The sequence below is a fragment of the Camelina sativa genome, chromosome 9, assembly GCF_030686135.1.
Source record: "Camelina sativa cultivar CO46 ecotype springtype chromosome 9, ASM3068613v1".
Classification (NCBI taxonomy): domain Eukaryota; kingdom Viridiplantae; phylum Streptophyta; class Magnoliopsida; order Brassicales; family Brassicaceae; genus Camelina; species Camelina sativa.
The window spans coordinates 10,690,635-10,754,960 of NC_141888.1; the positions used below are offsets into that span (position 1 = coordinate 10,690,635).

The 64,326-nt window shown below is 38.6% G+C and overlaps 3 protein-coding genes, 1 non-coding gene and 1 pseudogene across 4 annotated transcripts; 2 read left to right on the forward strand and 3 right to left on the reverse strand.

Annotated features, from left to right (window-relative positions):
• Positions 1–9,239: 9,239 nt before the first annotated feature.
• On the reverse strand, positions 9,240–12,331 carry LOC104710820 (uncharacterized). Its single transcript, XM_010427480.2, has 5 exons — positions 11,469–12,331; positions 10,879–11,386; positions 10,459–10,771; positions 10,055–10,327; positions 9,240–9,958 (listed from the first exon to the last, which is right to left on the reverse strand). The coding sequence occupies exons 3-5, from the start codon at positions 10,537–10,539 to the stop codon at positions 9,356–9,358; spliced, it is 957 nt and encodes a 318-aa protein (XP_010425782.1). The 5' UTR covers positions 10,540–10,771; positions 10,879–11,386; positions 11,469–12,331; the 3' UTR covers positions 9,240–9,355.
• LOC147938043 (uncharacterized) lies at positions 10,586–11,735 on the reverse strand. Its single transcript, XM_087465442.1, has 3 exons — positions 11,161–11,735; positions 10,879–10,933; positions 10,586–10,771 (listed from the first exon to the last, which is right to left on the reverse strand). Exons 1-3 carry the CDS (start codon positions 11,733–11,735, stop codon positions 10,586–10,588), a joined length of 816 nt encoding a protein of 271 aa, XP_087321568.1.
• A 9,597-nt stretch (positions 12,332–21,928) lies between the features above and the next one.
• Positions 21,929–38,253, forward strand: LOC147938044 (uncharacterized; annotated as a pseudogene).
• Positions 27,602–27,707, reverse strand: LOC147938045 (small nucleolar RNA R71). The gene has a single exon (XR_015567566.1). It is a non-coding gene; the product is annotated as a small nucleolar RNA R71 (small nucleolar RNA).
• A 22,244-nt stretch (positions 38,254–60,497) lies between the features above and the next one.
• Positions 60,498–60,971, forward strand: LOC147938046 (uncharacterized). The gene has a single exon (XM_087465443.1). It carries the CDS (start codon positions 60,498–60,500, stop codon positions 60,969–60,971), a length of 474 nt encoding a protein of 157 aa, XP_087321569.1.
• The last annotated feature ends 3,355 nt before the right edge of the window (positions 60,972–64,326 follow it).

The window sequence follows — 64,326 nt, forward strand, 5'->3', positions numbered from 1 at the left end:
CGACTCTCGGCTTCATGCGGATCGCGGTTGCAGAGGGAGTGTCGATCGACACCAATTGGTGTCGGTCGACACCAGTGAAGCAGCATCGATCGACACTGTGGGGTAGTGTCGGTCGACACCATGAGCCAGTGTCGGTCGACACCTCCCTTCCAGCGAGTTGATGTTGTTTTCCTGGTTTGTATGCTTTGTTTGTTGATTGTTTGGAACATTGGAATTAATGTTGCTTGTGTGTATAGCCCAGTAGATGGGAGGATTGCCTCACTGAGTATTTATAAAATACTCATGCATCTCAATTTGTGTTTGTGGTGCAGATAAAGGCAAATTGTGATCATGGAATCAAGGCAATGAAGAGGAGGATGTTCTAGGGACTCGATTGGTTGTTGTCTGGCATTGCTAGGTGTCTAGAGTTGGGTCATTAGAAACATTGCTAGGTTGCTTATCCTATGATTCCTGTTGTTCGGTTATTGGATATTGGTTATATTTTGAATATTGGTTATTTATTATTGAATATTTATTGGTTATAGGATGTTTGAATACGCGTTCCTCGAAACCTGGTCCCGCTATCAATTGGTGACAGCTTGTCCTGTGGGAAGGTTGTTAAAGGGTGGGGACCAGGGTTCGAGGAACGTCTGGCGCACCAATATTCTACTGGTGGATTTGGAAGAATAGTTCCCGTCCACAGTGAGGGGTTAGGATCGATGCCCTGCAGGGCCAGCTTGGTGTCCATTGGGGTGGCTAGCGGTGGGCTAGTGGTGTCCGCGGGACGGGTTTGTCATACAAGGTATTGCCAATGCATGTTGCAGAAGCGTTAAATAAACGCTTTCAGATCAAGGTACATTGCTTGGTTAATATTTAATTTTTTTTTAACACAGTTTTAGTTTGTATAACATTATCCTTAATAATTTGTTTTGTATAGATGGAATATTGGAAAGCGTATCGGACACTACGACATGCTCGTCAATTGGTCAGGGGTAGTCCAGAGAGTGGTTATATGCAGCTAAATACTTACTTGTACATGTTAAAGAGGGCAAATCCAGGAACATATACGCAGCTTGAACTTGATGATGCTAATAGATTTAAGTACTTGTTTCTAGCATTTGGTGTAAGCTTGAATGGATTTCCTTTCATGAGGAAAGTGTTGGTTGTGGATGGTACATTTTTACAAGGAAAATACAAAGGGACACTTCTGATGGCAACAGCTCAACATCTCTAACTCGTGGTGTAGAGAAAGTTCTACAAGTATATTTTCTCTTCTTATTGTCGTATATATTTTCTAATAATAACTTTTTGTTAAACTAATAACAATTTTATGTTGTTTTACAGAGTCGTGTAGAGTATACTAAGCTACTTACTGTTAAAGATATAGATGCTAATCAAGTACAAGTTACAGGTGGATCATCTCTCCACGTTGTAAATTTGAAATATAAAAGGTGTACATGTCGCAGGTTTGACTTGGAGAAGTTGCCTTGTGCACACGCGATTGCGGCTTGTAAAAAGAGGAAAATATTTCGAATTATCGATGTGTCATCCTTATTTTCGTAGAAGCTACTTGTGTGATTCCTATGCAATTGCCATCATGCCAAGAGATTTTGCTACACCAGTTCCTGAACAAGTTGTGAGCAAGGTTGCTTTACGACCAATACCTAAAAACTAACCTGGAAGGCCCAAAGAATTCAAGAATGAAGTCTACTTTGGAGATTGCGATGATAAAGAAAAACCTAAGAAAACAATACGCTTGTGGTAATTGCAATCAAGTAGGACATAATCGAAAGACATGTAGTAACTAGAGTTTCAGTTTCAGTTTTAGTTTTAGTTTTTGTTTTGCCCTTTGAAAACAATACACTTGTGGTAATTGCAATACACTTGGGGTAATTGCAATCGCTCTTGATTTTGTTTTAAATTTGACAATCACATTGTTTAGATGAAAAGATTTTTTAGAGGGCATAATCGTTAGAAATGAAAAAAAAAAAAAAAAAAGAAATAGGTACACCCATATAAGTTTAACAATCATTAAACTACTCAAGAGTGAAATGAACCAAAAAAAAAAAAAAGAGACGTTCATGTGAAGGTTTTAAACCGAAAAACAAATTATCCCTCACTCATCAATGAAGTGAGGGATTCATCAATGAGGTGAGGTATTACAAAATCTTTATCATGATCCAAAGTGTTAGACATATGATGTCCGGGACCCTCACCAACTTCATCAAATAACTCACATGCAAGTTTTATCCGAATCGCCGGGATGTTCCTATCACATATCCCATCAAATTTTATCCCAAGAGCCAAGCATTCAATGTAATTTAGAGCAAACACACCACAATCACCTGGGTCTTCATGCAATGGCAAATCTTGTGTCACTCGTTTCACCTTTAGCATGACATAGCTCTTCTTACGAACCTGTGGAGGAATTGCTTGGCTTAACAATGCAGGGATCATTCGCCTAAGTGCAATGCATTCTTTAACCAAATCGGAATGCTTGAGATAGCATTTGACATTGTGTTTTATGTTCTTATTTCAAATTTGTAGGGTTTTTCTATGCCTTAGATGCTATGCAAATACTAACATGATGATGCTAAAAATTTGAAATAAGAACATAAAACATAATGTAAAATGCTATCTCAAACCCTCAAATTGAAACACATCTTTTGTATGGGTGAAGTGATGAATGTATGGAATGATGAAAGATGAGATTAATGGATGGCAGGGTGTTTTAATTCCCCTTATGCAATTGTAGTACAAGAGGTGTCAATCCAATCTGAGAGTTTGTGAGCAATCAGGATGTGCATATATGTCTAAGTCAAGCCAAATGCAAAGGATATTTGTCACTAACAATCCTATTATGAAATGTAAAGTGTAGAAAGTAAAAGCTACTAGAACTAGATGCTAAATGTAAATGGAACAGAATGATTATGACAATTATGAAACTAGAACAGAAATAGAAACTATGGTAATGAACTAATGCAAGACAAGTAATGAACAGGACAATAAGTAAATGCAACAGAAATGCAACTGGAATGAGACAAGAGATAAGACAGGAAAACTACAAATCATAAACCAAGTTCTGGGGATGAACTCGAGCAAGCACTTGATCGAGTGTAGATCGAGTGCAGGGTCGAGCTAGACAAATGCGAAAAACAGAGCAACACAAGAAAAACAGAGCAATATGAAATTTAATCAAACAACAAGCAAGCAGCAGGATTAAGACTAGAAAATCAATAAACAAGGAGGGCTTTGAGGAGGGATTCATGGGCTGGACTAATGATTGAGGTCATCTGACTTGGTCAACAAATCTCAAACAACTTGAGGTAATCTCTAGACATATAATTCTAAGACATGTTTAATCCACTCTCATGGTAAGAAACAATCAAACTCATGCATCTCTAGACTTGTTCTCACAAAGTAAAGAATCTACACAAGCAGGCATTAAGCAATATATCTCATACCAAACAAGACCTCTAATCTCCTAGCAAGCCTAATGGTATGCTCTAGATCTAGCCTTATCTATGCTCCTTAAACATTGGTGTGATGCTAAGATGCTTGAAATCAAACCCTACCCTCTCAGTTATAGGATCAGCATTAAGAACATTTAGCCTAGAAGAGATTCTACCATAATCAAGCTTGACCAAATCAAACAAACCTCAAACACAATCCAGCCTAACACATCCTCAAGATCCTAAGCAACTACTCACAAGAACACATGATGAACATCAAAGTCATAAACCCAGAAAATACTGAAACTTGCATCAAATGAAAGATAAAGCAAAGATCTACAATATTGGAGAAAGAATCAAACTCGAATTCTCAATATTCTGAAAGTTATAGAACCAACAATATTGAAAAATCTAGTGTTTTCTCTCTTAAAAGAAGTACAAGAGTTAATAAAAATAAAAGTTGCAAAAGGAATAATTCCCAAAAGGGTAAAAATAGGTTTTTGACTATCTAAAAAGTTGGACTCTTGGTGGCTGCTGGGTACAAGGTCCTTCAATAGAAAAAGTAGTGGAAGCCCTAAAAATGCTAAAAGACAAAATAGCTAGGCGGCTCGGCCAACTCGACCTGGTGTTCGGTCGAGTTGGCTTCTCTCGTACATCTTCCACTCGGTCAAGTCCCTCTCTGCACACGGTCGAATGTCTGGTCGAGTGGGCGGTCGAGTGGGACTCCGGACCTTGTTTCTTCAGCCTTAACTCTCTTACTTTCCCTCACGATTGCTTCACTTCTCCTCAGCATTGCTTCCATGCTCCTTAAGCTCCACAATCACCTGATTATGCATGAAAAGATGCAAATCCAATGCAACTATACTCTAATGCATGATTGGTCCTAAAGCTATGCAATAATGGTAAAAATGGATAGCAAAAGATGAAAAAGATGTGAATATACTAAGGGAAAACAGGGTAAAATATATGAACATCAATCCTTCACCAAGGTTGGAATGCTATCATACACATATATCGTTTTAGCTGGCAAGTCAATATCCAGAGCCACTTAATGATTGTGGTTGACAAAAAGGCAAGCGTATAAATGATCAACATGAATGTGCCACTTCTTGTTTTTTTGCGAGTCAACAGGAGCTCTACCTTTGAAGTATTCCTAGTACATATCACTGAACAAGAAATTCTTCATGAAAGTGCAAACTGGTCGTAATCTTTCAAAAGTGATGTGAGCATATCTTAATCCAAGAAGGCTATGCGTTGGTTAGGGTGCGGTTGGCTCAAGAATGTAATCTTTCATGGCAGCGCCTGATAACTCTCTAATTTACATGTTTTAGACACCTTTTTTTGTCCATATTTTACATTATATATACCCTAACCTTAGCATTTTTATGTCATTAACTGTAGGAATTTGTATTTAGGCCATTTAGGGTGTTGCATTCTTGAATTTGTGCATTTTGGATGAAAACAGGTGCTTTAAAGCCTAAAATGGAGAAAAACAAGGTCAAATCCGAGCATGTACCCGAAGGAGCTATTGAGCAGGAAGAACAGTCTGAACCTCAACCCGATCGAAGAGGATCCAAGGGTAGGAAAAACAACCCGAAGACCTACCCGAGGAGCAACCCGACCTTATCCTCGTGCACCGCATCGAGCAGACCCTCGGGCAGGACGGGGCAGCTAGGTTAAAAGGGTTTCCATATATAAACCCCTCTTCTTCCTCTCGCCCTAGCATGCCGCAGACACTCAAAACAGAGAGCGAAAGCTTCTGAGAGATAATTTGAGCGACTCAAACACTTTTTCCACTTTTTAAGGATTTGTTTTCATTTCTTTTGCTATTCTTTTTAGTTTTCGATTCTGTACTCTTCTACTTTTATCTTATTTTCAATACAATGCAATTTTCATTTATTTGTGTTTTTATGCTTTCTGCAATGAGATATGAGTAGTGAAATAAAGTTTCTAGGGATGGGATAGACAAATATGTGTTCTTGATCGGTTAGGATGTCTTAGCTTGATTGTTTATTTTATATTAATTCCTTTCTAGGTTGATGTTCTTAATGCTAGTTTCAGACCAAGAGGTTGAGATTAGATCTAGGGTGTTTTGCCATCGAGAGATGTTGTTGAAATGCTTCAATCAATCAATGCTAGAGATTTACTCACTTAGCCTAAGAGATTAGATGTGTAAGGAGTTTATTGACAATAATGAATCGGTTTGTAATGCCTGCTTAGTGAGTTTTCGATTCTGTACTCTTCTACTTTTATCTTATTTTCAATACAATGCAATTTTCATTTATTTGTGTTTTTATTCTTTCTGCAATGAGATATGAGTAGTGAAATAAAGTTTCTAGGGATGGGATAGACAAATATGTGTTCTTGATCGGTTAGGATGTCTTAGCTTGATTGTTTATTTTATATAAATTCCTTTCTAGGTTGATGTTCTTAATGCTATTTTCAGACCAAGAGGTTGAGATTAGATCTAGGGTGTTTTGCCATCGAGAGATGTTGTTGAAATGCTTCAATCAATCAATGCTAGAGATTTACTCACTTAGCCTAAGAGATTAGATGTGTAAGGAGTTTATTGACAATAATAAATCGGGTTGTAATGCCTGCTTAGTCATGTTTCTCAAACGAGAGTTGGGTAGGGGAGTGACCAAGGTTGATTGTTTATATCACGAGAGTGTTTTAACAAGGTTTTAGAGATTCATTGTCTAGGGAATATTTGCTTGAGGCATGTAGGACATCCATACTGGTCAAGAACACTTATGAGTCGATTACCCCATCCTTAGAAGCTTTTTTATCTTGATTGTTTAACTTTATTTTATAACTCGACCCCTTACCCGAACTGGTACTTGATCACCAGCTTCGTGTATACTTTCGAGTTGTTCATCCTTGACTTCTCGATCCGATCACTCCACCCGATCCTGTACTCGAATGCTTGTATTGAGAGCTTAGGTCGTGTGGTTCTTGCCTTTTTATTTTATTTTGCTTATTTTACGATTGTTAGATTAAACCCTAATTATTGCTTGGCTTGACTTGCTTGCTTCTGATCATATCTTATCTGCTAGCATAACAACTGTTTGGATTAATACCCCTTTGAACTACAACTGCATAGGGAATTGATACCCTGGGTGAAAATCCTGTTATCAGCGCCCATGTGCTACATTACAATCAAACCCACATTAGAAATGACCATAACATCAACACTATCTTATTATATAAAGTTCGATGACAAAATTACTAATTAACGAGATTGTGACACGTGTCAAATATATTGATAAGATGTTGACACGTGTCAAAAATAAATATGTCAATTAATTTGATTTTTACTATTTTACTATTCTACGTGAATTAGAAACAAAATCTTTAACCTTTACTGGATTTTGGAATTTCAATATCTAACCGTAGGAGATATATAAGTCCTTCAAAAATAAATATGTCAACTAATTTGATTTTTACTATTTTACTATTCTACGTGAATTAGAAACATAATCTTTACTAAACCTTTACTAGATTTTGCAATTTCAATATCTAACCGTAGGAGATTTGATATTGGCCATGCTTTTTGTTTAAATATGTCAATTAATTTGATTTTTATTATATAAAGTTTGATGTGAAAATTACTAATTAATAAGATCATAACACGTGTCAATTGTATCATTCAGATGTTGACACATGTCAATTCTAAGTTTATTAAAATTTTAAAAAATAAAAAAGTAAAAATTCAAAACTTACCATAAAAATGTTTTATATAAAAATAAAATAGATAAAAGAAAACCTAATTTTATTTAAATTTTTTTGAAGAAAAAAACCTACAGTAATGAATGCACATTGGTTGCTTTCCAAGAACCATCAATCTGACAACGAGGTGAAAAAACATGGATATCTAAATACGAAGATGGAGCTGACATGACTGCCGTAAAAGAGAGCGCCTATTCCCAGGCTAAATTATCGCCCAAAGTCTGAGTAATTATATCATTCGCCTCTATCTCTGTCAAAATTACTAATTAACAAGATCGTAACACGTGTCAATTGTATCATTCAGATGTTGACACATGTTAATTCTAAGTTTATTAAAATTTTAAAAAATAAAATGTAATTCAAAACCTACCATAAAAAGGTTTTATATAAAAATAAAATAGATAAAAGAAAACCTAATTTTATTTAATTTTTTTTTTAAGAAAAAAACCTACAGTAATGAATGCACATTGGTTGCTTTCCAAGAACCATCAATTTGACAACGAGGTGAAGAAACATGGACATCTGAATACGAAGATAGAGCTGACATGACTGCCGTAAAAGAGAGCGCCTATTCCCAGGCTAAATTATCGCCCAAAGTCTGAGTAATTATATCATTCGCCTCTATCTCTTAACCTTGATTTTTTTTATGGCCTTCCAGATTGCCTATAAAATCTATGGTAATTGAAAAAAATGATCAGGATCACCCTGTTGAGAGACGTCTCTCCAGAAAACAAAATCCAAATTTGAGTACACTGACTCATATGGTAAACCCTCTGACAAGACCAGAATCAGAGATAAATCCCAAACTTCATAGGAACGAGGACATTCAAAATAAAAACGTGATTAATAGTTTCAACCGTAGAGTCGCATATTTTATATCAAATATAACATTGGACACCTCGGTGTATCTATTTACTTACTAAAAATATTTACTTATATTCTTTTATAAATTTAATTTTATTTTAAAAATTATAAACCCGCACATCGGGTGGGTCCTAATCTAGTGTATTTAATAAATCAAAACTAATATGTATTTACTTACATAGTCTTTCAACCATCCATAATTAAAACTAGGCTGATCCAATCTTGGTGTCATAATCTTCCAATAAAATCTAACATCTACATTTCCAGTTTGCAAAGGTGTCTCCCTGTAAAAATGTTTACATAATAATGCTAATGAGTACTAAATTACTAATAGGAAATTAAAAACATAATGTTTATGTAACAACCCGTCCCGTGGACCCCACTAGCCTCACTGCTAGTCCGCTAGCCTCACTGCTAGCCCGCTAGCCTCACTGCTAGCCGCCCAAACAGACCCCAAGCTGGTCCTGCAGGGCATCGATCCTAACCCATCACTGTGGAAATCCACATCCATCAGTAGGTTATTGGTGCGCCAGGCGTTCCTCGAACTCTGGTCCTCACTCTTTAACAACCTTCCCACAGGACAAGCTGTCACCAATTGATCAATTGGTGGCAACTTGTCTGTGGGAAGGTTGTTAAAGGGTGAGGGACCAAGGTTCGAGGAACGCCAGATCAATTGGTGACAGCTTGTCCTGTGGGAAGGTTGTTAAAGAGTGGGGACCAGGGTTCGAGGAACGCCTGGCGCACCAATAACCTACTGTGGATTTGGATGAATAGTTCCATTTGCCCGGTGAGGAGTTAGGATCGATGCCCTGCAGGGCCTTCTTGGGGTCTGTTGGGCCGGCTAGCGGTGGGCTAGTGGGGTCCATGGACGGTCCGTTGGGGCAGCTAGCGGTGGGCTAGTGGGGTCCGCGGGACGGGTTGTCACAGTTTACATCATAATGCTAATGAGTACAATTCAATTGGGCTTCATATATATCATTTCAGTTGGGCTAAGTTGAAATTAGGCTTTAACTTTACTCTATAATATATTTATAAATTAATAATAAATAATAATAATAATACAAAATATTAAAGGGTATTTACTGGTCGGGTAACAAAACGGATAAAGGAACGAGTAACGGGACGGGTATCAAAACCTAAATCAATACCCGATACTCGTCCCTTACTCACGGATAATATAATTATGATACCCTTTACTCGACCCTAAACCTACGAGTACCCTTTTTTCGGGACGGGTATGAGCCGAGTAACGGGTCGAATACGGGTAAAGTGCCTAGGCCTAGTACTAATAGGAAATTAAAAACATAATGTAAGTATCATAAGGATAATACTTACTGATCACGCTTCAGGAAATCAAGAAGTTTTTGTAACTTATCATCTTCAGCTGGCTTAAGAAGATCATAAGACACATTGGAAGGGATTATGCGCTTAACAGTAGAGTTACCAACATATTGATACTTTTGAGATTTTGCCAACTGTTGCATTCGTTTTGCTTGTGTCCTATCTCCGTCCAAAGTTTTTAACGCCTCTCCAAGAGATATCAATGTTGCATCAAGCCTTTTACTGGCCAACTGTTGTTGAGGATCATCCCATGTATCTTCAGAACTGGAAGCCATTTTAGTATGGAGAGCTACAACTTTTTCAGTAATATCTTCAAGTTCATCAACGGCAACAGCTGGCCGCTTTCCCTTTTTCTTATTATGTTCGGTACTTTCTCCAACAACTGCAGCTTTCGGCTTCTCATTCTTGCGACCAAGTTTCTTTAAAACATCACCCACAATATTCTTCTGATAATTCTTCTCACATAAAGGAAGGTCAGCAGATATTTCTGATTCTGTCTTGTTCTTTTTATTACTCACTGTGTAAACCTTCTTCACCACTCGAGGGACTGGAAATTCATCATTCGAAGTCGGTTTCATCTCTACCATCCAAGACTGCCAAATATTAATAAGTTAGATGACAAAGAAAATCATATTACAATATCGAAAAAAATTAAACAAAACAAAATTAAAAACCGAAATATAACTTACTGGTTGTTGACTATGTGCCTCATCCTCTTCATTGTTTGGGACAACAGTGGGTTTTGTATCTTTCATTCCTTTCAAATCTACCTCCACCATTTTAATATTCTCACTAAGCTTCCCATCTAAGATACCCATTCTCTTCTCAACAAAAGAATCGAATTTACCTTCTAAAGCGTCCATTCTACTGATTAAATTCTTGCCCAAGTCGGAAATTGTCCCATTCATTTTTTCTATCACCTTCCAAATATCCAACAAGCCTTTTCTCTCATCTTCCACATCCTGCAATCATTTATATGTAACTAAATTCGTATAGTTGTCTAGCGCTGAATATGAAAATGAATAACTAACTATGATGAATATGCAAATTAATAAATAACTATGATGAATATGCAAATGAAAAAATAACTAACCTCCATATGTTTCTTGCCTTTCTTTTCCTTCTTCTTTACATCTTTTTCTCCTTCTTCATCAATTGAGAAATCAGCTTTCATTTTCAATTTCTTATCACTGCTTCGACTCTCCCAATTCTCATTTTCTTTAGCTTTTCATTTTTTTTCTTCCCATGCTCACTGTTTTCTCAACTCTCCAAACATCTAAAGGTAAGCAATCATGGACAATATCAGTAATCAAGTTGGCTAGCGCCGGATCCTTATTATCCTCGTCGTCACTCCATTTATGATACATATTTTCTTCTGAAACAATAATCATGTGCCTTACACCCACCTACATACAACGTAGAAGTAAAATATTAGTGTTCCTAGTCACATCGAAAAAATAAACTCAGACAAATTTAAAAACAAATGGTCTAATACTTAATTTCGAAAACTAACCTCTCCATGTGTAGCCATCTCATTCTTTATGAATTCATCAATTTTGATACCTTTCCTGGTTGATTGTCAATCAAGTAGTGGAACACCATTACTCAAAGACCTCAGCCCATAAAGTTCTCCAATGCCAGGCACACTCTCATACAACCAAATCAACCAAGCATGCACACATCCTTGTACAGTGTAAGAGTCTTTATCTAAGTCAACAATCTTGACTGAATTGACTAAGCAAGTAAAAGCCACTCGACCCCAAGGATGTTTTTCAAAAAAATCTTCATCAAAAACCCTTTTAGCACTTGAAAGAGGGATTCTAGAGCCATGATGTATGCTATGTACTGCAACAGATAATCAATAAGCCTACCAACCATCATCCTTTTCGCTGGAGTCCATGTCTTGCTAAAATCCATAACATTTTCCAACTCAGTATACTTTGGACCGTCTGAAGTTGTTGCTATCTTCATTTCGCTCCAAAATTCATGATGATCAACATCTAAGTTCTCCAACGGGTCACCTGGATCATAGTTTAAGCCCGTTATTTCAGCAAACACATTCAACAAAAACCTGATAGGTCTACCATCAATCAACGACCATACCTCATGAGAATTGTCGACTGCTAGCTGATGTGTAAGGATATAATGAACTTTTGCGGCAGACCATCTGTATCCTAGTTCAGCTAACTTAATAAATACTCCAAGAGATGATTCCTTCAACTTATCCCACACATCGAAGCCTAAACTTTCTTCCATTATCCCAATTTTTGACAAAAAGCAATTGTGGTTCATGCTCCTGTTTTGCAAAGGAGATCTTCCTTCTCCATAGAGGCGAGGAGGATATTTTGAGACTGTACTCGAGGACGCCATTCCTATACATATTGAAATTTAAATCTTGAGTCAACAATTGATCCACAAAAACCCATGGCAAACAAATTTAAAACCCATTGCAAACAAACTTAAAACCCATTGCTTCCAAATCGTGGGAATAATATAACCGATGCTAATATACATCTCACCTTGAAACCAATACACTAAAATTCCAAACCGAAAGATCAGCTTATGAATCGTGGGAATAAGATAACAAAAAAAACAGCTTACATACATCTCACCTCATAACAAAAGTACAAAAAATTTCTCCAAAAAGAAAAGGATAAAGTCGACAAATTGAAAAAAAAAACTAGACACTATCGAAATTGGATATCGACTTCAAACAACAACACCGGCAGAAGATTCCAACGGAGAGCCGACTACGCCATCAGAAATTGGACTCACCAACGGAGAAAACGATGTCACTCGCCTCACCTTAACCGACAGAGACTCACCCAATGTCGATCTGTTAATCTCCTACGCCGGACACTCAAAATAAGACCGACGGTGAGCCAATTTTGTCACCGTTTTATTCTCTCCCACGCCGGAGAAGAAATCAAAGTTGAGTTTTTGATTTTTTTAAAAACTGTGATGTCGAGTGTTTTATTTTTTGGGTTTATTAAAAATAACCTAATTAATTTATTTACAATTAAATTAAATTTAAATGATGATCGCTTTGAACACTTCGGCGATGGTGAAATTGGTAAAGTAGCACAGACTTATTTTACAAATCTGTTTAAAAGTGAATTGGTTCCCCAAAACAATCACTTCCATGTCTTCCGAGATTTCCATCAGAGAGTTACGCCTGAGATGAATGAAGACTTAGTACGACCGATCACAGAGGAGGAGATAAAGGATGCAGTCTTTGCAATTGGTGCTTTAAAAGCACCGGGGCCTGATGGATTTACTGGAGCATTCTATCAAAACTTCTGGGAAACTACAAAGGACGCGGTAATACAGGAAGTCAAAAATTTCTTTGAGCATGGTGTTTTTGATAAGAACCTAAACCATACTAATATCTGCTTAATACCGAAGACCACTGCTGCAAATCACATGAGCGAGTTCCGCCCTATCGCACTATGTAACGTCAGCTACAAGATTATCTCTAAAGTGTTAGTGGCGAGGCTTAAACAACACCTCAACCATATCATCTCTGAGGAGCAGGCTGCTTTCATTCCTGGTAGGAACATCACAGACAATGTCCTCATCGCGCATGAACTCATACATGCTTTAAAGGTCAAACGCCGGTGTGCTAACTCTTACATGGCAATCAAGACTGATATTACTAAAGCCTATGACCGTCTTGAGTGGGATTTCCTTCAAGAAACTCTATTCAAATTCGGATTTGATATTCAATGGATCCAATGGATAATGACTTGTGTCAGAACTCCGACTTTCTCAGTTAATGTCAATGGTAATCCACAAGGCTTTATTCAGCCAGAGAGGGGTATAAGGCAAGGTGATCCTCTCTCACCTTATCTATTCATTCTCTGCGCGGAAGTTTTGAGTCACTTGATGAAGCGTGCAGAGGCAGGGGGCTTGATTAAGGGTATTAAGATTAGCAATGCTTGTCCGAGGGTGAGCCACCTACTTTTTGCTGATGACTCTTTGTTTTTTTGCCAAGCAAACTCAAGGTCATGCTCAGTTTTGAAAGACATACTGCTACAATATGAAAGAGCATCGGGACAGAGAATCAACACAAAAAAGTCTGCAATAACATTTGGTAAACGAGTTCCAGATACAACAAAAACTCACATCCGTCATTGCCTTGATATTCATAATGATGGAGGATGCGGTAAGTACTTAGGACTTCCAGAGCAGTTTGGTAAAAAGAAGATTGAACTTTTCCAATATATTGTGGAAAAGGTTCAAAACAGAACAAAAGGTTGGAACAACAAGTTCTTGTCTCATGGCGGTAAGGAGATCTTATTAAAAGCAATAGCATTAGCAATGCCTGTCTACACAATGAATTGTTTCAAGCTGCCTAAAGGTATCTGTGAGGATATTGAAAGAATCTTGGCAAACTACTGGTGGAACACACTGCAGAATGGTAATGCGACTCACTGGGTTGCGTGGGATCGGCTTAAGTATTTAAAGAAAGAAGGAGGGCTTGGTTTTAGGGACATTGAGAAATTTAATGAGGCACTACTTGCTAAACAAGCATGGAGAATCCTCCAACACCCGCATAGCCTTCTCTCACGTATTCTTAGAGGAAGATACTTTTCAGGCTCTAGTATACTTGATGCTACGAGAGGAACACAACCTTCCTTTGGGTGGCAATCAATCCTTGTTGGTCGTGACCTTTTGAAGAAGGGTTTACGGTTCACAGTAGGTGATGGTACATGTATCAGCTCCTGGTCTGACCCATGGCTTCCGGTTCATCCTCCTCGACCCCCTCGGGCAGTTCATGTACTGCAGAATGATCTGGCCTCTGTTGATAATTTATTTTTGCCAAATAAAAGTGGCTGGAATGAAAGATTAGTTCGTAATCTAGTCCATCCGGATGATGTTAGGCATGTGCTCTCAATCAAGCTTAGTCATTGGCAGAATCAAGACTACTTAGGTTGGCACTATACAGACAATGGTATTTATACAGTTAAGTCAGGTTATTGGCTTGCAACTCACCTCCTGGACCAAGAATTTCAGGTAAGACCACCCAATGGTGATCCACAAACTAAGTCTAAGATATGGAAGCTAAAAATCCCCCCGAAACTCAAACATTTCCTCTGGCGTTTATCCTCAAATGCGCTAGCTACGGGTTCAGAACTTGATCGTCGTCATATAGCTGTGAACCCATTCTGCAAACGGTGTGTTTCTGATTTTGAAACAACAGATCATCTTTTCTTTACATGTCCTCACGCAATGCAGATTTGGAGAGGTTCGAACATTCCAATATCAAGTCTACTTCTCCCGAATGTTACACTAGAAACAAAAATCTCCGAGCTCCTGCATTTTCACAGTCAACGTCAAAGTTATGATCGACTATCTCTCTTGCCTTTCTGGATTTTATGGAAAATCTGGACAAGCTGCAACAAGCTTATCTTTCAAAAGCAACTTCATCCTTGGTATCGTGATCTTCGAGATGCCAAACAAGAAACTGATGAATGGTTATCAGTCCTGTCAACTAATACTGAGTCCTTTTCCCATGTCCAACCTGGTAGTAATAGATTCAGACGAACTGAACCAACTTGGCAGAAACCTCCCCACGATTGGCTAAAATGCAATTATGATGGTAGTTACATAAGTGAAGAACGACATGCTACCGCAGGTTGGTTGATACGAGATGCACATGGTAGTTTCATTGAAGCGGGTCAACAAACAGGGAATGTTGTCAACTCTGCATTAGAAGCTGAATGCCAAAGCCTAATCTTTGCAATGCAGCAAGCTTGGAACAGAGGATTTTCAAACATTATCTTTGAGGGTGACTGCCAACAACTAATAGATGCAATTCATAACAAGGGCACTCGATTCGATATCTATAACTGGCTACAAGATATTCAAGGATGGGCATCAAGATTCACCAATATTATGTTCAGATGGACTTCAAGGCGCACAAATGGACTAGCTGATAAACTAGCAAAGTCTCAACGTTTTATGCTCTCAAATTTCTCAGTTTTCAATGATGTCCCACCATGTCTTGTACATGATTTTAACTCTGTAATCAGTTAATATAATGAAGTTAAGTGTTAAAAAAAAAAAAAAAAAAAAAAAAAAAAATTTAAATTGCATTTTTCCAGTGTTTGGTTCTTCGGACTTTTAACACAAATTTTGTGTCAATCTAGTTATGAGGATCGAATGGGGTTCAAATAAGTTATTTTAGGCCAAATTGGTGTCAAACTGGGTAAATCTCAGATTCATAAATCATGTTTTGTTTAAATGTGTTCATTTAATTCAGTTAATGCTACCATACAGGATCTGTTAAGTGGAATAGACGTGTATGCTTTGTGTCAAAATTTGTTTCAAATGATGGAAACAAAAATTTGTGTATATTTTACAGTTTATTTAAAAAGTTGTAATCAAAAATTAGTTTAAAATATTATTAGAGAATTCTGATATTATTATTGTTCATGAAGCTGAGAAATTCAATGTAGCCGACGATTGGTTTACCTTTATTGTTTGAATGACATGTCACGTATCCGCTAAACTATCGACGAATAAAATGTATGTACTGAGTTTTGTCCAAACAAAAAAAAATGTATGTAGTGAGATGTTTTTTTGTTGTAAAACGAATATTTTATCTAAGGCCGCACAAGCAAAACTTGAGACCGGCTCTACTAGTATTCCTTGTTTTCTGAAAAAATATAACTAAGATGACTAATTTTTGTATGGGACTACAAACATAAGCGAAGAAGCTTTTCGTATTCGTAGTTGGAGGCTCTCATGAGTCATGATCTCATCTAGACTATTATTCTAAACATAACATCATTAGACATTAGATTGGAGGCTCTCATGATCTCATCTAGACTATTATTCTAAACATAACATCAGTAGACATTAGATAAAGTATATATTCGTGACATTAACATACGGCATGGAAAACACATAAACAAGATGTGTCTGTACATATATACACTAAGTGGCTAATCTTCTTAGTGCCCTTGGACTCGCATCCTTACGGTGGTTACGTTACCTAATTTTGAAATATCTAATATTCCCTGATTTTCACTAGTTTCGCCGAATGTTTGGCTTAACGTATTAGATACATGTGATGGATACCTCTTATGTAGATGTTCGTTTTTCGAAGTGCTCAGTTGTTTGAACATCTAATATGATCCTTAAAATTGACCAAAAAAATGTAAAAAAATTTAAACTTACTTTTCAAAGTTTGGAAACTTTTTTGGTAATATAGTTACCAAATGTCAGATTGACATTAGTAGCTCTATGTCATTATTTCAGGCAACTATTAACTAAAGACATCTTACCATTTTAGTCTGAATTTGATACATATATATATATATATATACTAGAAGTCATCTCGTATTACGCACGGGTTTAGCTTACATTGTTGTTCAATTTTAGTAATTTGGAGATTATTAGTTTTTATTTGTTTACTTACCAATGGTTATTTTTGTGATTTTAAAAATATACTGATCATATATTTTTTTTTCGGTTCATTTGTTTTATGTTACTTGAGTTATCTTTTTATATATAGTGTTAGAGTATTTCAACACATGGAGAAAATTTTGATTGCATAGTAGAGTGTTTATGGTTTTTTCTCCTTTTAGATTTTCAATACATATTAGAGCATATGCATTGGTGAGAGACCCATTGAATTTCTCATAATATAATATAAATTTTTAATATAGAAAAATTTAGGAACCTCTTTCTAAAATGAGAATTTGTTAGAAATACTTTTTGAAATATTCCTTTTTGAACATTTTCATTTTTGTCCTCTTTCACACAAATTACAATATGTTAAATTAATTTTAAGAATTATTTTTAGGTCTGGGTTCTCAATTTTACATTTAGGATATAGTTTTGATGGGGTAGGGTTTAGTATTTGGAGTTTTAAATTTAGAATTTAATCATTTTATTCATAGAAAATGAGTATTTTTGAAAATGAACAACATGAAAGGGTATTATTAAAAAGTGACATAAGAAAATGGGTATTTTTGAAAATGCGTAATTTGATACTAAGATTCCTAAAAATATATTATACCAATATACAATTAGCATATATTACTCATATCGTATCATGAGATAAAAAGACATCACAAGCTTAACAACATGGTTTTTCATCATATGATAGTAACATACAGTTTTCGTTTTCTTATAATAGTTTATAATACGTTTTTTTTCTTAAAGATGAAAACTAATAAGAAACTAAATTTACAATGGAGAGACTCATATGCATCATCTAATAAGAAGAAATTTGAGCCTGCTTTACCACATGAATGCCCAAAAGAAAAAGAAAAAAAAAAGAAAAAATAGAGATTCTAAAATATAATAAAGGAACAAAACCTAACATGTTCAACATATTAAATTATGATAGTTCATTTTTTCATATGTTGTAATATTAACACAACCAACAAACACAACAACCTGAAGTAAAAATAAAACACGGTTCAAGGCCCGACCCATAGGCCAAGGAAGTGAAGCCAAGGATTATGACATCAATTTTTCTTGGGTATATTTTAGGCCAAAAGTTTAGTTCTTTTATGTAGGAAAAAAAAATTATAAATTCAGTTATTATTAGATTTTTTTTATAAGTTCAAAAAAAATTAGAAGTTCAAGTTTTGTATAAGAAAACAATATATTATTCATGTAGATATCCAATTTACGGATGAAATTTTATTAGGTTTATGTAAAAACATATTTCATCTTTTGAATTGTTGGTGAATGAGCATTGGATTAATGTTAATTAAACTTGGTTTTACTGAGATGTATTGTAAAATTTAATTTAGGAAAACAAATTGGAAACTCTTATAAAAAAGTTTCCATATTCGAAAAGTTTTAAAACAATAATGAGTTATTAGGAAATATGATATTTATTTTCGTATAAATGTTTAAATGAACATGAAAACATTGAAAAGACAAAGAAAAATTTCATAAACCAAAACGAACTACAATATGGAAAGAATGAAAATACTTTATTTATATTACTATTTTTATAATTTTATTTACAATAATGAAAAAGGTTTTTTAAAATACATTGGCGTATGGAATTGAAAATTGTCAGACCGGCCCATGGAAAGTAGAAAACTCATACATAAACACTCTAATGAATAAATAAATTTGTCAAACATTTTCATATAATTTTTTTCTTTGTAGTATTAATGCGAAAAATAAACATGATAACCTGAATAAAAATATAAAAATTATCCAAGAATACCTATTTAAATTTGGAAAGATATATAAAATAATATAATTGTTCATAGGAAGCTAATGACTGAAGTTAAATAATAATGACTGAAAATTTGTGAGAGTAATTAGGGATTGAATTCTAATTTTATGGAAAACAGAATGAATTCTACTTTTAAGGAAAAAGAATTGGTAAGATCTAATGAGGAATAAATGAGTAAGTAATTATCAAATTACTTACGGAAAGCATCCCACCATTAGATTATATAAGATTAAAGGCCATAAACTAAGTAGGAATGAAAACAAAAAATTGAAACTTTGAGCCAAAAATTTATGAACTGATAAGAGAATTTTGAGAACACATAAACATCCCACAATCTAACATAACCTAGAATCGTTTCTTACCCATGAATCATTTATAAGATTGAAACCAAGAAATAAATTTTATACATAATTTAGAATCTGTTTTTGCCCCTAAATCATACACAAGATTGAAACTCATATTTATCATTTCAAAATAAACAATCATCAAAAGGGGCTTACAAACTGATAAATGGTGGATATAGATCAGAAGGGGCTACAAGTGGTTCTTATTGAAGAAGAGAAACAAGAAAATATTGAGAGTATTTTTTTTGTTTTATGGGCCAGTAGTTACTTAGGTCAAAAGTGAAAATGAATTTAGTTAATTAGGTCCAAACAACAAAATAAGACAGGTATTAGATAGGAGGAGATTTTTTCATGAAATAATATATTAGAGAGAGAAGTTAGAGAGAGAATTTTTCTCCCAGGCACGTCCCCCCATGCAACCTTAAAACAGAATGAGGTTTTTGAAAAACCAGATCTTACCTAACAAAGTCAACTAAAAAGAGTAATATATGCTGGTCCGTTTGGTCGCATGGTGGTTTTCGGTGGTCACTCGTCCCTTTCCGGCGACAAAACTCCGATATCAGCCTCACCCTCCCACTGCCTAATGTTCTTCCAAAGAGGTCCTGAAGCCAGAACTTGTATCACTGGTATGGAACTCGCCACCTCTCTGTAACTCTCAACTCTTCTCCGTTATTTATACCTGTTGTGTAAGCTTTGTGCCCCGTTTATAAAAATCTCACTGTAAGCAGTGAGTAACCCTAATCGTTGGCCTGCTCCCTCCCCCCCCCCCCCCCCCACCTCTGTCTTGTGTCCCAGAAAACCATGGAGAACATAATACCTTACTACCTAAAAGGCAAGTCAACTGTGAGAGGATACTCTCCCCCACCCTGCAAAAGAATCCGAGCCCCGGAACTTGACACTAGTACCCTAATCAAAGAGAACTCCCTTACCCTTATAGGCCGACTTACAAACCCATCAGTCCAAAGACTCTGGTCTCTTTTCTCGTTCCTGTCCAACCGGTGGAACCTCAAAGGGAAAGCTACGGGCTCAGATCTTGGCAAAGGCTGCTTCCAGTTCCGGTTTGAAAACGAAGAGGATCTCCAACAAGTACTTGACAACAGACCATACAATTTCGACCAATGGATGGTGATTCTTCAAAGATGGGAACCTATTATATCTGAATCTTTCCCTTGTATGATCCCTTTTTGGATAGAGCTCCAGGGTCTTCCAAAACACTTCTGGCCCCCGGATATGTTCAAACGTATTGGAGAGGAACTTGGCGAATTTCTGGACGTGGAGATCACAAACACCTCAGCCAAACTGAAGATACTTATTGACGGGCTGCAACCTATCATCAAGGACACCATAGTTGAGTTCCCTGAAGGAGGAGAAGCAAAAGTCTATCTTCCCTACAAGAATCTCAAAAACTACTGTCTCTACTGTCAACGCTTAATGCATGAGAAAAAGCACTGCCCTGGATTTATTGAATCTACGAAAAGACAGGAGAGTACTAGGCCGAGAGAAAGCGTACCGTTGCCACTGGAACTTCGGAGAAACTATTCCACACTAAGTGACAACTTCCAACCCCCAAGGCCACGCGTTCACCCTTCTTCGAACATTGTCACCCCTACACGATCCTTCTCTCCCCAGAGACGTGTTAACATATCCCAGACTCCGGTTTTAGACCATCACCAGGGATCGAGGGGTTCCCATGGAAGAGGCTATGATCATAACCATTCTAACTCCAATGGATACCCTTCGGGTAGCAGACAACACCACAGAGAATGCTCTTACTCAGGATCCCAAGCCTCGCACAGAGAGATCCTTCTTTTAGAGGCATTACTAATCAAAGTCTCAGCCAACCCCAAAATGAAGGATCTGATTCCTCCCGACCAAGACGCCCTCCACTGGAACGAACTCTGTCCTCTACTGAGGTTACTCCAGCCACCCCTCCACCAATCCCAACAACTGAGGAAGTCCTTGGTGATCTGAGAGACGTAACTGTACAGTACATCAGCTGTGCGGATACTATTGAGAGCGCTGCAAGAAATTGTAGAGTCATTCAGGGAGAGGCAAAGGGATTAACAGCGGATACTGCATCAAAAATTATTGAAGCAGCAATAGCAGCAGACCTTGGGACTGCAGAAACGCCGAATACATTATCGAATAGACTCCAGGAACCTAACCAAAATCTCCCGATGCAACCAGGGCTGTCGCTTTTGGGAGAGGGCTCTGGGAAAAAGAAAAGAGGAAGACCACCATTGAAAAAACCCACCAACAAGAGCCCTCTTAGGCTTTCAGGAGCCAAAACCAGTAAAAGGAATATTTGCGCAATCCAGATCTCATCTGATCAGGATACAGCTAACCGAGAAAATCCCAGTGGTACCTATCCAAAACCATCATCAAACCAAAAGCAAATTAAAAGAGGTGGAAATCAAGGGCAACCATCAAATAGCGAGGGCAAAAAAATGACTATCATTCCGGCTATGGTGAAAAAGAAGGTGGATTTTCACAATCCACCAAATCCTCTTCCTTAAAACTTTTGAGCTGGAACTGTTGTGGGTAGGGGAACCCCATAACAGCCCAGCGACTTGGTGGGATCCACTCCAAAATCTCACCTGAAGTCATTTTCCTCATGGAGACCAAAAACAATGATGAAATTGTGTTGAAGACCATAAACCATTTAAGGTACCCGCATCATCATCTGGTAGCTCCCCACAGTCCGGGAGGTGGCGGGTTAGCCCTGTACTGGACACAGGATGTTGAGTTAACGATCATTTCCAGTTGTCAAAACTATATTGATACCCAAATAAAAGCTGAAGGAAAACAGTTCTATGCCACTTTCCTTTATGGGGAACAGGAGAGAGTGAAAAGGAAACTGATATGGGAAAAAGCTTACCCTGTTGGGACTAAACAGATCTACCCCTTGGTTCCTCACTGGGGATTTTAATGATATGTTTGACTCCTCAGAGAAACAAGGCGGACCTATAAGGGCTGAGGGCTCCTTTGTGGACATCAGATCATTTATGTCTGAGTGTGACCTTTTTGATCTCAGACATTCTGGCAACTTCCTATCCTGGAGAGGCAAAAGAAACGACTACTTAGTCCATTGCAGATTGGATAGGGCTATGTCTAATGGAGCATGGGTAGAAGCTTACCCTTCTAATCGGTGTGAGTACATGAAATTTGAAGGATCGGACCACAGACCCCTTCTTACTCACCTGGATCTATCAAGGAAAAAAAACGAGGTATCTTTAGATATGATAGACGATTAAAGGGTAATGAGGAAGTCACCTCTATAATTAAAGCAGCTTGGTAATTTGATGAGGAAGAAGAAGCTGAGGAAAAAATATCTAGATGTCGATCTGCTATCATCGCTTGGTCGAAAGCATCACACCAAAATAGTATGAAACTGATCGAGGACCTTAAAGAGGAGTTAGAAATGGCTATGTTTTATCTTGTCCCAAACCAAGACCTCATTTCTTCCATCAACAACAAGCTATTACTAGCTTACCAAGCGGAGGAAGTTTTTTGGAAACAAAGGAGCCGCCAACTCTGGCTTGCCCTGGGCAATAAGAACACCAATTATTTCCATGCAGTAACACGTGGTCGGGCAGCTATAAACAAATTTTCAGCAAGAACTAAGATGGAGTACCTGTTTTTGAGGAGAGTGGAATCATCAAAGTTATCTCTGAATATTTTTCAGACTTATTTACCTCACCGGAAGGGGAGAGGAGACTGATTATTCAAGAGGTCATTAAACCGTGCATTTCACATGAGACCAACCAACGCCTTATTGAAATACCATCAAAAGAAGAAGTCCGTAAAGCCTGCTTCTCCATTCATGCAGATAAGGCGCTACGTCCAGATGGCTTCTCTGCTAGTTTTTTCCAATCAAACTGGGAACTAGTAGGACCAAATATCACCCTGGAAATCCAATCATTCTTCTCCTCGGCAAATCTGCAGACAAGTATTAACAACACTCACATCAGATTGATCCCAAAGATCCAGAGTCCTCAGAACATGAAAGATTACCGTCCCATAGCTTTATGCACAGTTTTCTATAAGATCATTTCCAAGATCCTATCCAAACGGCTACAACCAGTGCTGCAAGATGTCATTTCAGAAACTCAGTCAGCGTTTGTACCAAAAAGGGCAATCTCGGACAATGTCTTGATCACACATGAGGCTCTACACTATCTAAAAACTTCAGATGCAAAACAAAGGTGTTATATGGCTGTTAAAACCGATATGAGCAAAGCTTATGATCGTATTGAATGGGAGTTTATAGAACTAGTGCTAGAGCAAATGGGATTTCATAAGAAATGGATACAATGGGTTATGCAATGCATTTCTACTGTAAAGTATTCCTATCTACTAAATGGAACAGCACAAGGGGAAGTGTCTCCTAAGAGAGGAATCAGGCAAGGAGACCCTCTTTCTCCTTACATATTTATCTTGTGTAGCTAGGTTCTTTCAGGATTATGTAGAAAAACGCAATACGATGGAAGTTTACCTGGTCTGAGGGTCGCTACAGGCAGCTCCCGCATAAATCATCTACTATTTGCGGATGACACCATGTTATTTTGTCGCTCGGAAGCAAAAAGTTGTGAGATCCTTTTGGACATCCTCAATATTGATCTAGGATTTGATATCAAGGCTCGCCGTACGAGTGTCCGTACAAGCGTCCGCACGAGTGTCCGTACAAGCGTCTGTACAGTCGAGGCCTTCTTACCGTTAGGCCACGATGGCTATGAGATTGAGTGGTGTAGTAGCGGCCTGCTAACAAGAAGCCCATGAGTGAGAAGGATCTAGAAGAAATAAAATATCTCACATAGAGGAAGAATCACGTGTGGCGTTGGTTGGTGAAGCATAGCGAGTCAACCAAAGGAAGGGAAGGTCGCTTTCACTATGCACCAACTTGAGACAAGCCATATGATGTCCCTTTCAGTCTTTATTCTAGGACTAACGGCTATATGCCCTTTGTATCTCTATATTAAGCTGTATAACAAACATGAGAAGTAATCTAATTCAAGTATTCTATTCTTCATTCTCTTTTCTTATTATTCTCTCAATTCTACCTTATTATTTTCTGCAATTCTAACATGGTATCAGAGCTTGGTTTTTGTTCTTGACAAAACCAACTCCATTCTCGAAAATCTCTAGTCTTGATTCTCCATTCTTGTTGTTCGCTTTCCACTCTTGTTCGTTTTCTTGTGTTTATCCACCGGTTAAAAGCTTTATCCGGCGGTTAATAGTATTCTACCATGGAAAACACCAAGCCGCTTGTTCTACCGACTGTCCTCAAGGGAGGAAACTATCTACTATGGTCAAGAACCACCAAGACTTCGCTGTGTGGCCGCGGACTCTGGAGCCACATCGAAGGTGGAAGAGCTCCAAAGAAAGTCACTCAAGAAGATGGAAAAGAAACCATCAAAGAAGATGAAGAAGAGGCTAAGCTTCAAGAAGAAGCTAAAAGGTTCCAAGAAGACCAAACTGTCCTCTCCATACTTCATAACTCTCTTGAGGCTCCCATATTAGAAGCCTATTCTTATTGTGAAACGGCTAGCGAACTATAGGAGACTCTTAAGAATGTATTCAGCAACGTCTCCAACCTCACCCGAGTCTTTAAAGTAAAGAAGTCTATCAATGACCTGAGTCAAGAGGATATGGAGTTTAACAAACACTTTGGGAAGTTTAAGTCACTTTGGACCGAATTCGAGATGCTCCGACCGAACACCATGGACCCGGCCGTACTCAATGAGCAAAGCGAACAAGACAAGGTCTTTGCTTTGCTTCTCACCCTCAACCCTACCTTCAACGACCTCATAAAACACATCCTAAGGTCAGACAAGCTCCCAAGCCTCAATGATGTGTGTGCACAAATACAAAAAGAACAAGGCTCTCTTGGCTTGTTTAGTTGTAAGGGGTGCTAGTCACGGCCAACAAAGGAGTGTTCAAGCAAGAGGATCGGAACCCAAAGGGAGGATGTGAGCATTGTAAGAGGAAGAACCATACTAAGGAGAAATGTTGGTTTCTTCACCCTCACTTGCGCCCAAGTCACCATCACAAAGATCCGAGAGCCAACGTGACTCACACCAAAGACGAACAAATCCAGACCGGCAGTTCCTCAAGGAATGGTGAAGAGACGGCTTCCGGAGACTATGTGAGGAAATCTGACTTGGAGGCCTTGATGTCACTATATTTTACCATTTTTATGGCCTTGTTTAGTTCATGTTTTGCATCATATATAAGTCATTCCTTAGGTTTTATAGCCATTTATGTCCAAATATGCACTTAGGATGTTTAGAAGCATGCATTGCATACATTTGTGCATTTGGAGTATTATTAGGTGTTATGGAGCTCTAAAAGGGTAAGGAAGGACTTGCTGTTATTTCTGGAGCTAAAAATAGAGGATTGGAAGTATCAGGAAGGGAAAAGAAGGCACTCGACCATACCACTCGAGCAGGCACACGGTCGAGTACATGGTCAGGTTCATAACGAGCTCCTCAAAGATCGATCCGAATGTAGATTTGACGTTGCGATTCAGCTTCATCTTCCTTCATGGGGGTTGTAGAAAATTGAGTTATCTTTCCAACGCCGGTGGTTTTAAGGCAATCGGAGCTGTCGTTCAATAGTTATACCTGTTTTACTGAACCGATATCATACTAGATCGAAGACTTGAGTTACTTGACGGACCAAGCACTCGACCATGCACTTGACCGAGCATGGTCGAGCACTTGCAGCCAACTCTCTATTTTGTCCACTAGCTAACTAGGGTTGCCCCCTCTTTACTATATATCTGTGCTGGCCCTTGTGGCCGAAAAGAGAGACCCTAAAGACACCTCATAACCTAGTTTTTGCCATTTTTACCTTTTTTTACATTATTGCATCATCTCTTATCTTTTCTCTAGATTTTCGTAGATTTGTAACATTCATCACTTTGAATCTATTGAGTATTTTCTTTCACTTCTTTGTATTAAATTGTTCATCTCATCATTATCTATCCATCCATGTCTATATCATCATTTTCTGGGTTTGTGTTCTTCATGATGATTTTTAGATCTTATTAGTGGCTTAGGATCTTAGGGATGGATTAAGCTGGGTAATAGTTATGGTTGCTTAAACTGATCAAGCTTGATTGTTTAAATATCTCTTCTAGATTAGATATGCTCTATGCTATTCTTATACTGAGAGGGTAAGAATAGATCTTAAGCTTCTTAGCATCACACCAATGTTTAAGTTGCTAGATAAGGCTAATGCTAGAGATTATCATGAAGCATGCTAAGAGATTAGATGTTTTGTTGATTTTTGACTATAATGATCTGAGTTTAATGCCTGCTTTTATATGATCTTTGCTAGTGAGAGCTAGATTGAGAGTATCTTAGCTTGATTGTTATTGCCAAGAGATTGGATTAACTTGTATTAGGAGATCATTGTCTAGAGATAGCTCATGTTTGATTGAGGTTTGTTGGCTAGTTTAGATAATCATAGCTTGAGTCCAGCCCATGAATCCATCCTTAGGACCCTCTTAATCTATTATTTACCTGTTTGAATCCTGTTTAATCGCTTGCTGTTTGTTTACTTTCGTTCTGCTCTGTTTCAGTTCTGTTCATTCGCTTGTCAAATCGACCACCCACTCGACCATGCACTCGACCGAGTGCTAGGTCGAGCTCCAGTTTACTTTCTTGTTTATGCATTGTTCTGTTCTTATTTTCTTCTACTTATTAGTCAATTCTGCTTAGTATTGTTTATTGCACTTGTTCTACAGTTTAATTCAGCATTACTATTGTCATAATTAGTTGCCTTAATTCATTGCATTTCATTATTGTCATTAGGTTGTTAGAAACAAATCAACTTGATATTTGGCTTAACTTGAATGCATTGATCACATCTTGACTGCTTACATATCACACTCTTTATGGATTGACATCCTTTATGCTACAACATCATAAGGGTATTGAAACACCTTGCATACCATTCATCATCATCTCTACTTATGTCTATGTTTGCATGTTCTCATACATTCATTGCATAAGTGAACCTAGAAAAAGATCTTGTTTCAATTTGCGCCGTTGCCATTAGGGTGTTTATATGTTCCAGTCGAGATTTCATTGTTTCAAGATTAAGCTATGTTACTTTTTATTCTATTACTCACCTCTTTCTTGTTCTGGTGTTCTGTTTTGATTCTCAGGTACCACTCAACTAGGCACTCGGCCGAGTACCTCAAAGCAAACGGTCGAGTGCTTGTTCGAGCACCTGCTCAGAGTCTCAAAAACACGGAAGAAGAGGTGGCAATGGAACTCCCACATGATCAGACTGAACCTCACAGGAGAAGGAAGATTGGTGATAGTGATAGTCCCACTACTCATACTCAAAGATATGGGTAGTGCCTCCTCCTATCCACAACACAACCTTCACAATCAAGACTAGTCTGATCTCAATGGTTAGGAGCAGCAGATTTCATGGCCTGCCTACTGAAGACCCACTTGCACACCTTGATGAGTTTGATAGGCTATGTAGCTTCACAAATATAAATGGAGTTAGTGAGGATGCATTGAAGCTGAGATTGTTTCCTTTTTCTCTAGGAGATAAATCCCATCAGTGGGAGAAGACTCTACCTCCTGGAAGAATCACCTCTTGGGTTGAATGTAAGAAGGTCTTCCTTGCAAAGTTCTTCACTAGCTCAAAGACTGCACATTTAAGGAATGAAATTTCAGGATTTCTACAAAAGAACAATGAGACCTTTTTTGAGGCATGGGAGAGGTTCAAAGGCTATCAAACACAATGCCCACATCATGGATTCAGCAGTGAATATTTGTTGTGTACTTTGTATAGAGGTGTTCTTCCCAAGATAAGGATGCTCCTAGACACAGCCTCCAATGGAAGCTTTATGAATAGAGATGTAGCTGGAGGTTTGGAATTAGTAGAGAATCTTGCTCAGTGCAATGGAAATCATAGTGAGGAGTATGATAGAAGCTTAAGGGGAGGTGTTGATTCTGAGGATTGGCATAGAAGGGAACTACAAGCCTTGAATGAGAAGCTTGAGAAGCTAGATAAGCTCTTTCTACACAAAAGAGAGGACTCCCAGCAAAAGAAGGTACATGTTGTTTGTGAAGATGAGCAGTCTATGGTCCCAGTTTATCCTTCACAACAACCCCATCAAGCTCCAGCTCAAGATCATGAGATGAAGAATATGCTTCAGCAACTCCTACAAAGTCAAGCTAATGGAGCCATGGAAACAAGTAAGAAGCTCACAGAGATGAATAACAAGGTGGACTGCACATACAGTGACCTTAATATCAAGATTGAAGCTTTAACTTGCAGAATGCTTCTCCTAGAGAGCAAGAGTGAATCTTCTTCTTCTTCTAGACAACTCCATGGGACAGAAATTAAAAATCTAAAGCAGTTTGCCACTGCCCAAGCTATCTCTCTCAAAGAAATATCTTCAAAGCTCCCTGAGGACAGTGATAGCCAAGATGGGGAGGATTTTCTCCAACCAGAGGTGCAGAATGCGAAGAAAACTGAGTTTGGGACACCACTCGACCATACACTCGACCATGCACACGGTCAAGTGCCTGGTCGAGTGCTTGATCGAGTCATTGCTCAAGAATCTAGCAAGCCGGTTCAGTTCATTCCTCCTCCTTATCAGCCACCTTTGCCATTTCCAGGACGGTTTAAAGAGCAAATGCTGAAAAAGTACAAGGCTTCTATTGATAAGCAAGCATTGATGGTCTTGAGTCATGAACCTTTGTTACAAGATGTTGAAATGAATGAGAAGCCACAAGTTAAAGAGCTTGAGCAGAAGAAGCCAACTATTGATGGGCAGACCTTCAGGATTGAAGAGAAAGGTCATGAAACTGAGTCTGGAATCTTTCAGGGTGTGAATGGGGTAGAAACAGAGATTTTAGGTCACTCGGCCTTCCACTCGACCTACCACTCGACTGAGCACCTTAAGTCACTCGACCGAGTGGTACCAAGTCACCCAAAATGCCCAGACTTCATCCCCAAGCTTCACCAACAACAAGAGCCAAGAAACCCCTTTTCTGATGGTTTGTCTGAGCTTCAAACTATCAACATTCTACATGATTCAGTGAGGGAATTAACAAGTAAGGATGAGGAGATAAGTGGGCAAATCAAGAAGCTTCATGGTAAAGTTAGAAGTTCTTTTCCAAAGAATGCAAGGCAAGGTCTGAGTATTATCAGCAGACACAGCTCTTTTAGCATTGACCCAGGAATAAGAGGAGCACTACAATCTTTGGGAACAAATGGGACTTCATCACCTCTATATCACCCTTCCAAAGCATAAGGAGTATGCAAAGTCAAGCTTAGAGACTTTAAACAATCTCACTTGGGAGGAAGTCCCAAAGGTATCCATGTACATATTGGTTTAAGTTTCTTGTTATTTTGATCTTGTTTTCTTTTGTGTTATGGTTGATCAGGTAGCATGAAGGTCCTTTAGGCACTTGGTGATATTCCAAAAATGAATCCCACCCTCAACCCATCCCAAGTAATACTCCAACTCTATCTTTGTATATACCATTGCATTTCTTGATTTTGTGTTGCTTCTTGATTCTTGAATCCTCTTTCAAATTTCTCTTACACAGGGGACTGTGTAATTTAAGTTTGGGGGAGGGTTTGAGATAGCATTTGACATTGTTTTCTGTTTTCTTATTTCAAATTTTTAGCATAATCATGTTAATACTTGCATTGCATCTAAGGCATAGAAAAACCCTAAAAATTTGAAATTTTTTGCAAAAATCGTTATAAAAAAAAAGAGTGTTCATGTAGTTTGCATTGCATATTAGGATCTTGTTTAGCATGTTTCATATAGGACTGTTTAATATTTGCATTAGGGATCTATGATGAGTTTTGCCTTGTTAGCTTGTTTACATTCACTAAACTAGGATCAATGCCCAAGTTAATAGTACTTTGATGCTAGTTGAGTAGTTAGAAGCATAAGATTGAACCAAGCCTTGAATTCCTGCATTGCATTTGGTCTAAATTGAAGCATGTTGTGATTTGATGCCATTTCCTACTTATAAGAACCTAATATTGACTTTCAATTATCAACTTGTGCATTGCTTTAAACTCATGGATACCATATACATATTTGGATCATCTTTTTCCTTTTACCACTCTTGTTGATCCAAGTAGCCGATTTCCTCATTAAGAATCAGTTTCCCTACCCTTGACCTATCCTTCTTTCAAGCCAAATTTATTCTTGAGTGTGTAAGGCCTATTTTGGGATTGAGCTTGGTAGAATGTGTTAGGTTTGAACTGACAAGAGTAAGACCTTGTGTAGTTCTAGTTTGCATTTTCCAAACTAGATAGGACTAGGTGGATCATTTGTTGGGTTTGGGACTTGGCTGTTTTGAAAAGAAAAGAGAAAAAAGAAAAAGAAAAAGGTAGAGACTTTAAGAGGGGAATGTGTAAAATCAAAGTCTAGTGAAAGAATGGGAAGTATAAGATTGTTGAAGTTGGTTTTAGTTAAAGAATAGAAAGAAAGAAAAAAAGAGTATAGCAAAATGCTTTTATGTCTTAAGAATAAGAAGAAAAGAGAACCATAGCAATAAGAAAGAATCCCCCATTCCACTAGAAAGATCAAATAAGAAACCTCTCCTAAGACTTTAAAATCAAAAGAGAAAAGGGTGAAAGAGAAGTGAAGAAGAAAAAGGGTAGAACTAGGACAATTTGGGTTTAGATTGATAGGATAAATACTTTGGGTGCCTTTGGGTAGACAAGGTTTTGTTCTTGTATGTGTCTAAGTGTTCTTACCTTTAGCATTCTTCTAAAGCTCAATCCATTTTTTATGAGAGAACCTTGATATTGATAAGCCCCACTCTAAAAAGAGACCATCATTGTCTCTAAAACCTTTTACTACCAAGCCAAATGAGTTTAAGCATTGCATAAATTGATTCATGTTCTTGATTAATGAATGTTAAAGGAAATGGTTGATTTGAATGCATGTGGACATCTAAGGCTCAAATCAGTAAAGGTTGTGATAGGCTTATCTAAAATCTTTAAGTACAGCTCATTCACCTTGCATCATAGTACTAGTAACTTGGACATTGATTCTAGCTAGTTTATTAACAAGCTTTAGGCTTTGATATCCCATTATCAAACCTCACTTTCCTCTCTTGTCTTGTTTGTTTGCTTGAGGGCAAGCAAAGACTAAGTTTGGGGGTGTTGATGTCACTATATTTTACCATATTTATGGCCTTGTTTAGTTCATGTTTTGCATCATATAGAAGTCATTCCTTAGGTTTTATAGCCATTTATGTCTAAATATGCACTAAGGATGTTTAGAAGCATGCATTGCATACATTTGTGCATTTGGAGTATTATTAGGTGTTATGGAGCTCTAAAAGGGTAAGGAAGGACTTGCTGTTATTTCTAGAGCTAAAAAACGAGGATTGGAAGTATCAGGAAGGGAAAAGAAGGCACTCGACCATACCACTCGAGCAGGCACACGGTCGAGTACATGGTCGGGTTCATAACGAGCTACTCAAAGATCGATCCAAATGTAGATTTGACGTTGCGATTCAGCTTCAGTTTCCTTCATGAGAGTTGTAGCAAATTGAGTTATTGTTCCAATGACGGTGGTTTCAAGGCAATCGGAGCTGTCTTTCAATAGTTATACCTGTTTTACTGAACTAATATCATACTAGATCGAAGACAGGAGTTACTTGACGTACCAACCACTCGAACATGCACTCGACCGAGCATGGTCGAGCACTTGCAGCCAACTCTCTATTTTTTCTTCTAGCTAACTAGGGCTTCCCCCTCTTTACTATATATATGTGTTGGCACTTGTGGCCGAAAAGAGAGACCCTGTAGACACTTCATAACCTAGTTTTTGTCATTTTTAGCTATTTTTACATTATTGCATCATCTCTTATCTTTTCTCTAGATTTTCATAGATTTGTAACATTCATAACTTTGAATCTATTAAATATTTTCTTTCACTTCTTTGTATTAAATTGTTCATCTCATCATTATCTATCCATCCATGTCTATATCATCATTTTCTGGGTTTGTGTTCTTCATGATGATTTTTAGATCTTATTAGTGGCTTAGGATCTTAGGGATGGATTAGGCTGGGTAATAGTTATGGTTGCTTAAACTGATAAAGCTTGATTGTTTAAATATCTCTTTTAGATTAGATATGCTCTATGCTATTCTTATACTGAGAGGGTAAGAATAGAGCTTAAGCTTCTTAGCATCACACCAATGTTTAAGTTGCTAGATAAGGCTAATGCTAGAGATTATCATGAAGCATGCTAAGAGATTAGATGTTTTGTTGATTTTTGACTATAATGATCTGAGTTTAATGCCTGCTTTTATATGATCTTTGCTAGTGAGAGCTAGATTGAGAGTATCTTAGCTTGATTGTTATTGCCAAGAGATTGGATTAACTTGTATTAGGAGATCATTGTCTAGAGATAGCTCATGTTTGATTGAGGTTTGTTGGCTAGTTTAGATAATCATAGCTTGAGTCCAGCCCATGAATCCATCCTTAGGACCCTCTTTATCTATTGATTTACCTGTTTGAATCCTGTTTAATCGCTTGCTGTTTGTTTACTTTCATTCTGCTCTATTTTGTTTTATGCTCTGTTTCAGTTCTGTTCATTCGCTTGTCAACTCGACCACCCACTCGACCATGCACTCGACCGAGTGCTAGGTCGAGCTCTAGTTTACTTTCTTGTTTATGCATTGTTCTGTTCTTGTTTTCTTCTACTTATTAGTCAATTCTGCTTAGTATTGTTTATTGCACGTGTTCTACAGTTTAATTCAGCATTACTATTGTCTTAATTAGTTGCCTTAGTTCATTGCATTTCATTATTGTCATTAGGTTGTTAGAAACAAATCAACTTGATATTTGGCTTAACTTGAATGCATTGATCACATCTTGACTGCTTACATATCACACTCTTTATGGATTGACATCCTTTATGCTACAACATCATAAGGGTATTGAAACACCTTGCATACCATTCATCATCATCTCTGCTTATGTCTATGTTTGCATGTTCTCATACATTCATTGCATAAGTGAACCTAGAAAAAGATCTTGTTTCAGGCCTTCATCAAGTCCTTGGCTCTCAAGGAGTCAAGTGGTAAAACATTCTCTACCCTAAAGCTTAATAACTCCCTAGTAGTAGATTCGGGTGCCTCACACCATATGATTAGTAACTCGAATTTGCTAAATAATATAGAACCGGCTAAGGGAAGTGTTGTTATTGCTAATGGTGAGAAAATACCAATTCAAGGCATAGGAGACTTAAAATTGTTTAACAAAGAGTCTAAAGCGTTTTATATGCCTAAGTTCACTTCAAATCTTTTGTCGGTTAAGAGAGCTATAAATGATCTAAATTGCTATGCTATATTTGGGCCTAATGATGTTTACTTTCAGGATATTGAGACTGGAAAACTGATTGGTGAAGGTGGAACCAAAGATAATCTTTATATTCTTGAAGATAGTTCACCAAGTTCACCAAAATCTGTTTCTTTTAGTTCTTGTCTTGGAATTTCTTTGAATGCAATTTGGCATGCTAGGCTAGGTCATCCTCACTCTAGGGCTCTTGAATTAATGATTCCTAATGTTTCTTTTGATCACTCTAGTTGTGAGGCTTGTATACTTGGCAAACATTGTAAAACTGTTTTCTCTAAATCTACTACTTTCTATGAAAAATGCTTTGACTTAGTTCATTCAGATGTTTGGACATCTTCATGTGTTTCTAGGGATAATAACAAGTATTTTGTGACATTTATAGATGAAAAATAAAAATATACTTGGGTAACTTACTTCCCTCCAAGGACCGTGTGATTGATGCCTTTATAAACTTTCAAAACTATGTCACTAATCAGTTTAATGCTAAGATTAAAGTGTTTAGAACAGACAATGGAGGCGAGTATACAAGCAATCGATTCAAAGAACACCTAGCAAAGCATGGCATTGTACATCAAACAAGTTGCCCCTACACTCCTCAACAAAATGGTGTAGCCGAAAGAAAGAACCGACACTTGATGGAAGTTGCAAGATCGATGATGTTTCATACTAATGTTCCAAGGAGATATTGGGGAGATGCAGTAATGACAGCCTGCTATCTAATCAACCGGATTCCGACTAAGATCTTGGAAGATCGGTCACCTTTTGAGGTACTAAACCAATTTAAACCATCGCTTAATCACCTAAAAGTATTTGGATGTGTTTGCTTTGTGTTAGTACCAGGTGAATTAAGGAACAAACTTGAAGCCAAGAGCACCAAGTGTATGTTTCTCGGTCATTCCATCACTCAAAAAGGCTACAAATGCTTTGATCCAGTCAACAACCGCACCTTTGTATCTCGCGATGTCAAGTTTCTTGAAGACCAAGGTTACTTTGACAAGAAGTATTGGGCTGGCTTGAGAGATTTGGCGACACCTACGGATCAGTCGGCTGGTCTTAAGTTCCTCCTTGATCATCTTGGAGTCTCATCTACTCAACCTTCGCAGTCATCCCAGGATACCACACCTGACTCATGTACCGGCCCGTCGTCGCCTCAATCGGCGCCTTTGCCCGAACCGCCCGATAACCCGGCTGATGTTGCGGCTCTGGAGCCGGAGGGGGAGAACAGTAGGCTAGAGGAAGAGGAACCAGTTTTTGCCGAGGAACCAATCCTGACCGAGCCAGCTCCAAATCCGCAACTGCGACGTAGTGCACGACTTAAGTCGCAAGAGACTTCTCCCTCGACTGATCACACCGATCCGGTTCCACAAACAAGACAGAGTGCTCGACTCAAGTCGCAAGACAAAAGAATCTACTATAACAATAAGGCCATGGCTCATCCAATTCAAGCTGTCTGCTCACTTGCTCATCTCCCAACCGATCACCGAGTGTTTCTTGGGAAGCTAGACGCGCAATCAATCCCAAACACCTATGAGGAAGCAAAAGAAAGCAAAGAGTGGCTTGGAGCGGTAGATGATGAGGTTGAGGCCATGATAAGTAATCACACGTGGGACGAAGCTGACCTTCCACCAGGGAAAAAGGCAGTAAGCTCAAAGTGGGTATTCACAATCAAGCACCTAAGCAATGGAGACATCGAGAGATACAAAGCTCGCCTAGTGGCGCAAGGGTTCACTCAAACATATGGTCAGGACTACAAAGATACGTTCGCACCAGTGGCAAAGCTTCACACGGTGAGAGTGGTCTTATCCTTAGCTACCAACCTCTCTTGGGAGTTGTGGCAGATGGATGTCAAAAACGCATTCTTACAAGGAGAGTTGAAAGAAGAAGTGTACATGACACCACCACCAGGCCTCAAAAGCACTATCACTCCCGGAAAGGTATTAAGGCTAAGGAAGGCAATATACGGTTTGAAACAATCCCCACGTGCCTGGTACCACAAGTTGAGCACCACACTTATTGGATATGGCTTCAAGAGAACTCACTCGGACAACTCACTCTTCACTCTTCAAAACGACAAATGTATAGTGGTTGTGCTCGTATATGTAGATGATCTTATCATCTCTGGAGACAACCAAGAAGGTATTAGGGAAATCAAAGCTCACTTAAACATTGTTTTTGATATCAAAGATCTCGGTGAACTTAAGTACTTTCTTGGGATTGAAGTGTGCCGATCTCCGGAGGGGCTATTTCTTTCACAACGAAAGTATACTCTTGATTTGCTTTGTGAAACAGGAAAACTAGGAGTCACACTCCCATATCACACACCTAGCGTAGACCAACTAGCTGATATCTTCACCAAGGCCGCCTGTCATAAAGTTTGTGATCACATCCACAACAAGCTTGGACTGGTGGACTTGACGCATCCTTCATCAAGCCTTCTACCCATGACCACTACACTCTTTTTCCCTCAAGGTAGTTTTGTCCCACGTGGTTTTATATTTTGAGGTTTTCAACGAGGTGGTGGCTTGTGGGGTTCCAAGCTTAACCGTGTCACTTGGTTAAGCTTGAGGGGGAGTATTGATCTAGGACTTGATATCAAGGCTGGCCGTACGAGTGTCCGTACAAGCGTCCGTACGAGTGTCCGTAGAAGAGTCCGTACAGTCGAGGCTTTCTTACCGTTAGGCCACGATGGCTATGAGATCGAGTGGTGTGGTAGCGGCCTGTTAACAAGAAGCCCATGAATGAGAAGGATCTACAAGAGATAAAATATCTCACATAGAGGAAGAATCACGTGTGGCGTTGGTTGGTGAAGCATAGCGAGTCAACCAAAGGAAGGGAAGGTCGCTTTCACTATGCACCAACTCGAGACAAGCCATATGATGTCCCTTTCAGTCTTCATTCTAGGACTAACGGCTATATGCCCTTTGTATCTCTATATTAAGCTGTATAACAAACATGAGAAGTAATCTAATTCAAGTATTCTATTCTTCATTCTCTTTTCTTATTATTCTCTCAATTCTACTTTAATATTTTCCGCAATTCTAACACTCAAGAAGTATGAATCTGCATCTGGCCAAATGATTAACAAAGCTAAGTCAGCACTTACCTTTTCCTCCAAAAGGAGACAGCACAAAATATCCTTGGAATCCAAGAAGTGGGCGGTTTAGGGAAGTATCTAGGCTTACTAGAGATGTTTGGCCGAAAGAAAAAGGACATGTTCAACCAGATCAACGATCGTATAAGGCAACGAACATTGAGCTGGTCCTCCAAAACTCTCTCTCCAGGAGGGAAAATTGTGATGCTGAAAGCTGTACTGGCCGCTATGCCAACATACACCATGTCATGTTTTAAACTCCCCAACTCCCTCTGCAAACGAATACAGGCTGCTCTCACACTGTGGGATGCCTCTGACGGCTCGAGGAAAATGTCCTGGATATCATGGAAAAAGATGACAAAATCAAAAAGAGATGGTGGACTGGGATTCAAGGATATCACGGGTTTTAACAATGCCCTACTCGCGAAAGTGAGTTGGAGGATACTTACAAAACCCTCCTGTCTCCTCGCATGAGTGCTGCTAGGCAAATATTGCCCTAAATCCTCCTTCCTCAACTGTACTGTATCTTCCTCTGCCTCCCATGTATGGCGAGGTATCTGTATTGGGAAGGACCTCCTCAAAACCCAATTTGGTAAAGCTATTGGTTTAGGTTCATCAACAAAGATTTGGAGCGACCCCTGGTTATCAATGATCTCCCCTGTAACCCCCATAGGACCACCAACAGAACAATCTCGAAACATGAGAGTTCAAGACCTTATATGCCCGGAATCAAAAACATGGGACACGGACATAATTGATAATATCATCCCCTACTACAAACAGGATATCCTGGAACTTCGACCAAGTAAGCTAGGTGCTGAGGACAAGTATGTTTGGCTTGCGACAAAAGACGTGGAATACAGTGCAAAAACGGGGTATCATGAAGCTTCGAGACAGTTAGAGGAACAACCCCCCAATCGGATCAGCCTCAGAAGTTTAACTGGCTTAAAGACACCTGGAACATCCAATGTCCACCTAAAATGAAATTCTTACTCTGGAAAGCGATGAAGAACGTCGTCCCAGTGGGCAAGAACTTACAAGATAGAGGAATAAATTTGACTGCAGCTTGTCCCCACTGTGGAGCAGAATAATCTTGCCTCCATCTCTTCTTCCTCTGTCCCTTTGCGACCCAGGTATAGGGATTGAGCGCCTTCAAAACGGCTTTTAACTCCTCGCAGGTAACTTCGATCCAGATGGGAATCGAGAACACCACCAAACTCATATGTCTCCCCCCGATAGGCCTTGGCCACGATCAACTCCCACCTTGGATCATGTGGATGATCTGGAAAAGCCGAAACCAACTACTATTCGATCAAAAATACTACTCACCGAAAGAAACCCTCTCCAAAGCTATCGTACTAGCAAAAGAGTGGTCTTTGGCTCAAATCCGGAACACGAAATAACAAAAGACCCTGGGACCAGCTCCCCTTATCAGGTACGATCCGGATACTATTTGTTGTTTCTCCGATGCTGCATGGAGAGAAGACATGAAGGAGGCGGGTCTCAGATGGATTATCTCATATCATCCTACATGCCCCCCTCTGCAGGGTTGCCTGAAAGTTCTCAATGTAAGATCTTTCCTGATGGCTGAAGCCATGGCCGTTCTCCTTGTCGTCCAGCGTGCCATCGATCTGGGCATCCAAACCGTTTCCTTTGCTTCAGATTCGCAAGAGCTAATCAAAGCACTCAATTCAGAGCCTCACTCAAAGGAGCTCTACGGGATTCTCCATGATATCCTAGTTCTATCTTGTAATTTTCGGATCTGTAATTTTCGATTTGTGAACAGAGATGGGAATGTCAATGCCGATAGGCTAGCCAAAGCGGCATTGAACTCTATCTCCCCACCTGTACCAGTTTTTAATTAAATGCAATCACTTGTTTGACAAGAAAAAAAAAAAACCAGTGTTAGAGAGATAACATGCCAAATATCATCTCCTCAGCAAAAGTTGAGAAAAACATTTCCATATTATATAAGATATATATCGATAATGAAGAGATTCTAAATTTAGGTCTATACATTTTTTTTCAGGTTAGCGATTTTGACAATTTCTAGCTTTGTCTAAACCTTCTTACCGGAACAATCAGAATTTCAGGTTAGCGATTTTTTTTTTTTCCTCTTCACTTCACATTCATCTTTATCACTCGGAACAATCAGAATTTTAGAAGCAATCAAAAGACAACTTAATTCATTTTGTGGACGAAAGATTGGTAGGACTAATTCCTAATCAATTATGGCCTCGCACCTCTGATTATAATCACTAAATATTACCAAATTTTGTCTCTAAGTGGCAATCAAAGCGTCAAATACTCAAATCTTAATCAATATGTATTAAAATTATGTAAATTATTAATTCGATTAATCATCATGCGTCATATCCTCATGCCCATTATTTAATTGCGTACCCAGTCAGATATATAGAGACAGTAAGGCGAAGCAGAGCCATGTATTATTATATTAAGAAAGTATTAATGTTTACGTCGTCTCGAGTTTATATCACGTATTCATAGTTCGTACTTCGTAACAACATATATTACTTGAACGGGTTTCCACGTCCAGAATTTATGATGTAAATTCGACTATTCACAAGTATTTATTAATAAAAGATTCTCAAATTTAGTTGTATTTTTATTTTCATGAAATGGTTAATTCATAACATCTAGAGCAAAATAAATTCTTGTCGTTGTAACAAGTAAAGCTTCACAAATTACATGTACTAGGGAAATAACCGTGCTATGCCGTGGGGCTTTTTTAGAGTTTTTTTGTTTAAGTTGTTTGATTGTGTTATAACTTATAACCACTCTGCTTCCATGTTTATGAGATTAGTTAATTATTGAAAGCATAAATGACAAAAAATATTTTTTTCTCGCTTCCACAAAAGTATGTAGTTATAATCCCGTGTAGTTGTCATAATGTCATTGGAAAATGTATATATAACTTATAATTGTTCTAAGATAAATCAAGCTATATTAGTCAACTTAACAAACTAAAGTTTACAGAATCCGAAACTCTTCAATAAAGAAAAGAATGTTGGAACAAATTCAGAAAGATTGAAGTTTGTTTTACATTTTCTGTTTCTTATATAATGTAAAGGTTACAAAAGCACCAATTGAAAATCAGTAAGAAGTAAATTAATATTTATAGAAATACACCATAGTTTCAAAATAACCCTAGATGGGTTTAGATCACTTACTGAGTGACAATTAATTTCTATGCATAAATCTGAAGCACTAAAAGAGGTGGAGAGTTTAATTAGATTCCAAAAGCACAAACTATATATCAACAAAGCTTACTTTGAGAATCACTTCTTTTAGTGTTGCTTTCCTCCCTTTTTACCTTTTAGTGTTGTTTTCTCATGTGATTTCCCTTTTAGATTTCAGAAAGAGACTTAGTTATATGTAAAACCCACAAAACATATATATATATATATATATATAAGCACACTCAAGAACATGAAATATAGTTATACCCTAATCAATTATTTGTGTGATTCTTAGTTCCTCTGTTGTAGTCGACCATTGTATACATGGAAATATATATCGTAAGTACTTAAATGTAAAAGCTTGGTTAGTTTTTGTAAATAGACAACAAAACTCCCATTGCAGGGAAACCATAAAAGAATTGTGAAACAAGAGATTGCCATGATCCTAAGTTATATAAGTCAACTTTTTTTTGTATTTTCATTTAGATTCTTAAATGAAAATTTATCCTCAGAAAGGTGAAACTTTTTTTTTTTTGCATTTTTTTAACCTTTAACCAAAAAAAGAAGAAGAGAAAATGCAAATGAATTTGGAATACCCGCTTAGAAATTAAACCATGGTATTTGGGTATGAAAATCAAGCATTGATAATCAAGCTGTCGTTGCTTTTGAACAGCGAAGTTAGTAGTTTATAGCAAATAGGCAAATAGAACCAAACCTTGATGATAATAAACCTTGAAAAAGTCTCTTCTTTAAATTGCCCTCCATGCCACTTTTGCAAAAGCAACCAAAATAATAAGAACACCATCCCAAACCACTGTCGTATAAATGAATCAACATTATTGGCAAAAATAGTGGGGAAAATGAGAAGAACCAGGGCAAGGCGTAGAATGTTAGAACGAATATCATCATCAGCTGCCCCAAAGTTTCATACGAGACTGAGGGAACACCCAATTCACCGTACTTAAACCCACTTCCACAATAAAAAAAAAAATGAAACAAGTTAAAATCAAACCATTGACTAATGTATTACCTATGAGTCAAATTTCACGGTGGCGTTCGAAGCTAATGCAAGATCTGTGACTATGTTTGCTTGACTAACGACTTCTGTTTAGGCAAAAATAATCGATTCGTTTAGAGACTACGGAAAACAAGAAAGAGCGTTGAAGTTGTTTTTATTAATCAAGGTATCGAGCTCAAATACAAGAAGTCAAGGCACAACAAATCAAATTTAGAAACTCTAGCCATGCTTTGGGATTGAATCGTGTGGCTTGTGCTTTAAGTCTCGTATTGTGTAGAGGTAGCTCTCTTTTTATAGAGAAATCTCTTAAACCCTAATCCTCATGGGATTTGGATCCAAATAACTGTCTCTTCTTGAGATAAGGTCGTTCCGAATATTCTCTTCACAAGATTGAGTCAAACATCTTCTTGATAATGTCGTAACAAATCAGAGTCGGTCCCAAAGTCCAGTTACAACCCGTATTGACTCAATGTTTGCCGTTACATTTTCATTCGCTCGATATTTGTCAGTACGGGCCGTATTGGCTCAGATTTTGTCGTTACGGGCCGTATTGGCTCGACACTTATCGTTACGGCCTATATCAATGTAATCTTCTAAAGAATATATAGTTATTCATATACATATATATATATATGTATATATATAATTATAATAGAATTTATCTATTACAATTTTTATGGTTAAAATTATGCCCAACAGTTTGCACTCCACTCTCTATTTTCTTAGTAAGAATTTAGAGAGTAGTATAGACAAATGGTATCATTTTAGTAAACCATAAACATAAAAGCTAAGTATTTGTATAAGTCATGACATACCTTTAGGCTTAAACATTTTTTCACCCCTAATACTTTCAATCCATGTTGATTCCTTCACATGATGTGATTTTGCTTTTTGCCTTAAGTGACAGTAGAACATTGTTGTACTTTGCTTTTTACGGTGATTTGTAGTGTATGAACACTCACTTCCTACAGCTGTTGTCTCTGTTATCGTTTTGGATGTCCTCGTATTTTGTATATAAAACTCTACTTTGCCATAATGACGTGATAAATCGAAGTGACTTGTAGTGTATGAACACTCACTTCCTACAGCTGCAGTCTCTGTTATCGTTTTGGATGTCGTCGTATTTCGTATATAAAACTCAATTTTGCCATAATGACGTGATAAATCGAAGTGACTTGTAATAACACCATTATTGTAGCCAATTTCTCAAAACGGCTACATAGTGGTTCCATATTTGCTCTGCCATGACAATGTTGTCATAACCAATTAAGTGAATGGGATACACATTGGTTCCAAATTGACAGTTTAGCTTTAGCCAATTTGGTAAATTGCCTTCACATCAGCTCTAAAACGATAAAGTTGTCGTAACCAAAGTTACTTGAATTGGTTATAACTTAACTTCACATCGGCTCTAAAACAAGAAAGTTGTCTTAACCAAAGTTACTTGAATTGGCTACAACTTGACTTCACATTGGCTCTAATTCTTGAATTGGATACACGTTTGACTCCATGTTGGTCTAAGTCGACATTTGGCCATATCCAATTTATTGAATTGGCCACACATTCACTCTGCATTGGTTCTAAAACGAAAATGTGTCCCTAACCAATTTCTGGAATTGGCTACAACTTGACTCTGCATTGGCTCTAAGTCAATAATTGGCCATATCCAATTTGTAGAATTTGCCGCACATTAACTCTGCATTGACTCTAAAGTAACAATGTGGCCACAACCAATTTCTTGAATTGGCTACAAATTGATCCCACATTGGCTCTAAAATGACAATTTTGTCATAGCCAATTCAGGGGATGAATTTCATATTGACTGTACATTGACGATGTTGTCATAGCCAAATCATTGATGCCATGCCCGTGACATGATCCAGGTTTGTGACCCAACTAAAATGTCATTCCAACGAGTTCAACTTTCAAGAGTTTTACTGCAAATTAATTGTTAGAAAGTATTGAGTCCATTAGTGTATTAGACACTTTTTGAAAAGTAATTGGAAAAGTAGGCACTTTTATTAACAAATTTGAAGAATAGGCACTTTTTAGCTTTTGTGAGATAGAAAATTTGTGAGAGAGAGTATAAGACAAAAACAAATAAAAAGACTAATATACCCATGACTATGTGTCATAAAAGAGAGAGTTTATTTGTGCTCCCAATTTTAGAGGAAATAAGATAGGATTTTGTGTATGTGGGACCCGATTTTGAGGTATTTGATATAAAAAATTAATGTTTCATGGTCCACTTAAATTAGAAAAATTCTTTCAAATAACATCAAATAATTTTTATTTTCAAATTTAGCACTCTAAAATTTTTTAAACAGGGTTTAGTTTTAAAATTAAAGCCTAAACTTTAGATACTAAAATCTTATCCCCTAAAATTATAAATTAAATGTAAAATAGAGAACCTAAACCTAAAAAAGAAGTACTTCCAATTTTTTTTTAAAGATATTGTAATTTGTCAAATAATGTTTATTTTGGTCTACCATCTCAGTTAAGTGTACAATCTGAGTTTAGTGTACAACATGGGTTTGGTTTACCGTATAGGTTTAGTGTACCATATGGTTTTAGTGTAAAATATAGGTTTGGTGTGCAATATTATTTTGGTGTAACATCTAGGTCTCGTGTACCATTTGAGTCTAGTATATCATGTACGTCTGGTGTACCACCTGGCTCTGGTGTACCATCTGACTCTGGTGTACCATCTGACTCTGGTGTACCATCTGGGTCTAGTGTATCATATGGGTCTGGTGTACCATATGAATTGGTGTATCATCTAGCTTTGGTGTACCATCTGAATCTGGTGTACCATTTGGGTCTGGTGTACCATCTGAATCTGGTGTACCATCTATTTTTGGTGTATCATCTAGGTCTAGTTTACCATCTTACTATGGTGTACCATCTGACTCTGGTGTACCATCTGACTCTGGTGTACCATCTGGGTCTGATGCACCATCTGCATCGACCGATGCAACTCCCAAACCGGGATTCCGGTTCACGGATGTTACAATTCTCCCCCACCAAACTAGATTCGTCCTCGAATCTAGAACAACCATCAGCCAAGGACTCCTCTGCAATCGTCTCCACGGCCCTCACTCCTCCGACTGATCTACAGAAGGTCACCTCTAGGCGATAGACTCACGCTCCAGGCGATAGACTCACGCTCCAGGCGTCATATGCTCTCGACTTTTGGACTTTTCTTTACTCATAGGCCTAAACCTTGAGTTTTTATTGGTCTGCATGCCATAATGTTGGCTCCTCATCGGGCCTAGACCCGCATGCCATAATATATAAGTAAAATCCAACTCGTCTCTCGGGTTGCCACCCTACAGCGCGCCCCCGGATCGTCATCTGAAGTCGATATACCAACCATATTCCCAAGTCAGAAAGTCTCTGAATATGGCAGTATTAGGAGAACCTAAGTCCCCCAAGAGTCACGAGCAAACGATTCTGAACACGTCTGAGTCCTATCCCTATCCAGGTAACCTTCCCGTGGCTCGCGTAAAACATCTCAATGTCCTACCAACCACATATCACCTCACTGGAATACCACATGACCACACAAGGATCATATACATGCCACAAGGGCCGCCACAAAGGCCAAACAAATGTCTAAAAGATGACCGCGACCAAGGCCAAACAAATGTCCTAAAGAGGACCGCCACCAAGGCCAAACAAATGTCCTAAAGAGGACCGCCACCAAGGCCAAACAAATGTCCTAAAGAGGACCGTCACAAAGACACTCTGGCTAAAAAGCCCGTCACAAAGACCATCTGTCCCGAAGGACCGTCACAAAGACCATCTGTCCCGAAGGACCGTCACAAAGACCATCTGTCCCGAAGGACCGTCACAAAGACACTCTGGCTAAACAGCCCGCCACAAAGGCCAAACAAATGTCCTAAAAAGGACCGCCACCAAGGCCAAACAAATGTCCTAAAGAGGACCGCCACCAAGGCCAAAAAAATGTCCTAAAGAGGACCGTCACAAAGACAGTCTGGCTAAAAAGCCCGTCACAAAGACCACACAATGTCTAAAAAGACTGCCACACACGGGCACCCTGACTCAAAAGTCCGCCACTAAGGCCACACACAAGCCCCTCCAAGGCTCTCCACCGCTAAAATGGACAAATTCTAACTCCCGTAAAACTTTCCATATTTAGCACTTTCCATTTTTGGAAACTTTCCACTTTTGGAAACTTCTATTTTAGGAAACTTTCCTCCAAAACCCCGCCTCACGGAAACTTTGTACCCTGAACACCACCTCATCTTGTTACTGAGTCGCACAACCAACCACCCCAAGCGACCGAGTAACAAGAGAGATGGGCTGGAATACTCCATTCTCGCTCCAGCCACGGATTACATATAGGACCAAGCTAGACAAGTTTAAGTCGCGGCTTGCTTCTCATACCACTTCTTAAACCTTGCCTTCATCTTTGCCTCAGGCTCCCAAGTCTGCTCCTCAACACCATCACAGTCCCACAGGACTCTCATCAAAGGAATCTTCTTCTTCCGAAGTTCCTTGATCCTCCTCTCGAGAACCCTCACTGGTCTCGCCTCCAAATTCATGTTAGGCTGAAGATCCTCAGGAATCTTAGCCAACACTCTCTCACCCTCACGGAGACACTTCCGCAGCATAGACACATGGAAAACCTTATGGAATGCACGCATAACCTTAGGTAACTCCAATCTATATGCCACTGGTCCAACCCGCTCAATCACTCTGAATGGACCCATATACCTCGGACTCAACTTAGTCTCTGACAATTACCTGTTCGGACCCCGCAACATGGCCATCTTGAGGTACACTCTATCTCCTACCTGAAACTCAAGATCTCTACTCCTCCTATCAGCATAACTCATCTGTCTATCCTGAGCCTCCCTCATGTTCAGCTTGAGAAACCGAATCTTCACTGAGGTCTCCTGAACAAAACTAGCACCAAACATGCTTCTCTCCCCCACCTGAGTCCAGCATAATGGTGTACGACATGGCCTCCCATACAAAGCCTCATAAGGATCCATCTTAATACTCGCCTGATAACTGTTGTTGTAAGCAAACTCTACCAGGTTCAAGTGATCTGCCCGATGGACACCCCAATCCAACACACACATCCTCAGCAAATCCTCCAACGTCTGGATCGTCCTCTCAGACTGCCCATCTGTCTGGAGATGATAAGTTATACTCATATGCACCTTAGTGCCCATCTCTGCCTGAAATGCCTTCTAGAACACCGAAGTGAACTTAGAATCCCTGTCAGACACAATGCTCGCTGGCACCCCATGCAATCTGACTATCTCTCTCACATACTTCTTAGCCAAGACCGCTGCTCCATCAGTCTTCTTAATGGCCAGAAAATGTGCTGACTTAGTCAACCGGTCCACAATGACCCAAATAGCATCAAAGGTCCGTGACACTGGCAATCCTACCACAAAGTCCATGGTGATCATATCCCACTTCCACTCAGGAATGGGTAAACTCTTCAGTAAACCCGCCAGGAACCTGATGCTCAGCCTTCACCAGCTGACACACATCACACCTCGAAACCCAACTAGCCACATCCTTCTTCATCCCGACCCAATGATAGTACCTCTTGAGGTCACGGTACATATTGGTCGCTCCTGGATGAATGGACAACTTGCTCGCATGAGCCTCTCTCAGAATCTCCTGCCTCAACTCCTCATCCTTGGGCACACAAACCCGACCGTGCACCAAGATAGTACCATTATCTGAGACCTGATACTCTGAGTCCACATCCATAGAGGCATTCACCAGCCCCAAATCCTTCTCCTGAGCCAACTGCACCCTACTCAGAAGATCTGCTCTATCTATTGCTTCCAAACCCAACAGTTCCTGTGAAACAGCATACAAGCTCAAAGCAGTGATCTCTCCTACCAGAGACTCCATCTCCTGCTCCTGAGCCGAAGCTACCCTCTTCCGACTCAGAGCATTGCAACCGTGTTAGCCTTACCAGGATGATAGGCTATCTCCAAATCATAATCCGCCACAAGCTCCATCCACCGCCTCTGTCTCAAATTCAGCTCAGGCTGAGTGAATATATACTTCAGGCTCTTATGATCTGTAAACACCTGTACCTTTGCACCATAAAGATAAGATCCCCAAATCTTCAGGGCATAAACTACAGCATCCATCTCCAAATCATGAGTAGGATAGTTGCCCTCATGCACCCGCAACTGCCGCGAAGCATAGGCAATCACCTTCCCATGCTGCATCAGAACACACCCCAACCCAACTCTAGATGCATCTGTATAAACCACATAGGGTTCTCCCTGCTTACGCAAAGCCAACACTGGCGCAGTAGTCAACATCTCCTTCAGGCTTGCAAAGCCTTCCTCACACTCTTTTGACCAGACAAAAGGAACATCCTTCCCTATCAACTTAGTCATAGGACGTGCTCTGCTTGCAAACCCCTGCACAAATCTCCTGTAATAACCTGCCAGTCCAAGAAAACTCCTGATTTTTGTGGCATTCTGCGGTCTAGGCCAATCCCTGATAGCCTGAATCTTCTCTGGATCTACTGAAACCCCCTCAGCAGAAACAATGTGACCCAGAAAGCCCATCTCACGCTGCCAAAAACTGCACTTGCTCAACTTAGCAAACAACTTCTGCTCCCGCAGCTTCTCCATAACTGCCCTCAAATGCACTGCATGCTCCTCAGGACTCTTAGAATAAACCAGGATATCGTTAATGAAAATGATGACAGACACATCCAGAAACTCCTGAAACACACTGTTGATCAATCTCATAAATGCTGCTGGCGCGTTAGTCAACCCGAAAGGCATCACCACAAACTCATAATGCCCATACCTAGTCCTGAAAGCAGTCTTCCTCATATCTGCCTAATCTATCGGTATTTGATGATAACCCGACGCCAGATCTACCTTAGAGAACCAAGAAGCACCCCTCAACAGATCCAACAACTCATCGATCCTAGGAAGAGGATACTTGTTCTTCACAGTGACCCGGTTCAAACCCCGATAATCAATGCACAACCTGAAACTCCCATCCTTCTTCTTCACAAACAACACCGGCGCTCCCCACGGTGATACACTAGGACGGATGAATCCCTTACTCAATAAATCGTCTAGCTGCTTCTTCAGCTCTGCCATCTCTGCTGGAGCCATCCTGTAAGGAGCCTTGGATAACGGCATCGTCCCTGGTTCCAGTTCAATGGTAAAAGGATCCAACCGAGATGGTGGTAATCCCTGCAAAGACTGAAACACATCCTCAAACTCCTCCACTACCGGAATACCGCTCACCGTAGACTTCCCCACTGACTCTGGCATAGATATAGTAACCAAATAAGCCTCACGGCCCTTCTCGATCATCTTCCCAGCCTAAATGGCTGAGATCACGAGACTCCCCGAAGTCGGTCTAATACCCTGAAAAACCAACTTCCCTCCTGAACGCTCAAACTCCACTCTACCCCGATGGCAATCCAAATGCACCCTATGCCGATGCAACCAATCCATCCGGAGAATAACATCATAAAGCTCCACTGGACTGATAAGCAAATCCGCTGGCCACGACTCCCCTGCGATCTGAATATCAATTCCTCTAGCTCGTCTAATCACTCTCAGGAACTCACCTCCCGCAACCCTAACAACTCCTGCACGCTCTCCAGGATCCCCGCTGATCCCCGCACACTTTGCACACACCGGAGTAATGAAGCTATGAGAAGCTCCAGAATCAAACATAACATGGGACTTAAACCCGCCCACCAACAAGGTCCCTAGACAAACCTCATGTGTTGAGAACCTAACACTTTATCACAGGAAAACATAAAATCTGACCCTACTAAATTCACAAAGATTAAGTACCAGAAATTATACCTGTGATCGCCCCGGCAATGGTTCCACCGGTCTCTACTGTCGTGTAAGCATGTGGCATCTGCTTAGTCCGTGCCACCTGCTGACCTCCAGGCTGCACCTGCTGTAACGCTGCTACTGCTGCCGGCTGCAACTTGGGACAAAAAGGCCTGATGTGCCCTGTCTCCCTACAATGATAACATACCCGAGGTCCTGTCGTCGGAACACTCCTCTTGGGACAACTAGCAACCCTATGATCCTTGCTCCCACAACCGAAGCAACCCGCACCACTCGGCTTCTGCGTAGCCTCCCACTTCCTCTTGGTAGACTCCAAAGTCAGTACCAGGGACTCCACCCGCTGGGACTCCTACACCCGGAACCCGAGCATCACCGGCCACTAGAGCATCAACACCGCCCCCTCCTGCCACACTCACATAATTCCCCGGAACACCCTGCGACTCGCCAACAACCTCAGCTGTCACACTCTGGTCCTCGGTCTCACTAACCACTGGGACTCTGCCCCTACCATGACCACGTCCGCATCCACGACCACGTCCGCATCCACGACCTCGACCAGCCACAGCATCCTCTCTAACCATATGCACTACCATGAACAGAAGGCTAAGCAAACAATTTCTATTATAACACAGAAACAAAAACTCACCGTGGAATCACACAGTCGGCTCGAAGAGCATGTTCTAGGACTCCATGCCACACACAATTGACTAACTCACATAATCAATCAAGACATGCAATCCCAAACATCTACAACAGAAACCTAGTGAACCCAAACATAGAACCGTAAGGGCTCTGATACCAAAATGAAACGACCGTCCTTATTTTTTTTTTTTTAAATAAAAAATAATAAATATAGTAAAATAAAATAAACTACAGCTAGTGGTCCCATACCCACTAGCAACCTAACCACAAACACATTCAACAGCGGAAATAACCAACCAATATTCAATAATAATCCAATAATAAAGTATAACCATATTCCAACATAATCAATATCCAAAACAACAGGAATCATAGAACTAGCAACCTAGCAATGTTCTAATGACCCTACTCTAGCAACCTAGCAATGCCAGACAACATAAAACCGAGTCCCTAGAAAATCCTCCTCTTCATTGCCTTGATTCCACGATCACACTTTCCCTTTACCTGCACCACAAACACATATTGCAATGCATGAGTATTTTATAAACACTCAGTAAGGCAATCCTCCCATCTACTGGGCTATACACACAAGCAATAGAGGATCAATAACCAACACACAACAATCAACAAGGGCTCAGCATCGACCGACGCCACACATGCATCGATCGATGCCAAATGGGGAAGCATCGATCGACACAGAAGCTGCATCAACCGATGCAAGTGTAACTTGCATCGACCGATACCCAATCTGCATCAACCGACGCATGCTCGACGTAACACGAAAACCCTAGAGTTTTACACGCCGTCCTCGCACTTGCATCGACCGACGCAAGATATGCATCGATCGACGCAACGTCGAGCACCGTGATTTCCCCAAAGCTTCTCGTCGGATCTTCGTTCCTACAACCACAAAACTCGATCCCAAGCCACAAGAAAGCTTCCTAACGTCCATAGCAATGAACTAACAAGCCTAACATCACACAACAAGTAGATTAAAGAATCCTCTAGCTTAGATAAGCCATGATCATGCACTTACCTTTGCCACAGAAGAATCTGAACCTTAAACAAACAAGAACAAGCCTCTAGGAAGCTCCTACAACGATCCCAGCTACAGATCTCTACAGGAACGCCTCCAATCTCCCAGAATTCTCAAGAACACTCAAGAACAACTTTTCTCTCTTTCTCTTTTCTCAAAAACGGCCACACAACCACGAATGAGACAAAACTCGCATCTAAGGGTTTTCCTTAACCCAAAACGCAGCGTTTGACTTAAGTCAAAACGCACAGAATTGAACATGCATCGACCGATGCACCATTTGCATCGACCGATCCAACTCTCAAACTGGGATTCCGGTTCACGGATGTTACAGCCATGGCTTCTTCGGTGTCCCAATAGTTACACATTTCTTTCCAAAGAGTTCTCTCAATCCACCTCAGTTTCACTTCCTCTCACTGAGCTGCTGCCTTGGAAACCATGTCTTTCATACGGTTTTGACAAATGCTATAGAACTTTGCTTGAACCACACCGGTTAGAGAGGGATCCCAGGTGTGTGTTTTCTACAAAATAAGACTAGTGTTAGTGATAAAAAAAACGAAGAAAAAAGCTATAAATACATAAATCAAATTGAAAGGAGTAGAAGTTTACCGCGTATTCCAAGAAGTAACCGTCTCTTCTTGCATTCGGAATACAACCCCAACTGTAAAATGGACCATCAAACTTGTTTGTAAACACTTTTATAATCTGTCGGGTAAGTGATGACTTGTCTTTACCAAACCTTCAAACACAAACAAATCAGTAGTCAAATTCTAATCAAACACAAACAAATTGATCAATCCAAGTAAAATTCTAATCACAAACAAACACAAACAATCCAAAATTCTAATAATTCTAATCACAAACAATCCAAAATACAAAATTCTAATCCAAATTCTAGTCACAAACAAACAAACACAATCAAATTCTAATCCAAAATACAAAATTCTAATCCAAATTCTTACCAAGTGGTTCCACGCTCTAATGAGGGAGAGAGGACAGTGGTATACTTCTCACGGCCTGGTTGGTCAAGCATTTCATGTAAAGAAGCGAGTACATCAGTTGGGAGATTTGATTCCCTTGCACCGTCATCCTCCGAATCAGCTTCTTCCTCATGTGAGTTTTGCGCTTGAGAACTGTGAAGTGATGCATAAGCTGCTCGAGGTTTACCAGGTTGAGAAGAGGGTGGTCGATGAGACTGTCGAGGTAGAGGAGACTCTCGTGGTCGGAAGGGGATGTTCCGGGAAAGGTCCTCGCGTGCTGGAACAGATTTGCTGGAGGTGGATAGTCTTGGTAAGAAGGTGTAGGTCTCGCTGGAGGCTGGAGTGAAGGTATACTGGGGAGGTATACTGGGGAGGAAGATTGGCGGTTCTGTGATTTGCCGTTTGTGAGGTTCTAGAGGTTCGATTAGAGGGGTTTCTTCTTCCTCCGCCTCTTTTCTTTAGTCCAGCCATCAAGGGTTTACGGTTTCGTCGAGTGAGAGGAATATAGATCTAGGGTTTTGAGGTTTCGCCGTTTCGTCTCAAAGAAGAAAAAGAAGAAGAAATGAGAAAAGAAATGTTAGATTAGGGTTTGTTCGGGGAAGAAAATGAAAATAATGGGTTTTCGTGTTTTGTTACTGCCCAAATTTTGTTAAGGCCCAAATTTATTATAGCAGTCGCTAAATAGTAGCTCTTTAGTCGCAATCTTTTAGCGAATGTCAAACTAGTCTCCAAATTAGTCGCAAATTGGCGACTACACTACGACAATATGCATCAGTCTCCAATAAGCGTCTACTAGGCGACTGAATTATTTTAGTAGCCATTCAGTAGCTAAATAATCGCAATTCAGTCGCTAAATTTAGCGACTGTGTTTTTAGTCGCAAATTGCAGTAACCAATTCCATGTTTTTGAAACATGAATTTCCTTGGCATCTCAGTGAGCGAGATTTCATGAGATAAAGGAGTGTCAGCATACGGGTGTAAGTTACACTTTTAGATTGGTTGAGCTACACCGGGTAGTCGTTTGATCATCGCTTCCATCTCTCTAAAACGTTTGTTGAACATTGCTTCGAAGTGAGCGAATTGTCCATGCTCGATTCCCGTCAAGCGTGGTGTGTTGACAACTCTTTGTTGATCCAAATTTTCTTCTCGGATAAGGTTTTCACGCGCTTGCCTTGTGTCGGGGTTTCCTCCGTTCTCTTCCTGACGAGGAGTTTCTAACTGTTTGTTTTCCATCATGGGTGTTTCGACATTGGTTCTAGGCGTCGAGTTAAGATCATGCATCTGATTCACTTGCACGCCATGAAATCTCGATCTTGCTTCGGTAAAAACTTTCCCAGCTAAGACCAGGGAATCTCTTGTAGCTTAGCGTTATCTGGTTCGATTTGTGTAAGCTTATGCATAACATCGTTCAGTAGTCAAGGCTTCAAGCTGAGCAGTAACATTCACGTCGAGTTTAGTCATATCAGCTCTATTTCCCATCATCTCACGTCGCTTACTCTAACCCCTCTTTCAACCGCCAATTGCTTGGGCAAAAATAATCGATTCGTTTAGAGACTACGGAAAATAAGAAGGAGCGTTGAATAGTCGTTTTTATTAATCAAGGTATCGAGCTCAAATACAATATAAGTCAGGGCACAACAAATCAAATTTAGAAACCCTAGCCGTGCTTTGGGATTGAGTCATGTGGCTTGTGCTTTAAGTCTCTTGTTTTGCCCTCGATTTTGTCCCCTATTGTGTAGAGGTAGCCCTCTTTTTATAGAGAAATCTCTGAAACCCTAAGCCTCATGGGATTTGGATCCGAATAACCGTCTCTTCTTGAGATAAGGTCGTTCCGAATATTCTCTTCACGAGATTGAGTCAAAATATTTTCTTGATAATGTTGTATTAATTGAATTTTTTTTTATTGACTATTGATTTTTACTATGTGTCAACTTTTCCTTCAATTAAAAACTTGAAGTGTGAACAATGGAAAGAAACACAGTTGTGTTATTATTGTATTGATATATATATATATATATATATATATATAATTATATAAAGTTGGGTTTTGAAAGTTAGTCATTAACAGGATTTTGACAAGTGTAAAAGTTATTAATCTGAGATTTTGACATGTGTAAAAGTTAATATTTAATAGGAGAGATTTGGGATTATGGCCAAAAACAAAAAAAATTATTTAAACAATATTAATAAGGTAAAAAAATAATTATAAAATAAATATAAAAATTAAACAGTTTTTAAAAAAACAGTTATAAGGAGGTTATATATTTCATAAAATTTGAAATTATAACATTATTTACTTATTTTTAATTTTAAGTTATTAATTCAACAAAAAAATAGAAAAGGATTAAAAAAATGTACAGTTAAATATTAATTCTAAAAAATGTAAATACTCACATACTCACTTCTATATAAACATAGATCGTCTCACATTTTTATCTAACAAAATAATTATTTCAAAAAACTGCTTTAAGCTTTGTTCTATTGGTAAAAAAGTTTTAATGGGAAGGTAAATTTTCCTTATTTTTAAAACTAAAACTTGCTCCTACTTTCTACTTTTTTCAGTTTGGAATAGGTAAAATTAATATGTTGAGCCAAAAAAAATGTAAGATTAATATATTCGTCTTCTTTTTCTAATACTGTATTTTAAATTATATTGTATTATTTTTAAATTATTTTATTTAATTTATATTTTCATCTTTGATTTGAGATTCATATATTACTGTGCTTATAATTTTCTATTATTTCTTTAATTATGTCAAATTAATTTTCTTCTAATTTCTCAACCTTGATTGGTTGGTCATAGACCTTTTTTATGCAAGCATAACTGTTACCATTCATTCATTTCCAAAGGGAGATAAAGAGTAGAACCTTATCAACCTAATGGGTGGATAAAATAGAACACTCAAACACAAGCTTACAACAAACATAGATAGATAGATTGGAAAAACATAAACCGTTTTTAATAGATCCATAGGAGCTCAGAAACAAAGGCTACATCATGATGTCTCAAAGACACTTCTACAAATACATTGGGAAATTTAACATTAGTTACTATCAAAAGACTTTGTGACGTTGGAAAAGGGCTTTAAGTTTCATTGGTTGCCGGAGCATGCCACTTTGAGATAGTTAAAAGACGTGAACATGTTCTCTCCACACATGAGGAGGGCAGAGCCAAGGTTCTATCCATGGTGGAGGAGGTTGGACGCATACAAGATTATCTTCCCAAATGAGGAAGGCGGAGCCAAGGTTTTCTTCATGGTGGAGGAGGTTGGACGCAAGGTTCTCTCCATAAGAGAGGAGGGCGGAGCCGAGACTCTCTCCATGGTTGGTCATATACTATTGTGATGATACATCATTAATTAGTATACTATGTAATATATATTTTATTCGAAAAGTTTCTTGACCAACAATTTTAGTGATTAAAGAAACTATACAAAAGTGAAAATAAATAGACATATAATACTTGGCTTAATGTGTTTATATAGATATTTTTCTAGGTAGTGGTAAAGAATATATTTGTAACATACAGTATACTTAAGGTGTAAAAAAATACACCTAATGATTGGATAAAATAGGCTAATCAAACACAATCTTACAACAAACATAGATAGATAGATTGGAAAACCATAAACCGTTTTTGATAAATCCATAGGAGCTCGGAGACAGAGGCTACATCATGATGTGTCAAAGACACTTTCACGAATACATTGGGAAGTCTAACATTAGTTACTATTGTAACATCCGCGAACCAATTTTTGTAATTTTGGTGTGGGTGTCGATCGACACCCTTGTTGGCATCGATCGACACCATGTTTTTCCGGTCTGGTCGGGTTTGATTTAATTGCTGATTGGTTCGGTTTGGTTCAATTAAAACCCTAATCGTTTTGTTAAGTGTCGGGGACGAACTAAGGGTTTCAGAAAGTCTCTTTTGTCGCCGTTTGTGTTTTTGGAGAGAAAGAAAGAGAGAAAAGGGAGAAAACGTTTCTGTGACTTTCTGGGTTTGTTCTTGGGGTTTTTGGAGAGATCTGAGGCTGTAGGAGGGTTAGCTGTTGCTGGAAACGAAGGGGGAGCTTCTGGAGGTGTTGTTTTCCACGTTTCTCAATCCAATCTTCCTGTTCTTGAGGTGAGTGCTTGACCATGGTTGATCTAAGCATGAGATCTCTCTTGTTTGTGTGTTTTCTTTGTTGTTTGTGTTGTTTTGTTGCTTGGGTTCGTTGTTTTTTGTGATTCCCAGTGATTTCTGAGGTAATTGGGTGAGTTTGAGACGGATTCGAGATGATTGGGAAGGAGAGTTCGATGTTCGGTTTCGCGCAGATCGTGTCTGCAGAGGAGGCATCGATCGACACTAGGAAGCATCGGTCGACACCATTTGGAGTGGCATCGGTCGACACTGTTTAGCATCGGTCGACACCATTGTTTGTAGCATCGATCGACACCGTGAGGAATCGGTCGACACTGGTCTCAGTCGAGACTTGTTTTCCTGGTTTGATGTATTGTTGTGTGTTGTTTGTTTTGCTTAAACTTGAGGGTCTCATATGCTTGTGTGTATAACCCAGTAGATGGGAGGACGGCCTCACTAAGTATTTATGATAATACTTACGCATCTCAATTGTTGTTTGTGGTGTGCAGGTATGTGACGTGGAATCATGGCGATGAGGAGGAGGATGAACTAGGGTCTCGTTTGTGTGTTGTTGGTCTTTGTTATATTGTTTAGGATGGAACCTTGGATAGAGATATGTTAGGTTGCTGGATAGAATGGATAGAAATGTTATTGTATTGGTTTTGTATTATTGATATGTTTCCGCTGTGCATGTAATTGGATGTTGGTTTATTATTGGTTGGTTACTGTGTGTGGGTTGGTTTGTTTAATTAAGTAGTATGGGATACTTAATTATATATTGTATTTAATTAAAAAAAAAAAAAAAAGGTCGGGTTGTTTCAACTATCAAAAGATTATGTAACGTTGGAAAAGGGCTTTTAGTTTTATTGGTTGCCGGAGCATGCCACTTTGAGATAGCTAAAATATGTAAACATGTGCTCTCCACACATGAGGAGGGCAGAGCCAAGGTTCTCTCTATGGTGGAGGAGGTTGGACACATGCAAGGTTATCTCCCTAAGGGAGGCAGGCGGAGCCAAGGTTCTCTTCCTGGTGGAGGAAGTTGGACACACGGTTCTATTTATAAGGGAGGATGGCGGAGCCAAGGCTCTCTCCGTGGTTGGTCATACACTATTGTGAAGATACATCATTGATTAATATACTATGTAATATATTTTTGAAAGAATTACTCAAATGTTATCCAAAAGTTGGTTTATTCCTCATATCTAACAATCTTCTAAAAATTGCCTAAATGTTTAGGGCCCTGGTGTAATTACAATTTACCCCTTGGATTTGGTTTTTCAATTTTGATGAAAAAAAAATACACATCAACAAATTAAAATACACATGATTTTCGATTTTCCACGTCACAACCCGAAAAAAAAAACTTAACGGCTGAGTTATAGTATTTACGGGAACACGAAAGGTCTCGTCAATTCATATGACGGCTGAGTTATAATGTTTTGTGGCTGAGTTATCACAAAAAATAATCTGAAAGCAAATAGTGTATTTATATTACTTGACGGCTGAGTTATAGTATTTACGAGAAAACGAAAAGTCTCGTCGATTCATATGGCGGCTGAGTTATAATGCTTTGTGGCTGAGTTATCACAAGGAATAATTTGAAAGTGGAAAACAAAAGGTCTCGTTGATTAATATGACGACTGAGTTATAATGCTTGACGCCTGAGTTATTGCACAAAATAAAATAAATGTATTACAATAATACTGCATCGGACAAGTTTTTGCTTTGTGCCCAACTTGTTTACATCGAGAGCATGCGTTTAGCCATAGCTAAACGAGTCCAATTCGTAGTCTTCAAGAACAAGCTCCACAAGCTTGTCGTGTGTTGTGCCTCCATCTATCTGCACAACTATACACCCTCTATTGTCAGTGTTAAATACACATCTCTGTTTCTTTACCTAATTACCGGAAACAACTAGTACCGGAACTGGATCCATGAAAGAAAATGAAGAACAAGGTGAAGAAGAAGTAGAAGAACAAGGTGAAGAAGAAGGTGAAGAAGAAAGTGAAGAAGTAGAAGAACAAGGTGAAGAAGAAGGTAAAAACCATGTAAAAACAAGAGTCGAAGGAACGACGTTTCGTATTTCCGGAGAAGAAAGATGATGACATGGAATGCTGACATGGATGATGCATCTGACGTGGCAAGTCATCAATCAAACAAATTATAACTCAGCCTATATAAAACTCAGCCATCAAACAAATTATAACTCAGTCACAACATGGATAACATTACAGTAATTAAAAAACAAAAAAATGGCAGCCAAATTCAGCCGCTTCATCAATTGAAAATATGTAACTCAGCCGTATCGTTTAATAAGTCAGCCGTAACTGAATAATATTCTAGTAATTAATCTTTTGCTACTAAGTCAGCCGTGAAATGGCCGAATTGTACGATAAGTCAGCCTATCACGGCTGAGTTATAGTTTTTAACCATAACTCAGCTGTAACTACATATCATAAGTCAGCCGTTTTTCATAACTCAGCCACCCAAAAAAAAGTTAATTCAGCCGTGTTGTAGTGATAACTCAGCCAAAATTTTGACAACTCAACCATCGGGTGAAAACGCAGCCGTAAGGATGGCTGAGTTAGAGTATAACTCAGCCAGATTTTAATAAGTCATCCATAACGTTTGGCTGAGTTATGCTCTAAGTCAGTCGTCCGCTCTTACTCAAATGTTTTTTCATAAATCAGCCGCAACATACCTATAACTCAGCCGTCATTACCTCTGTAACGCGTTACGGCTGAGTTATTTAATACACGTCAGCGATTTCTGATGTGGCGTATGATGTGGCAATGACATTTTTGTAATTACGTTTTTTCCGGTAACATAAAACAAGGGCATACTGGGTATTTTGAAAATATCCAAAATATTCTAGTAATAAAATCTTTTTTTGTAGATTCTGGTAATATTACCTAAAATGTATAACATCTAAGTAAATCTCCCTAAATTTTTTATTCGAGAAGTTTTTTGAACACTCAATTTTAGTGATTAAAGAAACTATGCAAAAGTGAAAATAAATAGACATATAATAGTTGGCATTTTAGTGATTAAAGAAACTATGCAAAAGTGAAAATAAATAGACATATAATAGTTGGCTTAAAGTGTTTATATATATATTTTTCTAGGTAGTGGTAAATAATATATTTGTAACATACAATATACTTAAGGTATAAAACAATACACTTTTAATGGTAACATACATAAAAATTTTGTAAATGGATATAAATCAGTGTATTATTCAACCAATCAAGACAATAAAGAGGAGGATGTTCTAGTGGCTTGATTGGTTGTTGTCTGGCTTCTGTTAGGTTGCTAGAATTGAGTCCTTAGAATGTTGCTTATGATTGCTGGTTCTTTGATTCATGATGTTTTGGATTATTGGTTAATTGTTATGAATTAATACTGGTTATTGGAGTATTGGTTCTTTATTGGTTTAATGGTATTGTTTTTGTGTTATCCGCTGTTGTGTGATTGTGGTTAGGTGGCTAGTGGGTATAGGACCACTAGCTTAGATTATTATTATTTATTGTTAAAAAAAAAAGGCTCGGGGCGTTTCAATTATAGCAAATGTTTTTTAATAAATAACGTACAACAAATTTTAATAGTCCCTCCGTTTCATAATAAAAGATGTTTTAGAGGAGATTTTTTGTTTCATTATATAGTATGTTTTTAAGTTTAAATACAAATTGTAGATTAATATAATATCTTATACTTCATCCGTTTCATATTATAGAATGTTTTAGAGGAGTTTTTGCGTTTCATAATATAAGATGTTTTCAATTTTCTATACAACTTTTAAAGTAGTTTAATACTTTATATTATGCAGTCTTGTTTATAATTGGTTAAAATTTAAAAAGGTAGTTATTTCTTAATATGCTTGCTTTACTTAAAACATCATATATTTTGAAACAGAGGGAGTATTATGTAGTATTGCTTTTGATTGGTTGAATTTTTAAAAAGTAAACACTTATTAATCTGCGTGTTTTTTGTTAAAACATCCTATATTTTGAAACGGAGAGAATATATTTTTGTTAAATTTAATTTTATTTACAAAATTTTAAAATCCGCACATCGGACAGATCCTTATCTAGTATATATATATATATATATGTGTATTAGCGTCTTCTCCTATTTATTAAAGACAAAATTTCTATAAGATTTAAATATCACAATTTATCAAGAAGTTGATTTGAAATTTCTATTTTTTCAAACACTTCATCGTACCATTATTACATACATCCCAAAGATAGTTGATCTCATTGATCATACCGTCATAGTCACTAGTCAGGATCGGATCAGCTAACCCCACTAAATTTTTTTTGGTGTATTTATAGTTACAATAATATGATCCTTCTAAATTTTGTAATTTGATCTCTACAAATTTTGCATTTTGATTTTGACCCCTACAAATTTTGAATTTTTACCACATTTTAGACTAAAATTATATTTTGACCTTAAATTTTTATCTCCATTTTTTTAGAAATTTTTCAAATTAATCCTCTAAATTTTATATTTTTATCTCTTTAAGAAAAAAACATTTATTTGAACCTCTCTAAAAAAATTTCTGGCTCCACCACTGGTTATAGTGAAAGAAAAATATGTTATAGTGAGTATAATTTACCTGGTCAAGTTTACACTTGAATTAGAAATTAAGAAGAGTGAGTGAGTCACTCATCTACGCAATTGATTAAGATGTCATTAATCTACTTACGTGTAAAATGAAAAATTATAACTAAAATGATTAAATAGAAATATTACACTGACTTGTTAATTAGTTAACTGTTTAAGCTTTTAAACCTTTAAATATCTTTTTACAAATTCTAGAAAGAGTTGACAAAACCATTACAACATTTCCATCGTGAAATTTTGCTCTATTCTAACCAAAACGAAATAGTTGCCTTGACAATATTTTAACAGCAAGCCAAAGCTAAGAATATTACAGCTAGCAAGTGTTGTTGGATAACTTAAGTTTGAAGTCATCCTATTCTTAATTGGGTTGTGAGCTAACAAGAAGATAAGGATCAAAGAGTTTAGGATTTATCTAAGCTTAAAGTGTTTTCTTATAGGAATATGATTGGTGTTATATAAATAAGGTTTTCGAGGTATGACAAAACCTTAAGAGAGAGCTTTGTGATTGAGAGAGCTTTAGTTTTTGAGGAATTTTTCTAAAGCTAATAAAGAAAAGTTGTTCTTTAAATCTTGATCTCAAGGTTCTTAAACATATTTGAAAAACTAGATTTGGTATCAGAGCTTCAGAACGATTGAGAAGGATGGGAGATCTTACCGTCTCCACTGTTAAACCAAAAGAAGGAGGAGGAGCTTCTTCTATCTCTTGCCCGATGTTAAATCCAACGAACTACACCGTATGGGCTATAAAGATGAAAATTGCACTTAGAGTCCATAAGGTGTGGGAAGTTATTGAACCAGAATCTGCAACAGACACCATCGATGAAAAAAAGAATAATATGGCTATTGCCTTGCTTATCCAATCCATACCGGAGTCTCTTACGCTACAAGTCGGCGAACTTGATACAACTAAGAAAATATGGGAAGCAATCAAAGCAAGGGATGTAGGAGCAGAGAGGGTTAAAAAAGCACGTTTGCAGACACTTATGGCTGTATTTGATCGCCTAAGAATGAAGGACTCAAACAAGATCGATGATTTTGTGGGAAAACTATCTGAAATCACTTCTAAGATAGCCGCATTAGGAGAAACTCTTGAAGTACCAAAGCTGGTGAAATAATTTCTAAAGTGTCTTCCAAGAGCAAAATACATACACATGGTTGCTTCTTTGGAACAAGTGTTGGACCTTAACACTACAAGCTTTGAAGACATCGTTGGACGTCTAAAGGCTTAAGAGGAAAGGATTTACGAGGAAGAAGAATCACAAGATGAGCAATCTAAGCTAATGTACGCAAACATGGAAGGACAGTCTAATCGAGACTACAATGGAGAATATAGAAACAGAGGACGTGGAGGAAGATCCTTTTACAGAGGAAGAGGTCGCAGACGATTTGGTGGAGGACGAGACTTGTCAAAAAGAACATGCTACCGATGTGACAAGACGGGACACTTCGCTTCCAATTGTCCTGACCGCTTGCTGAAATTACAGGAAGCACAAGAAGAAGAACACAGCAAAACAGCAAGTGCCAACGCTCTTATGATGCATGAAGTCGTATACCTCAATGAAAAACGTTGCATCCCTAGCAAGTATGAAACCAACTCAGGAGAAGAAAATATTTGGTATCTCGATAACAGAAATAGCAACCACATGACCGGAGATCGGAGGTACTTTGATCAAATTGATAACACTGTTACTGGTAAGGTACGTTTCGGTGATGACTCCCGTATAGATATCAAAGGGAAAGGCACTATCGCTTTCACTGATCTCAATGGAGAACCAAGGATAATGACGGAGGTCTACTATATACCGGGTTTAAAAGCAATATCATCAGTGATAACTCTATATTTTACCATCTTTTAGCATGCATTTATCTCCTGTCTTGCATTTTTAGAGTTAGTTTTAGCACATTTATGTCTGTTATTCTCAGTTTGTGCATTAGGATAGAATTTTCATTGCATTTGCATATTTGTGTGCATAAACAGGTGAATTAGGTACTTTGGAAGCACAAAGGATACGTTGTGATCACAAGGACACATCTTTCAAGGGAATAAGGCTCAAATGAGGAGGAAAGCAACCACTCGACCATGGACTCGAGCGCACACTCGACCGTTGCCAAAGAACACTCGGTCGGATTCAAGACGAGCCCCTCAAATATCGACTAGAATGAAGATCTTCCGTTCGCATTCAGCTTCAGTATTCTTCACAAAAGTTGTAGGCAATCGAGTTATCTTTCCAATGACGGTAGTCTCAGGCCGATCGGAGTTGTGGTTCAAGAGTTATTGCTATTTTACTGAACAGATATCATACCAGATCGAAGACTGGAGCTGCTTTACAAACCACTCGACCATGAACGACATGGTCGAGCACTTGCCACCGGCTCTCTATTTTGTTTTCTAGCTAACTAAGGCTTCCCTTCTTTTCTATAAATAGGTCTCGTACCTTGGCCACAGAACAATCACGTTTTTTTAGGTCTAGCCACCAAAACTTGTAATCTTCATAACTTTTGATCCTTTAAGTATTTGCATTTTATTTCTTCTACAAAGTTTCTTATTTCATCATTATATTTCTGATTATGTCTTTTTTATCATTTTTTGGGCTTGTGTTCTTCATCATGATTTTTAGATCAGATTAGTGTATTAGGATCTTAAGGATGGATTAGGCCGGACAAGGGTTATGGTTGTCTCTATTGATCAAGCTTGATTGTTTATATATCTCTTCTAGATTAGATGTGCTTTATGATGTTCTTATTGTAACATCCGTGAACCGGAAATCCAGTTTAGGATGTGCATCGATCGATGCAGGTGGAGCATCGGTCCATGCTGGTTCAATTTCATGCGTTCTGACTTAAGTCAAACGCTGCGTTTTGGACAAAGGGGAAAGGAAAACCCTTAATTCGTTCTTTTTGTCTCATTAGACGACTTTAGCCGTTTTTGAGAAACAAAAGGAAGAGAGAGCTGTTCTTGAACGTTTTTGGTGATTTCTGGAGATTTGTGGCATTTCTTGGTGAGATCTATAGTTGGGATCGTTGTAGGAGTTTCCTAGAGGTGTTTTCTTACGTGTTTAAGGTTTAGAATCGTCTTGGCAAAGGTAAGTGCATGACCATGGCTTATCTAAGCTATAGAACTCTTTAATCTGTTTGTTGTGTGATGTTAGGCTTGTTAGATCGTTGCTATGGACTTTAGGAAGCTTTCTTGTGGCTTGGGATCGAGTTTTGTGGTTGTAGGAACAAAGATCCGGCGAGAAGCTTCGGGGAAAACACGATGCACGACGTTGCGTCGGTCGATGCATATCTTGCGTCGGTCGATGCAAGTGCGAGGACGGCGCGTAAAACTCTAGGGTTTTTGTGTTACGTCGAGCATGCGTCGGTCGATGCAGATTGGGTGTCGGTCGATGCAAGTTACACTTGCATCGGTCGATGCAGCTTCAGTGTCGGTCAATGCATCCCCATGTGGCGTCGGTCGATGCTTGTTGGTGTCGGTCGATGCAGAGTCCTGGTTTGTTATTATTGGTTGTTGATTGTTGTTTGATGGTTAGAGATGACTCTATTGCTTGTGTGTATAGCCCAGTAGATGGGAGGATTGCCTTACTGAGTGTTTATAAAATACGCATGCATTGCAATGTGTGTTTGTGGTGCAGGTAAAGGCAAAGTGTGATCGTGGAATCAAGGCAATGAAGAGGAGAATATTCCAGGGACTCGGTTTTATGTTGTCTGGCATTGCTAGGTTGCTAGAGTTGGGTCATTAGAACATTGCTAGGTTGATGGTTCTATGATTTATTTTATTTGATTATTGGATATTGATGATGTTATGAATATTGGTTATTATATTTATTGGATATTATTTATTGGATATTGGTATTGTTATTCCGCTGTTGGTTGTGGTTGTGGTTAGGTGGCTAGTGGATATGGGACCACTAGTCTTAGTTATTGATTATATTATTATTTTTTATTTTTTATTATTTTTTTTTAAAAAAAAAAGGTTGGTCGTTTAATTTTGGTATCAGAGCCCTTACGGTTCTAGGTTTGGGTTCACTAGGTTTCTGTTGTGATGTTTAGGATTGCATGTCTTTATTGATTATGTGAGTTAGTCAATTGTGTGTGGCATGGAGTCTTAGAACATCCTCTTCGTGCCGACTGTGTGATTCCACGGTGAGTTTATGTTCTGTGTTCTATTGGAAATTGTTTGCTTAGCAATCTGTTCATGGTAGTGCAGATGGTTAGAGGTGATGCTGTGGCTGGTCGAGGTCGTGGACGCGGACGTGGTCGTGGTAGGGGCAGAGTCCCAGTGGTTAGTGAGACCGAGGACCAGAGTGTGACAGCTGAGGGTGTTGGCGAGTCACAGGGTGTTCCGGGGGATTCCGTGAGTTTTACAGGAGGGGGCGGTGTTGATGCTCCAGTGGCCGGTGATGCTAGGGTCCCGGGTGTGGGAGTCTCAGCGGGTGGAGTCCCTGGTACTGACGTTGCGGCTATGCTAGC

Coding starts and splice junctions, on each gene's coding strand:
- LOC147938043 (XM_087465442.1), bottom strand. CDS start 11,735: ATGGCGTCCTCGAGTACAGTCTCAAAATATCCTCCTCGCCTCTATGGA. Junction 10,934..11,160: donor CTCTTTCAAGTGCTAAAAGG/GTTTTTGATGAA, acceptor ACAATCAACCAG/GAAAGGTATCAAAATTGATG. Junction 10,772..10,878: donor AGATGGCTACACATGGAGAG/GTTAGTTTTCGA, acceptor CGTTGTATGTAG/GTGGGTGTAAGGCACATGAT.
- LOC104710820 (XM_010427480.2), bottom strand. CDS start 10,539: ATGAAAGCTGATTTCTCAATTGATGAAGAAGGAGAAAAAGATGTAAAG. Junction 10,328..10,458: donor AAGGCAAGAAACATATGGAG/GTTAGTTATTTT, acceptor AAATGATTGCAG/GATGTGGAAGATGAGAGAAA. Junction 9,959..10,054: donor AGGCACATAGTCAACAACCA/GTAAGTTATATT, acceptor AATATTTGGCAG/TCTTGGATGGTAGAGATGAA.
- LOC147938046 (XM_087465443.1), top strand. CDS start 60,498: ATGGGAGATCTTACCGTCTCCACTGTTAAACCAAAAGAAGGAGGAGGA.